Genomic DNA, 67,859 nt, shown 5'->3' on the forward strand with positions numbered 1-67,859 from the left:
TTTGACTTGTTTTTTTCCAAACTTTCCAAGCCCTCAATGATGAGGGATGCTGGTTTATGGGACTTTCTAAAAGAACATCTAAAAAGACTAATGATTTCTTGGGTTGCTCAAGTACCCATGATTCACAAGCACCCAAATCTAATGATGTTAAAGTACAAAGGGTTAAAGTATGTGGATATGATAATATTTAAAATCATTATTATAATAATATTATAAATTATTATAAGAATGTAATAAATATCATTGTTATAGTAGGATGTATAAATCTTAAAAAAGTAAAATTACGAAATACAAAGTTCTTCCTACCCATGACTATCAGTTCTTCAAGCTAACATTTTCTGTGCTTTCCACTTTTGTGCCCATCCTTGTGTACTTTCATGCCTTTTAAAAACTGATCTTCATGGGGCGCCTGGGTGGCTCAGTGGGTTAAAGCCTTTGCCTTCAGCTCAGGTCATGATCTCAGGGTCCTGGGATGGAGACCCGCATTGGGCTCTCTGCTCTGCAGGGAGCCTGCTTCCCTTCCTCTCTCTCTGCCTGCGTCTCTGCCTACTTAGCCTGCTTTCCCCCCTCTCTGCCTGCCTCTCTGCCTACTTGTGGTCTCTGTCTGTCAAATAAATAAAAATCTTTTAAAAAAATAAAAATAAATAAAAACTGATCTTCACAATGACTCTGAGGTTTGAGAAAACTGGACTTCAAGAGGTGAACACTTCGCCAAAGTTATAAGATTGTGAGTGACAGAGGCAGAGCTTAAATCCAGCTCTGGTTACAGCCTAAGCCTCCCCCTCTTGTTAGCTGCGGCCGCCCTCGTACTTACAAGCTGTCCATGAAGGCTGACACCAAGGCAGTTAGCCTGAATACCACACTCTGGGCAGGCAAAGGCTTAAACTGTTAACTCCCAAGGTGAGTAAAATTTCCATTGAATTTATTGAAAATCATGAGATCTAGTTCTCCAACAATTAAAGGGACAAAGTCAGTATGAAAATTGGGTCTTGATTTTGTCTCTCTTTTTCATCAGGTAACATAAAGAAAATTCCATTTGGAGAACAAGGATTATGATGTCCACTGACTGTCTGCTCTGTTCTGTGCTGTGTGGTGCTAGGAATAGAGAAATATACAAAATGTGGCTCCTACATCAAAATACAGTAACATGAGACTACTGTATCTGTGACACTGGGCAAATGAAGGTTCTGTCTCTTGACTCTGAATTTACTTCCTATTCATGACTATCAGGGATTAATAACCCACAATGGATCCTTCTTTGTCTAAACTGCTAAACTGAGTTCTTTCTTACTATATGTGAGGAATTCATGAATAACACCATCAAAAGACAGCCTCAGAGTGCACATATTTTGTTCCTTTAAAGGCTCATTTCCAAGTTTTCTCCCCCAAACATTTACCCCATGTATGTATCTCTCTGCTCCCATCTTCCCAACTAGAGCACCTGTGCTGATATCAGCATTAAAAATACAGATTCTTCCTTAGGCAGAATCTGCACTCCACTCTCAGTAGAGATTTCCAGAAGATGAGAGACAAAATCGTGGAACTAACCATATAGAGCACCTGATCTGTCCTTTCTTATAAAAATGGAATAACTAAGACTCTGAGAAGCTAAGTAGCTTGTCTATGGTCAGAGGGAAATAAACAATAAACCTCAGACTTAAACTTGGGCCTTTCCCCCCCTACAATGCTTTAGTGCATGCCACAACCTTTGGTCAGAGAAGTTTCTGATAGGAGCTCTGGCCCATCACTTGGCACAATTCTCAGATTCTTGATGAAAGGTAGTCTCTGGCACTGAGATTACTCTGGAAGCTCCACACAGTGCTGCTCTCCCAATAGATCAGAAACCACAGTGCCTAGTTTGAGGTGTTACAGAGGAATAAAGGATGGTACACAAACATAAACGACAAGGGACAAAAAAGGATGCATATCATCAATAGAAATGTTTATGGAGAACCTACTTATTGTGTTAGAAACTTGTCACAAACTGAACTGCATCCGCCCTCCCAACCATTCATATGTTGAAACCCTAACCCCCAATGTGACTATATTTGGAGACAGGGCCTTAAGGAGATAATTAAGATTAAATGGGGTCACAAGTGTGGGGCCCTAATCCAATAGGGTTGGTGTCCTCATAAGAAGAAGAAGATACAACAGGAGCATGTGTGAACAGAGGAAAAGCCATAGGACACAAAGAGACAGCGGCCATTGACAGGCCAAAGAGAGACCTCAGGAGAAACCAAACCTGTTGGCACATTAATCTTGAACTTCAAATTTCCAGAACTGTGAGAAAATAAATTTGTTATTTAAGCCACCCACAGTCTGTGGTATTTTGTTATGGCAACCTGAACTAGTACAATAAAGATGGCCAAAGTGAAGGAGCTGCTGAAGACTACCTCAGTCTCACTCTGTTCAATGCTTACCTGGGCCCAGGGAGATGTGGAACTGATGCACGGCTGAACTGTAATCAGGTAGTTTCAAGATAAGCAGGTCCATGCTAAAACAAAAAGCAAAAGGACATAAGTAGCAGTGAAAGTTGTAGACAGACATGAACAATTTCTTTTTTTCTGTGGCTTATCTGTCTTTCATCCTTTAATTGCCTTGTTTCCTTGGTAGTTTTATAAGAACAAACATTTATTTCAGAAAACTCGTTTCCTAACAATTTAGAACAAATGTAAACTATTTGAAACTTTAGATGGTCAATGTTTAGAAAATGTTTATGCCAAGGAAAAGATAAATTCTACTGAAAGAATCTGTGGAGGAATATTAGCAAAAGTGGCAGAGAATGGACCTCTGAAAATCTCCATAAAAGCAGTGAGAACATTTATAAAAATTGTCAGAATTAACTTTTTCAGAACTCTTAAAATTAATCAAAGGCTTATGGCAATCTGGGAAGAGTCTATTCAGGAAGAAAGGCTTGATCTCAAGACCAGCAAGCTTTGTGACATTTTAACTTGCTCTATCTCCATTACTCCTCTGCAACTCAAAAGTAGACTTGAAAATCAGTGGTCCTCAAGCACAGTGGAAACCAACAGTGTGGCAACCACTGGAGGGGGCAGAATGGGGTTTGGGTTCCTTCAAAATTCTATTTTCAGAAAATTGGCAGTATTTGGTCTATCTGGTCATTCTTAGAAGACTCTGCTTACAAAGCTGTCTTTACTTGGATTGACTTGGAACTTACCCACTAGGAAGAATCTTTTCCCAGAATCATTAATTGAAAACATTACAGCTGCCTAGGGTGGCAGATAAGAATTGGGTCAAACAACAGCCTAACCAAAAAGCTTAAAAGAAAAAGGTGGGAACTGAGATATCTATAGGGAGCTTTGAAAAGCTTTCATATATCTGTGGGAATCTAGAAGGCTTCATGCATGGCCAAAGTCATGAACATGCTCAAAAAAGACCCGAGAAGGGGCCTAAATTCTCACCTCTGACTGACCTTCAGGCTTTACATAAGCAGGAAGTAAAGGCTACGAGTTGGAAACTGTCGGGGTGCATGGGTGGCTCAGTTGGCTAAGTGTCCAACTCTTGATTTCAGCCCCATGTCAGGTTCTGTGCTGATCATGGAGACTGCTTAAGATTCTCTCCCTCTCTCTCTCTGTAACCCCCAAATAAAAAAAATTTGGAAAATGCCTATCTGAATGTTGAAGGTGTGCCCCCAAATACTCATACAGAGTTCCTCAGCAATCTCCCACACATTTAGTGAAATTTCTATTGAATCACAAACTGGCCACTAAGCTAAATGAGCAGAGAATTCAGTGGCCACACATGACAAAATATACAGAATTAAACGGCAGACTCAGTTCAGAAAAGCCACCTAAACAAATCAACGGCAACAGCACATGCTAGGAGAGGACAGAATGATTCTCAGCCTCACAACGTTATATTATTTGAACATACAATTTTCAATAAAAAATACGAAACATGCAAAGAAAAAAGGCCATATGGCGTATACGGCCTTTTTTCAGGGGAAAAATGCAGTCAGTAGAAACCATCTCTGAGGAAGCCCAGATGCTGGACTTACTAGACAAAGACTTCAAATCAGTTACTTGAAATATGTTCAAAGAACTAAAGAAAACCATGTCTAAAGAACTAAAGACAAGTAAGAGAAGGATGTCTCACCAAATAGATAAGAATTATAAAAAAGAACCAAATAGGAACTCCAAAGTTAAAAAGTTCAATAACTGAAATATAAAAATTCACCACAGGAGTTCAACAGCATATTTAGATTGGCAGAAGAAAGAAGAAAGAATGAATTTTAATATAGGTTAACTGAGGTTATATAGTCTGAGGCAAAGAAAAAACAAAAAGAATGAAGAAAGATTAACAGAGCCCCCAGAGACCTATGGGACACCATCAAACATACCAAGATATGTATAATGACAGTTCCAAAAAAGAGGACTGAAAGGGATAGGGGAAAATTTTGAAGAAATATTTACTGAAAACTTTCCAAATTTCATGAAAAACATAATCTACACATTCGAGAAGCTAAAAAGGAAGGAATGAAGGAAGGAAGGAAGGAAGGGAGGGAGGGAAAAAAATTGTCCAAGTAGAATAAGCTGAAAATGATTAACACTTAAATCATAATCAAACTGCTAAACTCTAAAGACAAAAAGAGAAGCTTGAAGTCAGCAAGAGAGTCTGGTAACATTAACAGCTGATTTCTCATCCATGCCTATGGAGGCCAGAAGGCAGTGAGGGATGCCATATTCAGGGATGACATATTCAGAGTACTGAGAGAAAGACCGTCACAAGAATTCTATATCTAGCAAAACTATAAAGAAATTAGGACATTCCCAGATAAAAACTGAGAGAATGTGTCACTAGTAAACCTGACCTACAAAACACAGTCCTTCCTTCAGGCTTAGGTGAAAGTACTCTAGACAATAACTTGAATCCACATGGAGAAATAAAAAGCACTCGTAAAGATAACTGCACTGTAAATACAAAAGACAGTATAAATTTATTATTTTTTTGTAACTCATTTTCTATTTGATTTTTTTTTTTAAGATTTATTTATTTATTTATTTATTTGAGAAAGAGAGTGTGTGTGGTTGGGTGGAGGGGGGAGGCAGGGGCAGAGAGAGAGGGAAAGAGAGAATCCCAAGCAGACTTTCCACTGAGCCCATCATAGGGCTCAATATCATAACCCTGAGATCACGACCTGAGCCAAAACCAAGAGTCAGATGCTTAACCAACCGAGCCATCCAGGTGCCCCTTCTCCTATTTGATTTAAAAGACAACTGCATAAAACAATAACCACAAATCTTTGCTGATAGGCATATAATGTATGAAGATGTAATTTTTATGATGATAATAGTGAAGGAGTGGGAAGATAATGAAGCTATAAAAGAGCAAAATTTTTATATACTTTTAAAAGTATGTTGTTATTCATTCACATGAAAATTTTACAAGATGTCAGTTGTAACTCTAGGGCAACCATTAAGAAAATAACTTGAAAAATCCATGGTGCAGATGGTTTACTTATATCCAGCAAACTTTTACTGGTATATATAAAACAATGCTAGAGCCAGTATGAATTAGTAAAATCTCTGAAGAAAGGAAGTTCTTCACTGAGGACGTCATTTTTATTGATTTCTCAACACCCAGTGACTAGAAGAGCAAACAAAGTGTCCTTTCATTCACTTTAAATCAATCTATTGTGTGGGCCTATTATGTGTCAGGTTCTGTTTGATGCTGTAAAGTAGAGGCTTAGTGGAGTCTGTCTTAATGAAAAGCTCTCTATTTTTGTTATTTTAATTTCCTAATGACTCAGATCTCTCTTGATCAGCTGTCTTGTTAATCACCACCATACTCAATCTAACCTGTTTATTCACTCAGCAAATACGTGTGGAGCTCCTGTTATGTGTCACCCATTGGAGATACAGTGGTAAACAAGGTGAACAGAGTTTGTGTCCTCCTGGCCTCAGGAAATTTACATATAACGTATAAGGTAATCGCAGGGTGGGGGGCTAGGGGGTGAGTGTGCTGGGAAGAAAAACAAAACCAGGGTATAGGGTGGAATGCTTCTAGATAATGGAGTCAGAAAAGAACCTCTCTAAAGAAAGAACTTCTGACCGATGAACAGAAACCTAAATGAAATGCAAAGATCTGGGGAAGGAGAATTGCAGAAAGGACAACTGCAAAGCTGATGTGGGAATGAGCTGGGGCCCCAAGATGAGTAGGGAGGCCGGTGTCCTTGGAGTCTCCTCTCTCAATATATGACTTGGATTCATAGCATCCTTCCACGCCTCCTGCCACGGCCCCTATCTTGACACGTGGCACTCACATTTAACTGACTTTAGGAATTTTCTCATTGTTCTTGCCCCAAGAATGTGTCTCACACAACTCATCCTAAACCCACTGCCAGAATTGTTTTTCCAGAACAATTTCGTCATGTCTCTGCACAATCAAGAAGTTACAATGGCTTCTTAGTGCTGTTGAGCCCTTCAGCTCCTCCACAAGCATGTACTGGTTTCCTACTATATCTCAGACACTTTTCTAGCTACTGTGCATACATTAATGCAAATGAAAACCAGGTTTCTGCTCTCACAGAGCTTATGCGCTTGAAGGATAAGACAGACACCAAACAAGGACACCAATAAACATCAGGATAAATTCAGATAATGTTAAGTGTCAAGAAAAACACCCAGAGAAATAGCAACCAAGTGGGTAGTCTGAGGTGGTCTGAGGTGGTTTGGAAAATCTGGGGTCAGGGTCTTTCTGGGAGTGGGAAGAGCAGGTGTCAAGGCTCTAACATGGGCTCTTCTAGGGGAAGGGTTAGGGCACCTCCTGTGGGAAGTGTCCCCAGCACACTAGGGAAACAAGCTACCTCTCCTCTGAGTGACTAAACACAGTGACCATATTTCTATTTGTGTGCCTGTCAACATAATCAAGTTTGTCTCCCTCTGATAGGCTCTGGGGCCATTGACTATAAACAGCATATCTAATTCATATTATGCTCCCTGGAGCACATGTCACTGATAAACATCTATGCACATGAAGTAAATGGAGCTTAGGGTCCTAGCGTGGCAGGTAAAGCCATGCATTACTGAGCTCCTGTCCAACCTTCACTCACATTCCTGGCTCTTTGTAAGCCAGTGTCCTCACACCCTAGTTCTCTGTGGGTAAAGCCTGATACAGGTATCCCCTGCCTTCTGAAAAAGCCTGCTTTGTGCCACTCTGTTTTGTTGTTGTTGTTGTTTTTTAGGAAAGACCTATATTAGTGGAGGATACCCTTGGCTTTATGCTTATGAAAGTTTCATAGGAATACTCTATGGGCTTATGAAAGTTTCATAGGAATACTCTACTTTCTAATAGCGGAGGATACCTGCATTACATGAATATAAAATTCTGGAACACAAATTATTGTTTGTCTAGTTAGAATCACTTTCTTCTCAAGAATTACCATGGTTTAACTCCTGGATTGAATTAGTTGATGATCTCTTTCAAAAATAGTTTAAACTTTTGAAATTGATATGAATCAATGTTTTAGCTTAAAGATGTTGTTGAAAGACTGTCATTGATCTATTCATCCAACTAGTGTTATTAGTAGTCAATATCATTTTATATCTTTCTACATGCTAGGTATATACTTGTTCTTGGGTATATAAGGATGAATAAAATACATACGTTCTGTTGCCCTTATGGGCTTTATAGTCTAGCCAGGGATGCAGGTAAGAAACAAAAAACCCAATGGATATTAACTCCTACTATTCAAGAAACAAACAGCATACAGGAGCGAGAATAACAGGGACAATTTTGCATAGTGTGGGCCAGAATGCCTGACATTTAAACCTCGACTCAGCTGTGCAAGAAACCTTACAGCTTCTAATACATTCTAAATACTTTCTTAGTTCTGACAGGCAGTTTCCAAAGTCCTGTGGCCATTAAACTTTTCTACGTCCTTATAAAAAAAGGTGTTCGAGGTTTGTCCTCCACGAGTGCGAATTCTCTGTGCGTTCACTGTATCCTGTCAACGGAAAGTAAGAATGCCTACCAGGGAGATGACGACTCTCTCTTCTCGGCCTCCCCGGGGAGCACGTGCTTAATCACGGAGCGCCGCGGGTTGAGGAGCTGCACCTGTGGCTGTGTTTCCTCTCGATGGTGTTCCTTCCAGTGGCTCCAAGCATGCAGACCTCTGTGGGCTCACAGTGGGCCAGTCCCACAGCCAATACATCCACCCGCTAGGTTATGCGGTTCACCTGGTGAGAACACGATGGCTGAGGCACGCGTGGAGGGCGTTCAGGTTAGATGCTGGTGTGACCTTGTGAGCCCCGGATATTATTCCACCCCTGACCCGCGACTTCGCGGCTCGGTGGTGTGGGCCCTGGAAAAGGCCCTGCCAGAGAGTAGGCTAATTAAGGTAGATACTCCGCAACCTCACAGAGGTAGTGCCAGAGGGCTTTTATAAAGCCAGCTTCGCGGTTCATTGGTAAGCAGCTCCCGCAGTCTGCTCAGAAGCGGGACAAAGGACACGCAGCGGCTGGAAGGGCACGAAGCGGCGGAGGCTGACTGTGTCTGCGCATGCCCCAGCCGGACCGGAAACGAAGTGTGAGTTCCAGAGACCTGAAAAACAAATACGGAGGCTTTCCCATCCCCCACCCCTGCATTCCGGAAGGGAATGTATGTAAATACTAATTAATAAAGAGAAGGACCAGCAGTCACGGGACGGGTATTCTTTGACCGAGGTTACTGATCTGGTTTTAAGCAATCTGAGGTGCTGTGAGCGGACACCCCGGCAACACAGCACATCCGAGAATTTAGTGACTGTCAGTTTGTGATTCATCAAATAAAAACACAGGGTGTCTAATCTGGGCCTGTAACAGCTGAGAAGTGATAAGAAAAGCAATACTGGAGTAGGGAGAGAGAGCCTGAGTGGGGTGGGGTGACCTTGGATGAGAGGCCTGTCGCGTTTCTGTTGAGAGGAGTTCTTTACCACTGGCGGAAACGCTTGGTTCCAAGACTAAACTCAAATAAGGATCTTAAATATAAATCTATTGTTGTTATAAGAGCCTATAATTCCTATAAGCATTTCTTACCCAGTTGGATTTCTTCTTTTATCCATTCACCAGTGTTTGATAAACACCTACCACGTGCCAGATACTATTGCTGCTGGGACTTCAGCACCTCCAATGGAAACAGAGTAAGTCTAGAAGGGTGGGGCGGGGGAGGACAGAAAATGAACTAAGCAACAATCAAGAGCTGGGAAATAAGGCAGGTCCTAAGTGGGTGAGGATGCAGAGTGATAAGAAAAGCCTCAAGAGAAACCCTCTTTAAGGGCTATTATATGGAATGGTCAAGGAAGGCTCCTCTGATAAGTGCCATTTCGTGGCGAGCCCTGGGAAGATGTGGGGGAACGCATTCCAGGCAGAAGGGAAGAAGCAAGCGCAAAGTCTTGGGGCAGGAGTGTGCTTGGTGTGGTCAGGGAACAGCAACAAAGTCATTTGGCTGTGCAAATGAGGGACAGAATGGTAGGAAATTAGAAATGGAGGCAGGGGCCAGCTTTATAGGCTATGAAAGACTGAGATGGGACGCCGTGGAAAGGTTTTGACCAGAGGAGTGAAGTATCTAACTTCGACTTGAGGGGACTCACTCTGACTCTGCGTGCCACATAGAAGGGAAGCAGAATACCCCAGGGACGAGGCTAGGGTAGTAGATAATTAACACATTATGAACATGAGCTTCATCAACCATACCAGGAAGCCCTGGTCAAGGTGAGTTAATAAAGCTTTCCTTGAGCTGGAATTCAAAACCATGGAACTTCAATGAATCAGGATGTTTGTGGGATGGAATAGTCTTATTAGCAGACTGTCCAAATAGCAGCCATCAGCCACATGTGGCTATCGAGAATATGCAATGCAGCTGGTCTGAATGGAGACATTCTAGAAGCATAAATTACACTGAGTTTCAAAGACTTGCTATAAAAAAAAATAAATAAATCCCAAAACCAGAATGTAAGAGATCTCATTAATAATTTTTTATCACTACCTATTGAAATGATAATGTTTTGGTTATACTGGGTTAAGTAAAACTTACTTTTTTTTTTCTCTCTCCTCAGAACGCTTATTACGGGGCACCTGGGTGGCTCAGTGGGTTAAAGCCTCTGCCTTCAGCTCAGGTCATGATCCCAAGGTCCTGGGATCGAGCCCCACATCGGGCTCTCTGCTCAGCGGGAAGCCTGCTTCCTCCTCTCTCTCTTTCTCTCTCTGCCTGCCTCTCTGCCTACTTGTGATCTCTGTCAAATAAATAAATAAAATCTTAAAAAAAAAAGAACCCTTATTACATATAGTGTAAATGTCCCATAATTAGCATTTTATTAGATATTCTATTGTTTCCTTTTTTAAAGGTTTTATTTATTTATTTGAGAGAGAGAGCGAGAGAGAGAGCATGAGCAGGAGCAGAGGGAGAAGCAGACTCCCCACTGAGCAGGGAGCCAGATGCAGGGCTCAATCCCCAGACTCCAGATCACGACCTGAGCTGAAGGCATTAACCCACTGAGCCATCCAGGTGCCCCACCCCAATTGTTTTCTTTTTTTTTTTTTAATATATTTTTTATTTATTTGACAGAGAGAAATCACAACTAGGCAGAGGCAGGCAGAGAGAGAGGAGGAAGCAGGCTCCCTGCAGAGCAGAGAGCCTGATGCGGGGCTCGATCCCAGGACTCTGGGATCATGACCTGAGCCGAAGGCAGAGGCTTTAACCCATTGAGCCACCCAGGCGCCCCCCCACCCCAATTGTTTTCTAACAAAAGCCTAACTCAGCAAAATGACAAGGGTTTGTCTTCTTCTTTAAACATCACAGGGCCCAGCACACCTTTGTGTTTCATAAATGCTTTATCTTAGGGCAAAAGGAAGGCCATGAATGCCAAGCTGTTGGCAAGCTGCTCTAGAATTTTCAGGATCCAGTTAGTTTTACTATGTATGGGCATTCCCACAGCAACATCTAGACAAGTTGCAATAAAAAGAATAATGTGGCTTCTCTTTTCAAAGGAGTCAATTTGACAAAGCAATGATAAAGGAAAGTAATCTCCCTGGTAAGTTAGGATCACATTTTCCAAATGAAGTCAGAAGTTTTGATTATGGACATTTTTTTCTTCTACCTCTGGTCCCCACGGACTGCTAATCTTTCCTTGTGCCAGAATTCAATCCTGAATTTCCCCTGCTGTCAGTAATGGATGTAGGCAAGACCTGCCTTTGTCCCATGGAATCCAGATATTAAGACTAAGGTTTACCTCCACAACAGGGAAGAGGAAAGTTCTGCTCAGGACTGGATGATCATACTCTTGAAATTAACTTTGCCTGTTTCTTTTTACTTTTTTCATATTTTATCTTTTATTACATCTAACAAAAGTAGGTAGGAAATTTTTTTTTTACCTTTTTTTTAATGTGACCACTAGAAAATTTTAACCCACTGAGCCACCCAGGCGCCCCAACCACTAGAAAATTTTAAATCACATTTGTGGCTCACATTATATTTCTATTGGACAGCACTATCCAAACAAATCCTTTGATTTGATGAAAATGTTTCTAAATGTATCATCTGTTTCCTAGTTTTAATAAACAAAATCATGCAAAGTATAGCTAATGTGATTAAATTTACTTTCATTTATGTGGTGAGTGTGTCAGTTCTCTTGCATCATCAAAGGAGCTATATCGTTGTGAAGATGGTAACAATGGCTCCTCCACATTGGCTCTGCCCTTGGAGAGGCTTTGGGTCCTTCATTTCACAGACCATGAGCTTAATAGGTTTCTTGCCTGAGACCACAGGGACCTATTTCTCAAGAGTTAGTGTGAGAACTGTTACTTCCCAGAAGGACAAGCTTTTCTGGATCATTCTATCTGTCATCTTGCTAATTCAGCTTTTCACCTCCCAAACGTATACATGTCATGGGTTGGGCCCCAGACTTAGGCAGGGCAATGAAAACTACAGGGTGGATCCACTGTATGGGGGCTTAGAGGTTCTTAAGGTGGGAGGGTCTGTGTAGGCATGAGGGGCTGTGGTGTGGGAATGGGGTGGGGAACCCATACAGAGACAGCCACTAATGTGAACCACCCTCAGGCTACATCTCTCTCAATCCTACAGTGCCTTTCCAATGTCCCAGGAATGATTCCGCTCCAGAGGAAAAAGCTGAACTCAATAGAGGGGAGGCTGCCTCACTGAAGATGGCAATATACCCTCAAAAGACAACTTACTGGGGTCACCTGGGGAGCACAGTCAATTAAGCATCCTTGGCTTTGGCTCAGGTCATGATCCCAGGGTTGAGAGATCCAGCCCCATATTGGGCTCTGCACTCAGTGCAGAGTCTGCTTAAGACTCTCTCTCACTCTCCCTCTGCCCCCCTCCCAACTCGGTCGGTTTCTTTCTCTCTAAAATAAATAAATAAATCTTGAAAAATAAATAAAAAATAAAAAGACAACTTAATGACTTATAGGAAGAAACTAATCATCAGCGATCAAAACATTTGGGTCAGAGAGTCACTTTGCTCCGCTCTCTGTGGGAGAGGTTGCTCAGGAGAACAAACCCATTAATATTTGGAGCTTGCCTAATAGGCAAAGACTGTGAATAGGGGAGACAGAAGGGCAGCCCAAACATTTGGAAATGACAGAAATCAATACTCTCTGAAGAGTTAAACTATAAAGTCAAGTCACCCAATGGTTCAGAGAAGAGCCCTTAGGACTGGTTAGCTGGGAGTGAACTCTCATGCATGTTCAATCTAAGAGTTAGTGAGACAGAATGATTCCTAGGCCAGAACAAGACTTGATTGGAGCATTAACATATTTCTTGGAGGAATGTGTTAATCACCCACAGAAGCACAGAAAAGGGGGAGTTTCAGAAACAAATTTGGCTGGCCCATCCACACGAACCCAAGAGGACAGGAGGGCTCCTGGCTGGAGGTGGAATGGTGAAAGACACGTTGGTTGTCAGAGTGTGGGCTATCCAACATCTGAGTTCTAGAACTAAGTTCCCTGGTTCTGAATCCAGCATCACTAAGTTGATCATCTTCTTCCTGGGCAGCTTTTCAATGGGAGAGACCATGCTCGTGAGCTTGGCTTCATTATCTTGTCTGCCTGAGTTATGTTTTTCCAGCCTGGTAAGTTAATTGAATTTATGATTGGAGATAGCAGTCTCATGAATTTTTAAACATGGAGTTCACTTATGTAATGAAGCACATAAATGAATTGTGTTTCCCAATCTATATTCAAGTGGCAAATTCACCAAGTCCAGCTAGCATATCCCTCCTATTGAGAGCCCTCTGTGTTTCTGATTTCCACTACTTTCCAGTACAATCTTCAGCAGTGAGCACAAAGAATCATGTTCCAATCTGGCTAAGATGCCCAACTTGGAGTCTGCAAGTCCAAGCAGCCGACCATAGCCCTACATTATGGACAGCTGTATTGACCATAGGTTTAGAGAGGGAAGAGACACTGAGCTAAATTTTTACTTACCCAGAGACAATTCTTGAATGTTTTTTAAGTATAAGGCTCTGTTATTATCCTTGGGATACATTAAAAATATAAAACCAGGATTGCAGTTTATTCACTCATGCAACCAACAAATATTTATTGAAGATCTGCTATGTTTCAAGCCCTGTTCTAAGTGCTGGGGTCATGTGTCAGCAAATAAAACACAAAAAGATACCATTCTCAAAGAAATTATAGTTCAGGAGGGTGGGCAGGAAAGAGACCATCAGTTAACAAAATTTAAAAAGTATATATGTAGTATTTGGAAAGAGATAAGTATTATTTCAATTTTTGAAAATAACAGTAGAATCAGGAAAGGAGAATCCAGAGTGCTTAGTTGTCAGACTGCAGAACTAAAAAGGCTCCATCAAGTGCTGTCTGGTTTAGGCCCATGAGAACGAACACGTGAGCGCACATGTTCTTCCGAGGTTCCTTTGCAAAACCTGCAGCCCGAGGAAGAAAGCTGAAAAGAGAAGCTGAGGGTATTCAAGGGTATTCACCACATCTACGCTACATAATGGCCCTTTCCCTTGGACTTTCACTGTGTTCTCATTAGGAGCTCCCTTAGGGCCCATCCCCACGTATGTGTTGCTTGTTGAATGATCGTTTTGGAATCAGAAGGACTTTGGCTCTCTGCTGTTTATACATATGCATTCCCACAAACCAGCAACTCCTCACACCCCCTGGCTCACTTTTCTCCCCCCTCCCCTTCTCAAAGGGCAAGAAGGGGAAAGGCGTCTTTCAGCAGCCCCAAAAGTCCCTGGACCACACCCATGGCAAAAGTCCCTCTTTGACGAGGGCTGAAGATCTGTGCCACTTCATCTGAGAACATCTCAGTCCTTAGATCTGTGATACCTCTTTAACAATGCTGTGCCCCAGATTCTTTCCCGGCCACGCCTTTCAAATCTAGGCAAATCAGCACTCACTCAGAAGGGTGGTTTGCTACATGGTATTCCTCCTCCTCCACGTTCCCATTCATCTACCCGGGTTTGCTTTTTAGATCAGAATGTAGGTTGACTGGCTTACATTTCCCTTTTTAAATAGTGAAAGCACTGGCTTACAACATTCGACAGTTACTACATAAAATTAAGTTAACAGTGCATTTTGCCCATCCCCCCCAAATGGCAGAAATTGATTCCTTTCAACGGAGCTCAAAACAGAAGCATAACTGTCATAGGATGCTCTCCAGCTTCGAATTTGATCAAGCCAGAACTTAGACTACCTCTCATAACACAAGAGTCCTGTCCAGTCCTTCCAGGTCAGATATTCGGGACCTGGATTCCTGTCAACACCATCCAATATTTACCAGGTCTGAAATCAGAGCTACACAAAGTTAAACATTCCTTATCTCTTCCTTTTCGTATCCTATTTGCAAAGGATAAGCAACTGAATGTGTTTAATAAATAGGCAAGATGAATAAACACAGAAAAGAAATAAATTAAGGAGGTCGATGTTTTCATAGAAACAGAATTCCTATATTCATTAAAAAGGCTTTGGTCTAGGTTACCTCTGAGTCCATCTGGATAGAGATAGACACAGGCTTTGGGTTCTTGATAGACCCTACAGAACATGTACTACTTTACATACAGGGTTGATGGGAGAGGAGAAGAATCAGCTATCCGTAGCCAAGTCTCATGATTTGTAAACTCTGATTGGGGCCTTAAGGCAGACCTTTTCTCTTTGAGACAACCATCTAATGTAAAGCCTGATGTAAAACTTTCTTCTCTTCATTAAACATTAGAAAAAAATGGGTTTTATGGAAGTTTAGTAATTTCTCCAAACTTACACAGCTCTGGAGATACGAAGCTGAGATTCAAACCCAAGTGTGACTGGCCCCAAATCCATGTTCAGCCCAAACCCATAACCCTGAGCCATTTGCCAGATACCTTGGGTTAGCTACCCTAAGTATAGGTTTGGCTGCTCACTGGCATCCAAAGCTGAGAGGATAAATGGCTTTGGGACACATACAAGGTGACCCAGCATTGAGCGAGTGATAAGTCAGGTACAACAGCTGCCCCCAGGCTTAGAAGCCAAGCAAGACCGTTGTCAAGGGAGCACTCCCACCTCTTCAACTGGGGACCTTTTAAATAGTTGTTCTTGTAAGAACAGAAATTAAACCTTCTTTAGCAAGCAGAGAGTATTTGGATGAATGCTAATTCATGATCGATTGCACTTACTTATAACTTACAAGCCACTCCAGGATCTTGGAGCTCTTCCCCAAACAACTTATTATGACACTGTCTTGTTGAGGTAAGTGCTTCATTCCACAGAACAGCAAGAGGAAAAGTGAGGAGCCCGCATGAAGTCAGCAGGAGTATTTGCATGCTGTGTCTATTCAAGTCCAGTGAAAAATCAGGAACCACTCTAGGTTTTGCAAACAGAGTGGATTTAATACAGGATATTGGTTACAAAGGTCAGGGAAGAGCTGAGAAACCAAAGAGGACATAGGGAAGCAATCTCAAGAGGCACAAGAACAGACATCTGCTACTCTCTCTGGGGATAGAGGGACAATAGGTAGTGCTACCAGATCCCAGGGGTAGGACTGCCTTGCTGGGTCCAGGAAGAGGGTGCAGCCAAGAGGGGCATGCTGACCGAAGTGGGGGCTGGGGATGGAAAGAAACACCCTGGCTCCTCTCTTCCTCTTGTCCTCTGGTCTTCTACCAGCTCCTCCCAATGACTGAGCTAAGATGCTAGAAGGGAGCTTAAGGAACATACGTCCCTATCATACAGGGCTGGACAGAGAAGGACCAATCCCGAATCTAATGGCAAGTACATGCTATGCAGAAATTGACAATGAGGTGGTGGATAGGCTGCAGGTATGGCAATGGGTGGGATGGGCTGGGGAAAGGAGAGATTGAAAGTATTACCGTAGGCCGCTGATTACAGAGGATTAGGTAGCACTTAAGGACTTTTTCCTTCTGGTTCCTGGCAAGCCTGATTATCCAGTATCTTAAAGCATTTTCAGGAAAGTGAGGAAGGGGGCCATAAGAACAGGCTGAAATCCAGGAAGCATGACCTCTAAGGGAGTATTAAAAAATAACGCACGCTTGTGTTGCAAAATAGAAGATTTAGAAGCAGCACAGAGCTAACTTCCTGTAGACACAGCTCATTATAATAAAGCTGCTCTCAAAGGATAGAGATTGAAAGCAGCAGCTGACTAAGGAGCCACCACTGGAGAGAATCAGCCCCAGCTCCAGCAGAGGATGGACAGTTGCATCTGGAGTCTCTGGCCAGGATCACAGGGGCAGGGCCCTCGCTTCCCCGGGGCCAGGACCCATGATTTATTCCTTCATTCTGCAGAAACTCACTGAACCCCTGCAGGGTACCTGGCACTATTCTGCACGCTGCAGTGAAAAAAACAGACAAATGGCGATGTCCCAGCCCTTCCAGTGAGCCTGAGCGATACCACGCACTACATCTGGAGCAGAGGGAAGGGGGGTGTCCCGGCAGGATACGGTCAAAGAGAATCCGAAACCCCTACTTCCTCTGTTATTCCTGGCTCCGTGGGACAGATTTACGGCAGTCACACATGCAGTAGGGGACACATCTGTGTCATTAGTAGAGATCTTACTATAAAGAACAATGAGACTTCCTCCCCTGGATCCTAGTTTGTTCAGTTCAACACAGCAAACAATGGGGTGCCCATTGTCTGCCCAGAATGGGAGCCACAGAGATGAAGTTTATTAGAAAAGCACTGCCCCTGCCCTCTGTAGAGTAAGATTGGCACATCCGTGCGATGTCCAATGCAGAACCTGCTGCTGGGGACCTGAGTCCTCCACAGATTCGTGTAGAGGGTGGAGACTGGTTTTGCCACCAGGGCAAAGTGGTGGTGATGCTGAGCAGGGTAACCGAGCCAGCACTGCAGACCTCCTGTCACTGAGGGCTGATTTTCCACGAGGGAGAACTTTTGGATTTTGCCTCTTGAGATGTTCGGTGCTCTCCTTGGCTGCACATATACTGAAGCTAGGAGCATACAGAGGAGATCAGCACGGCCCCGGGGCAAGGATGACATGCACATTCGTGAAGCATCTCCTCTTTTTATGACTAGGTTGAACACAGAGGAGATTTAAGGTAATGAAATTCTCTTTAGGAAACCATAATACTGGATACGTGTCATAACACATTTGTCGGAACCCATATGATATATACCACCAGCAGTGGACCAAAACATCAGCTCTGGACTTGGGACAACAACGATGTGTTGGTGGAGCTCTGCCTATTGTAAGAAAGGTACCACCGTGGTGGGGGGTATTGATGAGGAGAAGGCTATAACTGGGGCGGGGGAGGGGTTGGAGCGGGGGCCAAAGGGGTGAGGGTGGGGGGGTATCTGGGGTATTTGGGAAATCTCTGCATCTTCTGCTCAATTTTTCTGTGAACCTAAAACTGCTCTTATAAAAAATAAAGTCTTAGGACACCTGAGTGCTTAGTTAAGTGGCTGCCTTCAGCTCAGGTCATGATCCTGGAGTCCTGGGATCGAGCCCTGTGTCAGGCTCCCTGCTCAGCAGAAAGTCTGCTTTTCCTTCTCCCTCTGCTGTTCCCTGTGCTTGTGCTCTCTCTGTGTCAAATAAATAAGTAAGATCTTTAAAAAATACAAAATCTGAATTTTTAAAAAATGACTAAAATTAAGAAAGAAGTTCAGGCAAGAAAGCATCTGAGTAAACTCCCTGGACCAGCCAGACACACATGAGACAGACCCCTGAGCTGTTCTGCTGGGGCCTGAGGAAGTTCCAGCAGTCCTGAGGGGCCGGAGAAGGCTCAGAGTCCTTCTCTTCCCATTTGGAGGGCGGCAAGGAGTGGACACTGGTGTGTCCGAGTCCAATTTCCTCTTATATTAATGCCTGGCAAAAAAACACCTAAGTAATTTAACTAGCCCAGTACTATAATTTATTTTTTGATTTATTAATAATCAGGAAGAAAAAACACATCTGAACAAGATTTCTTACATTGCAAATCTTTTTTTTTTTTTAATGTGTTCCTCTGATTTTTTTTTAGTGTATTCCTCTGACAAGGAAAAACAAAGACTCCATTCCTTATTTAAGATTCTTGTCTCTCCTGGTATCATGCTCTCCTGGGACAGCACTGTAGTTATCTTAAAAGTTTCTGTTTCATAAGAGGGTAATTCGGGCACCTTGGTGGTGCAGTTGGTTAAGTGTCTGTCTGGCTCAGGTCATGATCCCGGGGTCCTGGGAACAAGCCCCCCATCGGGCTCCCTGGGGAGTTTGCTTCTCCCTCTCCCTTTGCCCCTCCCTCCTGTTCAAGCTCTCTCTCTCTCGCTCTCTCCCTCCCACCCTCTCTCTCTCTCAAATGAATTAATTAAGTAAAAAAAAAAGAAGAACAAGAATAAGTCATGTCCAAACTTGGACATCCTGTGTTGTAGAATCTCTGCTTCCCTGAGTATCTGTTTGCCTTGAGTGAGAAGTTAAATTTTTTTTAAAGATTTTATTTATTTATTTATTTGACAGACAGAGATCACAAGTAGGCAGAGAGGCAGGCAGAGAGGCAGGCGGAGAGGGAGGGAAACAGGCTCCCCGCTGAGCAGAGAGCCCCATGTGGGGTTTGATCCAGGACTCTGGGATCATGATCTGAGCCGAAGGCAAAGGCTTAACCCACTGAGCCACCCAGGCGCCCGAGAAGTTAAGTTTTTAAGCATAATCAAGGGTTTAGCTAGCCATGTCCCTTTACTCAGCCTCAGGACATTTGGTGTCATGTAGAAATTTGTACTGTGCCCTCAACCCCTTTGTGGTTTCCGGAAAGGATAAGGGCCGCTGGAGACCTGCTGGCAGGGTGGGGGGGCTTCGCTACCCCCACCCTCACCCAGACTTGCAGTCCCGAGCTCAGCCAGACTGCCCATGAAGAACTTCTCCTCTCTTGTGACCCAGGGGAGACCTGCTCACCCATTCTACCCATGGCTTGCTGCTACCTCATTCTCGGTGAATTTGTCTAGGAGACAAAGTTCGTCCGCTCAGCCCTGTTTCTACTTTGCATCTTAACCATGACACGCAACTAAGGGGTTTTGTTCCTTTCAACACATTGAGACATCACTGAAGTTTTGGGCTTTGTCTCCAAGCTCAACACAGTGTCACTGCTGTCATTGGCTAGAGCACCAAGTCCACATCGTACATTCATCCAGCAATTGTTTTGGGATTAACCTGAAAGCTGGGTGGATTTTCGGTTTGTTTGCTTCTCCGGCTTGCTGATGGAAGCTGCTGGAGTAGTTGAACAGGTATGGGCAGGCAGGAATGGCTTCAGAGCTTGCCTTCCTCCTCAGTGTTAATTAGAAGATTTTATATCAAGGTTAATGCCTTGGGAAGCAATGAAGTTAGCTGTTGAAGGCAGCAGAAATCACCCTTGGGCAGAATAGACAGAATAGACACCGACTTGTCCAGTGTCATCAAGAAGGCTTTGAAGAATTCTTGAACACACACACACACACACACACACACACACACACACACACACAAAATAACAATGATGATGATGATAAATAAATAAATAAACAGAAGGACATCCCAAATTGCCTGCCACTCACCTTAGAGTCTTTACCTCCCTGGGCCCCCTTGAGGGCAGGGGGAACATCGGGACCTTCCCAGCGCCCCGAGGTGGGGCACAGTGAGTGCTCAGGCTGGGATGCCAGCAGGCTGGGTCATGATCAAGTGTACACGCTCTGGAACTCAACAACCGGGTTTGAGCTCCCATCTCTGCCCCATCCCAGTGCGTGATCCTAACCAAATTACTTTAGCCTGGCTATACCTCCCTTTTCTCCAGGGGGAACTTAGAGTACCTGTGTTCCAGGATTTTCATCAGAAGAAAATCAAGATCATCCTAGTACACGGTGATTGTGACTAAATCATGATGATCTAGACAGAAAAGTTCATCCGTGCTAGTAAAACAATTTCTTTTTTTTACAAAATTTTTTTTAAAGATTTTATTTATTTGACACAGAGAGATCACAAGTAGGTAGAGAGTCAGGCAGAGAGAGAGGAAGGGAAGCAGGCTCCCTGCTGAGCAGAGAGCCCGATGTGGGGCTCCATCCCAGGACCCTGGGATCATGACCTGAGCCGAAGGCAGAGGCTTTAACCCACTGAGCCACCCAGGTGCCCCAAAACAATTTCTTATTTACAAGTGTTTGGGCAAAAGGAAACCTACTGGTTTGGATGGCCCTTCATGAAAATGGGAGTGTTCAGAGGTGAGTACTGGGGAGAAACCACCGACTTGTCCAGTGTCATCAAGAAGGCTTTGAAGAATTCAGGTCTCAGGAGCTCTCAGTTAAAGGGAGAATCCAGTGAGTCTTCCCAGAAGAGTCTTACAGACAAGTAGGAGAATCTCAGAAAATTGTTCTGGGTCTCAGTCTCAAGTTCTCTTCCCCGGAAAGCCCTTCTCAGAAGGCACCTCCCCGCTGACCTCGGAAGAGATGGACACGAAGAAGCAGGTGCAGAGCTCGTCATGTAATCAGCTGCACCAATCCTTCCTCCCGGGTGTCACCTATCCAATCCCCTATGGGTAATGTGCCCTATAGGTGTACCTGGGTAACTTTTTTTGCTCCAAGAGTTGTGCATCCGTTATGTACCAACAGCATGTCGAAGACTGTGCTAACCGTACTACTGCGTATGCTGGTGCTAAAATAAAACACTCAGACCTGCAAGAAAATGGTCCTTAATATCTGATGATTGCCAGTGACAAAGAAACGGTGGGTCTGAATTTGTTCTCAAACTCCCACAACCAGTTTTGGCTGCTTTGAACCAAATCAGTTTATAGGAGGTATGTTCACAAAAACTAAAAACTATTATCCTTAGAAGAAGATAAATGCCCATTTAAAACTCTTTTAAAAAATCAGAAATAGGAACCGTTTGATAGAACAAGCATAGAGCTGCCATGAAAATCAGCTCTGGTCCACATGTCCATCTCTAAGATAGCAAAACAAAGATTATAAGATCTGGACCACTGATTCATTGTGCCCCTTTTACAGATAGGAAAATGAAAAGCCTGAGAAATCCCATAGTTTGTGTGCGCGCGGGCACACACACACACACACACACACACACACTCTTACCACATAAACTTCTCCTTTTTTTTTTTTTAAAGATTTTATTTATTTTATTTGACAGACAGAGATCACAAGTAGACAGAGAGGCAGGCAGAGAGAGGAGGAAGCAGGCTCTCCGCGGAGCAGAAAGCCCGATGTGGGGCTCGATCCCAGGACCCTGGGATCATGACCTGAGCGGAAGGCAGAGGCTTTAACCCACTGAGCCACTCAGGCGCCCCTAAACTTCTCCTTCTTAGTGGACGGTGTAGGTGCCCCTTTTCCACGACCATTTTTGATTGTAAGACTTGGTTATTTCACATGACCTCAAAACCCAGTACACTTTGCTCTTGGATTAACTAAACTATTTGAACTCAGGGCTTAACTTGTTCTTAATCTTCTCTTTGAAATGCTGACTTAAAGAATTAGTGCCTCACCCAACAGGTCACTGGTCCAGAAAGAAGCAGGGAGCCCGCATGCACCCTCCTTTGGTGCCACAAGGTTCCTGGTCAGAGATCCGTGACCAGATTTTCTTGGACCCCATGTCAAATCCTGCATACCATGGTTAGAGACCAAAGCAGAGGCGGAGATAAGTGGAGGCTATCTAGAGAGGCACCAGATACTATCAGGAGAGAGCATGGTGGCCCCAGACTGTAGGAAGCCGCTCTCTGGGGTAAGTCAGCATGAGTGCAACTCTCTGCAGGAGACCCACAGAAATGGCATCTTCCCCACTCCTGGTGTTCTTGGTGCCCATCTCTGCGTGACGGCATAGTAACCATCCCTACCCCTCTGGGCTAAGCAGCAACTGCGAATCAGAGTCTGTGAGGACTGCCTGGTAGCCTTAAAGTCATACAGCCATTTATAACCCACCTTTCTGCCCCACGTAGAAAGAGGCCAGGTGACTTCCTCGGGTTTGGGACAAGGGGCTCACATACTTCGAAGTACCTCTTGGAGGGTTCTGCAGTGGCTCCAGGGAACCTGGGTTCTGTGTCACATGGTCAGATCCAGACCCCTCCCTATTACAAAACAGAGTTCTCCCTATCTTCCCGCATGAGTCCTTAACATCACACACTCTGTCTCACTCAAATCCTGCAGCCCCCGTGGCGTTTCTATCTCCTGAATGCCCTTAATGATCATTAGAACCTGACTGGCAAGTGATACGTGTCCAATGAAAGGGAGAAGAGTCCACAGTGGTTTTCTCCTGGGATCAGCTTCCGGGATAGGTTCTCAGATAACATCAACATTTTCCTAAAATGCTTTAAAGGTGACATGGAAATTACCTCATAGGAAAGGCACAAAGACAGTAGCTGTTCAGCTAAGAAAGGGCTTGATTACCCCAGCACTGATGCCACCTGACCGGCTTCAGGCTCACAGGTTAGCATGAGGCAACCTGCAGTCGGGTTGGGGAAGTGAGGGACCACAGAGGAGTCAGGTCCATGGTGGGAATGACCCCTCTATCCTGTGGGAGGGAGCTCCACTGCCTGAGCATCCCTTCTGGGCTCCCAGGGATCATCGGACACATAGATCAGCAGAAATATAAATGACTCTGTGATAAGTTTCATCTCAAGCCTGGACACACGTATTCCGATGACAAATAGGATGTCATAGAATTTACACATGAGGAAAGGCATGTGGAAGGTAAATAGATCAGTGGAAGTGCTTCTAGGTTAAACTAGCTCATCAGCTCAATTATGGCATAAGCAAGAAGTGAGTCAGAAGGGCTCTCCTAAACGCAACTTGTTTATTCATTATAATCATGTCCCCTATTTCTTAATGGGCAACAGAAATAGGGAAGAGCATTTGTTTCATGTTGTCGGGGGGGAAATAAGGCATTTTTAGGCTAGGGTCTCCTTTTCTGCTCTGGAGAGAAAAAAATTTGGTTGTCAAAAAACATTAAGGACTAAATGAGATGGAAACAAAGCAAAAGAAGGAACCCTTTATTCTCAACTAAGGGCTGGCTTATTGGAAATTCCCCTTATTTCGAAGCCAGGAACCCCAGAGAGGGCCAGCTTCCCAAGACTGAAAACAGAAAAAGGGGGAAAAGAAAAAGGGGCTTGAATCCGTGCAGTGGGAAATGTGCACACCTTAATGCTCTCACTGTGAAAGGTGGCATGGTCCTACACTGGCTGTGGAGGTGCACCCTGAAGCTAACTGCCTGTGTTCAAATCCCAGCTCTGCCCCCTCCCCACTGTGTAATGCTGGGTGAGTGAATTAACCTCTCTGGACTCTGGGTTAAATCTTGACCTGTGCTACCTCTCACAGGATTGCTGTGAGGATTAAATAAGCTAATTCCGAGAGGATGCTAGACTAGTATTTTCAGGTTGTTTTTACTGGCCACAAATAGCAGAAACAGCTCCTGAAAGCTGCTGAAGGCTTCTTAATGATCATTTGCTTCTCCACTGGGAGCATGACATCAGCTAAGAATAAATAAAAGGCTCAATGTAGAGAGAACATGTTATTTTGTAGATTTCCTGGATGCTCAGAAAATGGCAACATGTCAGGGCTATGCATAGTTTGCTGTTTCCTCATTTGGCAACTATCTGATGGTAGCATCTAGGTGTTAGAGGTACCAGCCTTCAGTGAAGGACCAAGGCAGACCCATTCCTGCCCGCATGATGCTTAGACCAAAGCAGATGACAATGACCCCACGATTAACTCCATACAGGGCAATGACTGTGGTAGGAGGATGAGTACAGGATTCTGGCCACTGACCAGGTGAAAGGCTGGACTCCCCAGGTACCCAGCACAAGTCAAGTACACAGTAGGTGCTCCATAAGCATTCCTGGGATTGATGGACACGGCACGCACCGTGCTTTATTGTTTGTCTCATGTTGTCCTTCATCTCATAATCTTCAGAGCAAGGATATATCTCCTTTATTTTTGTGTCCCCAGCACCCAACTTCATGCCCCACACTTTGGGGGTGGAGGGAGGGAGCAGCAACAAACGTTTGTTGAATTGATCTGAATGACTGAGAAAACCTGATGAGTGTCTCCCCTACTCAACTGTGCAGATCTTTCTAGCTTCCACCCAAAGAAGTGAAAAACTTGACAAGATCAGTAGCCAAGTTAATTTTAGGAGTTAGGTGTTTTAGAACCCATTAAAATTCCATACATAACTGGCTTTCTGCTCATTCTAGGCTATCATGACCTCTTCTTTCTTATGAAAACTCTGCTCCTTTAGTGTTAGGGTCCATCTGTCTTCCCCCATCTCTCTGGACTTTCCTTTACTTTTTTTCCATGTCATCTTCCTCCTCCAGTCTCAGTCCTAGGCTCACTGGTAGCTACTGTTTCGATCCGACTGCTGAATTTCTCAGCCTGCTCCTTCCAGGAGCAGACCCACTCCCCAGCCCCAGGAGCAGACACATGGCCAGACCTGGTATTCCTCTGGCAATGGTGATCAGCCAAAGGGTGGGCAGGTGCCCCAAAGACAGATACTCAAAAGTCCTTCCCTGGAACGATGGCCGGACCTGATGTGATAGAGCAGGAAAAAATGTCACTCTGTGCTATTGGCAATAACCAGGCCCTACCGCATGGAGTCCACGTGCAGACACAAATGGAGACTAGCTGCACTGAGACATGGGAGAAAGAGCAGACAAGGGCAGGAGAGAGACCCAGGCTCAGAAGCCCTGGTCTCTACAGTCCTTCCACTAGACTGTGAGCTTCCCAGTCCCTTGAACTCACACACGCCCCTTTGGTTGGAGCTATGGGATTTGCTGTTACTATAGACCCTCCTTTGGAGACCTTATCTACTTTTACATCTTTCACCAAACCTAGGCAAATGTCTCCCAGTTTCTAACGCTAGCCTCAATCTCTTCCCAAGCCTTGGTGCCCCGTTTCCAGCTCTTTGTGCTGGGCAGCTTTCTTTTTCTTTTCTTTTTTTTTAAAGTTTTTATTTATTTGTTTGACAGAGATCACAAGTAGGAAGAGGGGCAGGCAAAGAAAGAGGAGGAAGCAGGCTCCCTGGTGAACAGAAAGCCTGATGCGGGGCTCGATCCCAGCATCCTGGGATCATGACCTGGGCCGAAGGCAGAGGCTTTAACACACTGAGCCACCCAGATGCCCCACTGGGCAGCTTTCTTAGGGGTCCACTACCACCTCACCCTCAACATATGTAAAACTGACAGTTTCTGAGCTGTCAACCTTCTCTTCCAGGCTCTATTTTGACCTGTGCTGCCACCTTTCTCTGCCCCAAGACCTTACCATGCTGTCTCCTTTCTGCCCTCCAGCCACAATCTGTCACCGAGTCCCATAGCTTCTTCCTTCATACTGCCTGTCCTTTCTATTCCTCGGCTGCCATGCGGATTAGGGGCCTAGCTTCCTCCTGCACCCCCTGACTCAATTCTTCTGACAAACCAGAAGAGTGAGTTTCTTAAGGTACAGTCAGCTGAATCAAGTCCAGACTTGATGAAGCCTGCAGAGATGTCCATGAGCCAAGGTTCCAGCTTCCAACAACACCTGTCACCTGAAGGATGCCTAAACCCATTATGTGAGGACGGGCCTCAGCTCTTGGCTCATCCTTTCTCCCCTCAGCCACTCCCCTGTGGTCCAGCTCAGACAGTGCTTTCCTCCAGGGAACCTTCTCTTATCACCCCAGTGAAATGTGAATTCTCTCTTCGGAGGTCCCAAACCCCTTCTCTATCTTTAAGCAAAGCTTTATGGGTGTGGAGGACACACCACATGCCAGGCACTGTGCCAGGCCCTGGGGATATTAGTAAAGATAAAGCAGCCTCTGGCACAGAGCTCTCCATCTACTAGTGAGAGACATGGCAACATAGCCTACCTCACTTATCCCGCCTTCTCCTGTGGAAGTTTACACTTTGGCCTCAGCTCTCTGACTATCTTGCAAGATATTTTCGCAAAAGGACGCCTAAGACAGTTCCTGGTACATTGCCCTGCACAGGGCAATCCCTCAGTAAGTATTTATTAGCCTGCAGAAGGCAAGATTTTGGTTGACAAATCCATAAAGAAGATGTAAGACAAATACTATTCTTAAAATCAAGGGCAGGGGACTCGCCTGGATGGCCCAGCCCATTAAGCATCTGCCTTTGGCTCCAGTCACGATCCCAGGGTCCTGGGATTGAGTCCCGCATTGGGCTCCTTGCTCAGTGGGGACCCTGCTTCTCTCTCTGCCTGCTACTCCCCCTGCTTGTGCTCTCCCTCTCTCTCTGACAAGTTGAATAAGACCTTTAAAAAAAAAAAAAAAATCAAGGGCCAGCTTGAGAGCCATTCAATTCGGTCATTTTAACAACTGTAAGGTTTACCAAATTCTGAAAACCCAGTCCCTGTCACGGTGCCACTAGCCCTCTCTAGAGCATATATCCTGTCCAGCTCCTCATGACAGGGAATAGGAGGCATTTCATGGCTGGTCCATAGCTGATTTAGACCCTTGAGTTGCTGCCATATGGAAACCAGAGGTAGTGGTTTAGGGTGGCAGTCACCACTTCACCACTAGCCAAACATACACATGCCTCCAGTGTGGACACAACTTCCCTGTTCAGCAGTGACTTCCCAGCCAGCAAGATCTGTTTGAAAGAGGCATTACAGTCACAGGATGGAGAATCGGCCATTAACAGCTGCAAGTGGCTGGATGGTTTACGGGCTAAGATGCTAGAGCATCTGTCAACCATGCTGGTTTATAAAATGTCAACAACTGAATTCTTGAAAAAAGAATAAAGCCTTGGGGCGCCTGGGTGGCTCAGTGGGTTAAAGCCTCTGCCTTCAGCTCAGGTCATGATCTCAGGGTCCTGGGATCGAGCCCTGCATCGGGATCTCTGCTCAACAGGGAGCCTGCTTCCCTTCCTCTCTCTCTGCCTGCCTCTCTGTCTACTTGTGATCTCTGTCTGTCAGATAAATAAATAAAATCTTAAAAAAAAAAAAAGAATAAAGCCTCCAGGTGCAAAAACTCTTAAACTGTTTTATTTCACTTTTTTTTTCCTCTTCATCTAGGGACGCCCCCCCCCCCGCCCCCACCAACCTAGCTAGCATTTGCCTTTTTCTAGAGTTGGATTTCTATACTGGGATTCACTTTTTTCCCCATGTGCTAAACTTTGAAAATTCACTTGTACTTCCAAATGGATAACATACACGTATTTCAAGCCTAATTTTCTGAGTTGAGGATTCCTGTCTGATGAACTGACCATTACATGCCTAACCTTGTTTTGGGGGGTTTTTTGGCACGCAACAAATTTTTTAAATAAATAATATCATTTTATATCCAATCCAAAATGCAGACAGGAAATCATTCAAACAATTAAAATCAGGACAGTAAGTAGGAGTGCTGATATATTCAATAGGAAAGGGACTCGTTGTTTTATTCTGTGTGCCCAAAGTCTAGAGAGAACTCAATATCAGGTAGATAATTCAAGTATTTACTGAATGAATGGGTTTCTGTTCATTAAGTTAAGGAGCTACAGAAATTAGGAATTAAAGGATGCTTACATAAAATTATACCATATTAAAATTTTAAAATTATATGTGTTATATTCATGAGATCATACATTATATGTTTTCATTTGAATGACTTTTTGTTACTAAAACAATATCCACAACTTACATTTATGATTTACCTATTTTGTCAAAATTGTATGTACAGAGTAAGAATAATATTTACTCTCCACCAAAATGGAAGTTGACAGACTGTTTGAAAAGCCTTAGATTTATAAAGATACTTTTGTGCTTAAAATATTAATCCTATCTAAGGCATGAACTGGAAGCTTTTTCTCTAAAATTTTGCTTTTTAAAATACATGCTTTGTGATAACTTACTTGGTAAAGCTTCTTGCAAACTATTTTAGACAGCTAATAGAAGAATTTTCGAATGACGAAGATAATAGATTTCATTGTACAGACTCTCTACTATTTAATTTCCGTCTAAATGTTAACTGTTGGACTAGTACATAATTATTTTCATAAAATGCACACTCATGACTGCCAATTTTTCCATGACTAACTATACCCTGCCAGATGTTTTTTTAAGTTTTGCTAAGTCATATTTTCTTTTTCCAGAACTCTGTGTTCCCCACTCCCTAAATCCCTCTGGCTTTTGTCATAGTTTGCCTTTTACCTGGATTTGGGGTAAAATGGATTTGCTGCTCTTTTTACCACTTTTACAGGAATATAATAGTTTTATGTAAATTACTCTCAAGTTCACAGATTCCAAAGCTTAATCTATCCCCTTCCTGGGGAGATACACCTTTTGTACAATTTACTCTAAAAAGTCAGGAAGCCTTGCCATGCAATGACAGCCTCATCATAAGACTGAAGATCTTCTGAATCATCCTAGAACCGAGGCTTTTAGAAAAATGCTAACCAGTTCCCAAACTTCCACATTTGTTTTCCTGCTATCCAGCTACCTCTCCTCCTGCTCACATTTTCTGGCAGTAGCAAGAATCATTATTTACAATTTAGCCAGCTGGAGCTTGCTGTCAAGTAACACCACGCCACCCACGATGGATTTGCATTTTCTTACCCATCTGAGCATTATGGAACACTCACTGCCCAGCACTAGACAGAAAAATTTCAATGACAAAAAAATTTCGCCTCTTGAATGCCAATGAAAATATTTGGCTGCATGCACAGTTCCCAGAAAAATGTTCATTGATTCAAATGTATTAAAATAAAAGCCTACCATGTGCTGCTAATTGTGCAAAGGGTTGAGACACGTAAAGGAAAAAATCCAGTCCCTAGTGCCCCAAGGAGCTCTAGGGCGGAAGAAAGACGACAAACACGCTGTTGAAATCGAGTGAAGAACTCGATAAAACCAAGTTAGTACAGTTAGTGGGGGCTACCAAGGAAGGGCTGCAAAGCTGTCCGGTCATTTCTAGACTCCTCATCAAGCACAGTGCATCACTGTTTATGCAAAGGTACACGACCTCTCCTCCATAGATCCGTACATGCACGCGTCAAGGAATAACCATCAGAATATTTCCATTGGAGAATGGTGCGTTCCCCAAACTGCCAGCATTTTCTACACCTACTGTAGAGCACTGTTGAATATCTATGGATGAGTAAATTACAAATAAACTTGGGTTTATGACCCAATCTTACTTCCATGTATTTGGAGTAGAAGAAAGCATGGTTGTGGAAAAAAAGTTTGTGAGGCCAGAAGACCAGATCTGCTCTGTGAGGCTGGTCATAGGCTTCTCATCCTCAGAAGGATGTCTGTGAGGTCCCCTCCAGCCCTCTGATACTCTAAGATCTAATCATAAAGGGACTGGTCACGCCAGCCTGATTATCATTATAGTTTAGGCATGTTTCACACTTCTCAGAATCTTCAAGATATATCAGGTAGGAGGGAGTTTTGGTAACCCCTAAGTTCAAGTTCACCGAGGGAGGTTTTAAAAAAATGTAAGAGTAGGGAATAATTTTAATAATTAATTTGTTTCTGTGTAATAAATATCAATAGTAAAACTTTAGGAATGTACTCTTAACAGTGCCAAGCAACAGTGATCTAGAAGTTGTCTGGCTACAGTCTGATCGACAGTGATATCACAGAGATATTTACTATAGCCAGTCTGCTTTCTCTTTTTCTTGAAAATAGCAATAACTTTTTTTAACATTTTTCAAACTTTAAAGAATGTTAATTCCACATTTACTCAAAATTTTACTCAAATTTTACTCAAAAACGATTACTCAAAAACGTCCCCAGAAACCAAATGAATTCCTCTCTTCCTTATCTGATAATCTTAGTGAATATGCAAAATAAAAATTTATCTAATTTATCAACCTTTACAGCCCTTTTTGTGTCACCATCTAAAATTAAACATATTTTCCTTGCCAAAATGCTGATCTTGACATAACTTAAAGCCCTTTATAATTTCAGAACAGTCAGTGGCTCCAAATGGAACCAATTACTCTGTAGACAGAGCAACAATTCCCTGGGTCTTGGGAAGCAAGTATAACATTTTCTTGTAGGTACCTTCAACTCCAGTGCAAAGAATCACATCCCAGTCTGGGCTAAAGCTCTGTTAGGGAAAATGACTCAGGCCCGGAGACTACAAAAAAGAGACTTGCATGGTCTCATTTTGCAAATATAAATTCTGTGGGTTTTAGGCCTGGAAGAGGTCTCAAAGAGGAAACCATCAAGTGCAGCTTTCAGCTTCCAGGAAAGATGGACAAGAGCTAAACCTGGAGTGCTATTTCAGTTCCGGCAGGGGGAGAAAAAAAAAAATTTGCAGAGTTTTATTTCTTTTAAAATGAGTGTATTGCTATGGCTCAACAGGCATTATGGAAATGTGTATGTAGTATGTACTAAAAGGCAAGGCTAAATTCCCTAGAAAAAAGTGGGAGACTCTGCTTGCTCCCTAAAACCTCTCCAATCTGTCTTGGAGGCAACTACATAGTAATAAAACAGAATGATGTCAAATACTTTGACAACACCTCTTACAATGCCACTTAGGAGTTAACGTTCTCTTGCCTGACAATTTAGAGGAAAGCCCAGAAGAGGAAGCCAGAAATAGATTCCAAAAAACCCAATGCTTAAGACCGGCAAAAAAAAAAAAAAAAAAAAAAAAAAGTCTGATGCTATTTTTTTAATTTCATTTTTGATTTCTCTACACTTGGGCGGAACTCAGTCCCACGAATGTCTTCTTCAGTGTGAGAACAATCTTTCTGGAACCACGAAGCAGCAGATGTCATGCTGGAATTCTCCCTAGGGCAAACCGCCAGACTACGGCAGCTCTTCCTCGGTCACTACACCAGGGGGGCTGGGCTGAGCCTGGGCTAACTGACCTCCGGACCGGTGGGCAGATACCTGCATTTGCACCTTTACAGGACGCGACCCACGCTAAGGGCCAGGTGAGGTGGGAAGGCTGGGTGGTCTTGCCTTCGGGGCTGAGGCCAAACCGCAGGTGGGAGAGAGCCCAGGTCGCCGTCAGCCGCTGCTTGGCGGCAGATTCCGAGGCTCGGCCTCACGTGCTGGGCGCGCCGGGCGAATGCTCCCCGCCACCCCAGCGAGCCCGGAGCCGCTACGTGCGGTTCAACTTTAAGTGCTGCCGCTCCCGCCGCCGGGGACAGCACTGGGACCAAAGAGTAGGGGAGAATCCTTGCCTCCACCTCGAGAACTCCTCCCGAAGCGCCCCCGCTTTCTTCCCCACAGACCTGCCCACTCAGGTCGGACGTTGGGGTCGCCGGCCTGGGTGGCCCGGGGGTCACGGGGCCGGGAGGCCGGGGGACCCCGTCCTCCGCCGCACCTGGAGCCGCCGGGGCCGAAGGGAAGCATCGCGCTCTGCCGGGCTGTTGAATCACGGGTGAATCACCCCTGGGAGTTTCCTCCCCGGAGGAGGCGGGACAGGGGTGGGGACTGGCCTGGGGCCGCCCACCGCGACGGCCAGTAGTCCGGCCGGAGGCGGGAGTGGGGAGGAGCGGCGGGGGCGGGTCGGGGGCACATGAGGGGCGCGCGGTCGCGCGGCTCCTTAAAGCGCGCCGTAGCGCGAGCTCCCCCAGATTCAGGGTTCCCTGCACCCCTTCCCGCTCTAGCACGCTGCCATCGGCGTCTCCAGCGCAACCTCCCTAGTCTTCGGGGCGTACCGGAATCCTCCCGACCTCGCCGCCAGCTCGTGGACATGGAGACCCCCACCTGGCTCCGGGTGCCCAGCCCCGAGGCCGCGGTCGCTCGGATGCTCCTGCTCAGCTGGGTCCTCCTGCAGGTGGCCAGAACGTCAGGTGAGTGACACCCGCTCCCGAAACCCAGCGCGCGCGGCCGGAGGAGGGGGCTCGCCCTGCTGCCCGGAGGTGCCCCGCACCCCCTTGACGCGGCGAGTCCTCTCTCAAGCAGCGGAGTCGGAACGAAGCCGAAGTCGGCCCCCGAGGCGCGCAGGCTGGTGATGGAGGGTAGTTGCTGGCGGCCCTTCTGCTGGAGAAGCTCGCTCCCGAGTCCGTCATTATGGCATACTGGGATATGTGGCTCCCGCTTTGAGTTTAGGGAAAGTGTTTTCCAGTGATCACCACCTTGAAGGTGGTGGACACGGATCCGCACTTGGGCCTGGTCAGCGTACCGTGTTGGTATATTATCTTTCACTGCACGTGCATTTGCCTTGATGAAGATCCGCCCTTGCGGTCTTCTCTTGGACAGCTTTGTTTTAGATTGATTTAGAGGCAATCCTGCTGCAAAAAGTCGCTTAGATTGGAGCAGACACCACATTGTGCATGCCTCATATGCTTATTCCGTGTGCGCGGCATGGCAGAGACTGACCTGCTGAGTATTGGCAAAACAGACCTTAATAATAACGCATCCTAACGGAACCCATCCCATGGTGTGACAGGCCACACCTCTGGCTAGCTGTCCGGAAGTTTCTATATAGAGACATGTTAGATAAAAATGGGAAAAGTCAAGATTTGGCCTTCTTATGGTATTCAGCCCTAACCTCTCTCACACGCGTGGATCTGCCCTTTTCCATAACTTACCCCAAACCCTTCTTACCTGGCCTTCCCTGGTGAGTTGAACCTCTGAGTCCTGTACTTCCTGGGCTGGGTCTTAGACATAGCAAGAGGCTGAAGGCTCCTGCGCGGTGTTTCTAGGTCAAGTTATCTCAGGGCTTCCCACCACCCTAACCCCCTATCCCGCACCCCCCCACACACACACACCCCGCGAGTAATTTCAAACAAGGATTTTGAGATCCTTGCCTGTTTTCTTAGATTACAAGGTAGATCTTGCCATGAGGAACTTCAGAGACCTTAATTAAGAAAATAAAAACTTGAAAATCTTTTTTTGTCTTGATAATTCAGTAATGAAGCTTTTGCGGTTGGAAAAAAAATGATATGAAGTTAATGGTGATGTTGGGTGGGTGGGAAGAGGTTTTATACCATCAATGTGAAATCATGTGCTGAGTTCATGTAATAATAGTTGTTTCTCTATTGTTTAAAGGCACTACAGAGGTAGTGGTAGCATATAACTTAACTTGGAAATCAACTAATTTCAAGACAATTTTGGAGTGGGAACCCAAACCCATCAATCATGTCTACACGGTTCAGATAAGGTAAGCTAGGTACAAAAAAAAAAAAAAAAAAGAAAGAAAGAAAAAGAAAGAAAGAAAAGAAAATTAAAGTTTTTGATGTTCCACTTCCCTGTGCTGAATACAAATGTCTTTAACGCTGATGAATGGATGAGAGTATTTAACAGATGACAAAGGGCATTCCTGGTCATTTGCAGGCAGGAGTTGTACTCCATGAAGCCTGCAACATTTTCACAGCTTAAACTGATAGATTGTTTCACTTGGTTATGGGAATATTCCTAAATGGAGGCTAAACTGGGGGTAGGTGAACCTTCTTGAGCCGCTGTGGTAGCATGGGAACATGTTGTCCTGAATGGATACTAATCCCATTTAAGCACACAGTTTTTTCCTCCCTGTCTAGACCGTGAGCCGGATCTAACATGTTGTGGAGGGGAGGGGAGGAATCCAAATGTAGACATTGCCCTAAAGCAGTGTTTGATTCACTCTTTGGACACTGATTGAAAATTCGGTTGCATACGTGTACTCGGAGGAGGTCAAAGTCGTGACTCACTAAAGCCTGGAAGAAATGTTCCTCTGTCTATACTCTGGGTTGTTGGGGCCGCGCTGCTTGGCTGTTGTCCTCTCTGACTGACAGCTCCCTCCAAGAGCTGTAGGTTGGCATTTTCAATCTGAGTGTCAGACGCATGCTGCCCATCTTCCTTGATGGTTTTCACCATTTTCTTGGGGGAGTTTTTGGTTTCTGAAATGTTCTAGGAGGCTCACTAGAGTTCTTATTAAGTAGAGGAGAGCTAATTGAAAAAAGGCACAATGGAATCACTGGCTCCAAGTTCAAGGTGTTTTGCTGTTTTGTTTTAGCTTGTGTCAAACCTTTTATATGGTATTGGGAACACAGCTCCTAAGCACAGAGTGCGTCTATGAGGTAGATGTTCTTGTTTTTCAAAATGAACTTCATGACAACTCTTGCTAAACGGGGAAGAGAACTTATGTATGTTCGTGCTGTGGGTATGGATAGAGAGAGAGAACAACAGGAGTTTCAGAACCCCAGGTAATAATTATGGTTATGGTCCAACTCGTCCATTCAGCGTCCACTAATTGAGAATTGGTAATTAATTCCCCTGATACAGCACTGAGGTTTACCTTAGTAAAACATCTTCCTTCTGGATAACGAAAATGGGATTTCAGGAGGAATTACTCCTACATATACTCAGTCTTGGGTTTGGTGAATGTGTGGCAACTGTTACAACTGACCTGATTTTTGAACAGAAGCCTTGATGGGCTCTAAGTTCTTGGACTTTCCAAGGCTGCTGCTATTTCAGTAACACATCCTAGCAGAGCTGTGGCTCGCAGGTGCCTGCAGCCGGGGATGAGGGGTTCCTACCAAGACAGTGACCTCCCCACACTCCTGTGCCTGCACTAGAAGCCCCGTGGGCCATCCCCCACCCACACACTCTTCTTCATCCTCCCCATGGGTAAATACAATTACTAGGTGCAAAGGACCCAAGGACCTGTGGCAATCCAGGAGGAGGAAACTTGTCTGGGGAAGGGGAGGGATTGATTCGTGACTGCCCCTATAGTGAGTGCCCAGCCACTTCTGGAACCGGGGTCTCCCCAGTACCTCAGACCATCAGCTGCCTAGGTGGGTTGGCCATAGTCAGATGGGATCCCCCAAAGCTGGGAGGAGAGAGGAAGGCCCTCTGTGGGTTTTCCTCCTTCCTGGCTTTCTGCCCCTAGAGAAAGCATTTTAACCTGCTGCTCTTTTTCACCCACCTGCCCTCACCACCAGCCTGTCGCCACTCCCAGGGCACCCCTGCTGTGCCTGGAGCCCCAGTTTGGAGCTCCAGCAGCATTTGCCCTCTCCCCCCCCCCCCCCCCAGTTTTCAGTGGTGGCTGGGAAGTTCTATTGGCTCAAGCCCTTGTGCCCAACCATCACCTGTAATATTGATTCTGTGGAAATGTTCTGAATGCTAAGACTAAACTTCCAAAGCTTCTAGAAAACAACCTGCTTTTAAATTGTTGAATTTGGCTTCTGTTGGAATTTCTTAGTAATTCAAGTGGGACATTTATTATTTCCAAACTGGGAGGTTTTGCAATACCTAGAGGAAGCTTGAAGCCTTTTAAAGTGTTATTGCTGACAATAGCATTTAGAGGAACTTAGTACAGAACCCCTTCATTATCTTTTCACAAGACTTTACTGCTTTCGGGGATCTAGGCGCTTGTGCTAATTTCTGCAGATGAGTACCGTGATTTCTGTGTGTGAGCTGGGACGAATGGAATACCTGTCTCTCAGACAGAAGGAGGCCACAGAGCCCAGCAGGCTTTCTCCTGTTAGTCCAAACAGTAGGAGTGCCATAGCGATGGAGAAGAGTCGTCATGTTCTTTCTCAATTTTTAGAATAGAAGTGATATTATTAAAAATGCATTTTGGTCATTCTGGAATTAAGACAGCCTCTTTACTTTTATCACAGAAAGTTAGAGAAATGTCAGAAACCAAAATATTTCTATATGCATCTCAGTTTGTGGATCTTAGGATAAAGAGTGTGTTTGCCCATGCCCTCTTAGCCCCGAGAGTTAGTTCAGATTTTTTTAAAAAAATATGTACTTAGGGCTCTCATGCATGAACTGAGAGAGTTGAATTCATATGGCAGCTTGTTTTCCCCTGATTCAACCCGTAAGTACAAACCACCTTACACTCAGCAAGGCCTAGCTACGAGAGCCCTCCGTTTAGCTGTGCTGCTTCAGGGTGCATGGGCCACGAGGGCATGGACGCTGGTACCAGGTTTGCAGTAAGTGCTTCTTTGGACATGTCATTGCTGGGGTACAGAGAAGGGAGAGGCCAGTTGTGAGAAAGGAGATACAGAGATTCTTGGAGAAAGCAGGATTGGAGCACGGTCTTGAATGCTGGGCAGGGCTCTCTGGCAGTCTGTGATGCTGAAGGGAAAAGCAGTGTGGCTGTCAATTTACGTGACACAAGTGTGTGGACCCAGTGGCAGGCACACGCTCTACAAATGTTTCATCCTTTAGAAGAATGTCATGTGTAGCAGTTCTTTAAATTACTTCCTCTTCAACGATGTCTTGCAAAGGAAAGCTCTATCTTAGCTCTATCTTAGCCTCTTTGTCTCTCAGACTCTTAGATCCTACCTGTATTGTAATGTGATAATCTTTGATGGGCTGTACTCACATAGAAGTGAGGGAGGCATGTAGTGTAATGAGATGGACACATCCGTTCTCACCGCATTAGCTATGTTACCTTGTACAAGGTACCTAGTGGCTCTGAGCTTGTGTCCTTATATGTGAAAAAGATCCAATACCTTCTTGGAAGGATTATATCAAATGAAGTTACCTGAGTAAAAGGCCCTGTATGATTCCTAGCATATGGTAGACACCAACAGTGGTCACAATCAAATGTAATATATAGAAATATGGTTATGTAGATCCTATTATTAGTACATTGACTATATTTCACATAGAATATAGAATGTGATAAAATAAGTGTGTAATAGGGACTGCTGGGTGGCTCAGTCAGTAGGGTGTCTGACTCTTGATTTTGGCTCAGGTCATCATCTCAGGGTGATGAGATCGAGCCCCACATCAGGCTCTACACTCCATGTGGAGCCTCCTTAGGATTCTCTCCCTCTCCTTTTTTCCCTCCCCCTGCTCATGCTCTCTCTCTCCCTTTAAAATAAATAAAATTTGGGGGTGTCTGGGTGGCTCAGTGGGTTAAAGCCTCTGCCTTCGGCTCAGGTCATGATCCCAGGGTCCTGGGATCGAGCCCCACATCGGGCTCTCTGCTCAACAGGGAGCCTGCTTACCCCCGCTCTCTGCCTCCCTCTCTGCCTACTCGTGATCTCTGTCTGTCAAATAAATAAATAAAATCTTAAATAATAATAATAATAAAATAAAATTTTTAAAAAATCAGTGTGTTATAGAATGATATAATAAGTAGACTATAACAAATAATTGGGTCTTGATGGGAAATTGTTCTCTCTCCCATGTAACCATAAGAAAGTGTCTGCATTTTAAGAAAGAAATTTCTTTCTTTCTTAAGAAAGCAAGCCAGCACCTGGCTGGCTCAGTCAGTTGAACATCTGTCTTCAGGTCACTGTGTTGGGGTCCCAGGTGAGGCTCCCTGCTCAGCAGGGAGTCTGCTTCTCTCTCTGCCCTTCCCCTTCTCCCCACCCCACTGTTCTCTCTCTCTCTCTCTCTCTCTCTCTCAAATAAATAAAATCTTAAGAAAGAAAGAAAGAATAAATGAAACAAGATGGGATTGGGAGGGAGACAAACCATAAATGACTCTTAATCTCACAAAACAAACTGGGGGTTGCTGGGGGGAGGTGGGATTGGGAGAGGGGGAGCGGGCTATGGACATTGGGGAGGGGAGGCGAACCATAAGAGACTATGGACTCTGAAAAACAACCTGAGGGTTTTGAAGGGTCAGGGGTGGGAGGTTGGGGGAACAGGTGGTGGGTGATGGGGAGAGCACGTTTTGCATGGAGCACTGGGTGTTGTGCAAAAAGAATGAATACTGTTACGCTGAAAAAATTAATAAAAAGGAAAAAAAAAAAAAGAAAGAAAGAAAGAAAGAAAGCGAGCAAGCAAGCAAGCAAGCAAGCTACTTCACAAATGGTTGAGCGCACAGACCCAGCAGGCAAACTGCTGTGTGACTTCGAGCCGGACACCCATTCTCACCTTGCCCCATAGCCTTTTCTGTGAAAAGTGAGTCATTACAGAGCCATTCCCAGGCTGCTGCAAGGACCACTGCCTGCTTGGACCCCGTGTGGGGGCTGGTAGTATAACACCCAACCCCAGCCAGAAAGCAAGCTGCCTCCGATGCAGGTCCTCCTGTTTCATTTCTCTGCCTCTTTTCCTCCCTTTAGCCCTAGACTTGGAAATTGGAAGAGCAAATGCTTCTACACCACAGACACAGAGTGTGACCTCACCGATGAGATTGGGAATGACGTGAATCAGACATATCAGGCACGGGTCCTCTCCTACCCGGCTGACGCCACCGATTACTCTGGGGAGCCTCCATTTACAAACTCCCCAGAGTTCACACCTTACGTGGAGAGTAAGTACTCTTTGTAATAACTCTTCATGCTTGAGCTGAATATTCTGTGAGCTTGTGACTCTTAGGGGCTATCACATAAAAGGCTATGTATCCATACACAGATCCTCTTTCTCTGGAACTGGTAAGTGCCACGGCCCTCTTGGCTCACTCCTGGTGTGGTGGGAGGGTCACAGAAACGTAAACTCTGCACTTGTTAATAGTGTCATCATGTAACTACCCCCCCCATCCCCAGGCCCAGTGGAGGGGCTGGGGAGGGGCCAAGGAGGGGCTGGGAATGGGTCGGGGAGGAGGAAACCCACCAAAGCTGGAGATTGAGCATTTCCCCCGTGGATATTTAGGAGATTATAAAAGATGGAATTGCATGAATCTCCGGAATATTCTTTTTCCATCATGAGACCAGAAGTCCCAGGTTAGGGTTTTCACGAACAGTCACAGATCTCTGTAGGTCTAGTTCCCCCCTGAGCCCACAATCAGGCTTGCTGACATTTTTAAATAAACTGAGCAGGCTTGGAGTCCCAGGATGCGGTGGTGTGCCGGCCCTTGCCTGGCCCGCCCCAGCCTGCCTCCTTCCTCCCGGCTTGGAAAATGAAGAATGCTTCCCTCCCCAGCCTTTGCCCCAGTAGGCTGACCTTAGCACCTAACAAGGGAATGCAGAGGATTCCGGCCAAGCAGGAGATTTAGAATTTTTTTTTTTTTTTTTGGTCAGGACTATAGTTCTGAGCTAGGTATTTTTAATTAACAGATGTAGCACATTGAGGAGAGTGAACTCAGCTGCTCTTTCAAGAGGAATTAGAACAAAAAGTTAGAATGAAAGGGTGTTATGTTTTTTGTTTGTTTAAAGTTTTATTTATTTATTTGAGAGAAGAGAGAGAGAGAGAGAGCACAAGTACAGGGAGCTGCAGAGGGGTAGGGAGAAGCAGACTCCCACTGAGCAGGGAGACGGATGTGGGGCTCGATTCCAAGACCCTGGGATCATGAACAGAGCCGAAGATAGACGCTTACCTGAGCCACCCAGCACCCCGGGCGTTATGTATTTTATCCGGTGCTTTTTGTATTGACCCTCTGACTGCCCAGTGAGGGAGAATGCTCTCTCCCAGCAGGGACGGTGAGAAGCTAAGGGACAGTCCATCACCTTTCCCCTCTGCTGTCTACAGTGAGAGTGGAAATAGAAAGTAACCTAATCCCCGAGTGAGTCTGTCTGCCCTCCCTGAGCCCCCGTTTGCCAGAGCCTGTCTTCAGACTCCTGTGTGGCCTTCACTGGTGTGTCTCTCACAGGGGCTCAGCCATAGCCACCCTTCAGGGACCGTGCGGGGTCCATGTCACTCATTCTCCCTTTGAGTGGCTCAGATCCTCATGATTTCCTTTTATAGTTCTTGAGTTTTTTTGTAAGCCACTTCAAATCCTTTTTTGGTATAAGAGAGAAAATATTTTATAGGGGTGCCTGGGTGGCTCAGTTGGTTAAGTGTCTGCCTTCGACTCAGGTTCTCCCTCTCCCCCTGCCTCTCCCACTGCTCGTGCGCTTGCTCTCTCTATCAAATAAATAAATAAAATCTTTAAAGAAAGAAAGAAAAAAGAAGAAAATATTTTATGTATTAATTTTGCATGTGCGCATGTGCGCACACACACACACACACACACACACACACACACGCTGGTAATTTGTGTTGAATTACTGGGACTTCTACAGTCACGCAGCCTAAGCACAGCAGACTACTGAGCCATTGCAAAGACCCTATGGTTGACACTGGCTCCCTGAGGTCCTGAGGACTTCTCCTGCTCTTTCCCTCAGCCCCTAATTTACTGTATCTAAAATATGGAATCTTATACAACTGCATCATTTACTACAACAGCCACTGGCCACAGATGGCTACGGAACACTTGAAATACAGCTAATGCCATACGTCCTGGATTTTGAAAAATACCTCCAAAATGTTTTATATTGATTACGTGTTAAATGATAATATTTTAGCTATTGGGGTTTAAACAAAATGTATTATTAAAAGTAATTTCAGTTGTTCCTTTTTGCATTTCTTGCTGTGACAGCAAGGAAATTTAAAGTGACGTCTGTGCCTCCATTATATTTGCACAGAGACGGCAGTGCCTGGGGAAGTCTCGGGATTCGGCTGCAGAGCCACTTAGCTCCCGACCGCTGGGGAGCCCATTCTGTACAGTCACTCCATGAGGGATGGCTGGGCTGTTATTAACCATGACAACTGAATGGGCTTCTGCTTGGTAGAGAATTCTTTGGTTCCAGCGGAGCTCATTTTCTATGTTTCAGCCAAGCTCGGACAGCCAGCAATCCAGAGTTTCAAACAAGTCGGGACAAAGCTGAATGTGACCATACGAGATACATGCACCTTAGTCAGGAGGAACGGCACCTTCCTCAGCCTCCGGGATGTTTTTGGCAAGAACTTAATTTACACACTTTATTACTGGAAAGCTTCAAGTACAGGAAAGGTGAGGATTCTTTCATCTGTTTTTATGACTTGTTTTAAATTATGGCTCCTTGACTTTACAGCCCACTTCCTCCCTCAGTTCGAAAATGCCATAGTGGGATGGGTGAGAGAGCAGCGCCGTCGAGGGGGCGGGGGGCCTGCTGTCCCGGCTCTGCCTGGGACTCCGGGCGGGACCCCCCAGATCTGCAGGCTCCTCAGCCAAGGACTGGGCCGGGTCACCTCTGAGGCTCCTGCCAGCTCTCCCATTTCTTTCTCTCTGGAGGATCCCAGAGACAAAATCGGTTTTCCATTCAATGATGAATGCTTCATTCCTTTTTTCCTTTATGGCACTTCTCTTCTAGAAGAGCTAAATTGGGTTGGATGTACCTAAATTGGATATTTTTGGTCTTGGAAGAAACGTCCTTAGCAGTTACCAAGGGGAACAGAGCAGCCGAGTCACTTCTAATCCTTTCTATGTCAGGAGTGTCCCTGCAGGCTTTTCCTTCCACAGTGACTTAGTAATGCGGAAAGAATTCACCCTGAGCCCAGACAATTCAGAACTCTTCATCTTTTAACAGAAAACAGCCAAGACGAACACTAATGAGTTTTTGATTGATGTGGATGAAGGAGAAAGCTACTGTTTCAGTGTTCAAGCAGCGATTCCATCACGGAAGGCTAACCAGAAGAGTCCAGAAAGTCATATTGAGTGCACTAGCCATGAGAAAGGTACGTTCAGAGGTGAGTGGTTCTGTCCAGCATTCGTCTGGGAGGCACGGATGCCTTCCAGAGGACCGGTTCCACCCTCAGAACCAGGGTGGACTTTTGTTCTGGGAAAAACAGCCGTGTTGTTGTTGTTGGTTTGTTTGTTTGTGTTGTTCTGGGGGTTCCCTTACAATTTTAGGCATTTAGAAATGCTGCTGTGTTGTCCCCTTGTATTACTGTGGTCTTGAGCCCCTGCCATGTGCCAAGCTCTCCACTGAGCACTGAACACTCGATGCAAGTTTACAATTTAACATCAAATCACAGATTTCTCTGCGTATTTTTTCATACTTAAATTCTGATCCTGGGAGTTATGGGGGAGTGTCTGAACCAGCCGCAGCAGCACCCACTAGACATTTGTGAGCATGCGCCATGGGCTGTTGTCACAGGGTCTGAAAGTCTAACCCAGAAAGGAAGAAACTGAATCTACCAGATAGTCCCTCATGCAGGCGCATGCACACCCGGGGCCCAGACCCCTTGTGAGGAGTGGCTCCTAGCTGGAAGTGCCACGGGGGGTTCACCCTTGTCCAGGGAAACTGAAATCCTGAGTCTCCCTCTAGGCTTTATAGGGAAAGGACTCTGAGGACATTCAGGGAACAAAAGAGTCATAGGATAGCTCCTTGCTTAGGCGAGATTTGAATACTTAAAAACATTCTTTTAAAAAAGATTTAATTTATTTATTTGAGAGAGAGAAAGAAAGAGAGAGAGAGCATGAGAGAGAAGGTCAGAGGGAGAAGCAGACTCCCCACTGAGCAGGGAGCCTGATGTGGGACTTGATCCCAGGACTCTGGGATCATGACCTGAGCGGAAGGCAGTCGCTTAACCAACTGAGCCACCCAGGTACCCTAAAAACACTTTAAAGTAAATTCTCTCCTATTGATTGACCATGATGGAAGTGGGGAAGAAGAGGGCTCTCCTTCCCTCTGGTCCTGCACCCCTCTGTGCCATCAGACCCCCAGTCCTCACATCCATCTCCCTCAAGCCAGCTGGGGTTCTGCTGCTACTCTGTCCTCATACACACCCAGATCACTTCTTCTCTGCCTCTTTTTCTTCTACTGAATTGTGTCCTTTAGAACCATTTCAAATGCCACCTCCACCAGGAAGCCTTCCTATTGCCCCTACCAATTATCTACTGTCCTTCACCTGAACCCTGCTAGCACTCTGTGTCTCGCTCTTTGCACTGACCTTCATCTTCTGTGATTGTAATCCTGGCCACCAAAGCCAGCATTAGTTTTAGCCACTTGTTTCTAACAGTGGTTCCTGCTCCCACTTATATGTACCCTTTCTAGGCTGTCAGCATTATCCGGTTTATTAAACAGCCCATTAAATCTTGTTCACCACCATCAACAGTCCTAAAACAGTGAGGGCTTGACCCATTCTTTCCTAATCAAAATGTGTTGCCGTGGAAGGAGCAGAGGAAAAAAATTTCAAATTATACAAAACATTAATTTGGTGTCATTTAGGGTTATTGCCCTCCGTTCTGCCTACTGATGAATGGAATGCAAGCTCTCGAAGTTGAAGTTGATTGGTACCCTTTGTTTTTCAGAAGTGCTCCTCATCATTGTAATTGTGGTGCTCGTGGTCCTTGTCCTCACCATCATCCTGTCTGTGACACTGTACAAGTGCAGGAAGGCGCGCGCGGGGCAGAGCGGGAAGGAGAGCTCCCCACTCAATGCTGCATGAGGCATGTGTCCTGGGAGCTGCCATCCACGATGGCGTGTAGGCTGCACTGCGACCAAGAACTTGTAAGACAACAGAATATATATATATATGGAAACACAAAGGAGTATCGTGGAGCATAGAGACTTGGGCTCAGAGATAGCTCTTGATCTGACCAGTTCTCACGATTAGGATTCTGGTTTCAACAACAGCATTAGACACTTTGGAATGTAACAAATGGTACAAACAATTCCAAGATTTAAAAATTTCTATTTTAACACTGTGGCACCTTTTGCACATATCATGTGTTAGAATGTACATTCTATACCCCGAATGAAATCAGATCACGTAATCAAAACAAATGAACAAAAACCTTAAAAAAAATTCCTGGGTAGATTTTTGGAAAACTTTTGAGAAGCTGACTTCAAATCATAAGGGAGAGTGAAATGGAAATTGGGTGAAATTTTCTAACATAGAGAATTCTTTTGTGATATATGGTGTTTAGGTTCTTCTTTTCTGAGTTCTTTAGAGTTCCAAAACAATTGGCAACTTTTATATGAATGTGTTAAATGTAGAAGACTTCTGTTTTGGGGCACATTCCTAAAGCACCTTACAGTTTAGCACTTTAATTGACTCAGATGCTGTGGGTTAAGCACTTGACAGCCGACTCTATATATATTTTTATAAGACTACTATACAGACCACATAGAGGTGATGATTTAAGGTACTGCAAGCTTTTATGGTCAATATTGTATATATTTATATAATTTTCTAAAAGGTTTTATACATGGGGATATTCTATTTATAGAAGTAATATGGTTCTATTTGTATATATTGAGATAATTTATTTAATATACTTTTATACAAATAAAGGTGGCTGGGAATTGTGACTATTGTATTTATTATATCTCCCATTTTATTATTTATGATTTGGACTTTATATTAGTTGGCTCTGCTGCAGGACAAACGACCTGAAAATTCTCAGTGGCTCACAACAATGCTATCTTAAAACAACAACAACAATAACAACAACAATGCTATCTTGAATTCTCACTTACATTAGTTTGGTGGCTGCAAGTTGACTGCAGCTCTTCTTAATTACACTCTCATTCTAGGACCCGAACCCAAGGGGAAGACTCTATTTGGGTCAGGGCAGAGGGAAAACAAAAAATGAGTAGTAACAGCAGCCATGTCTTCAAGCTTTGAGCCACCTCTTAGAACTTCTGCTCACCTGTCACTGGCCAGGCAACATCTGATCACACCTGACAACGCTGCCTACTGGGGGGCACCACCGGTCACACAGCAATGGCAGGGACACATGATGTCCCAGGAAGGGAGAAAATCATCCAGCAGACTGCAGATTAGAGGGGGTGACTTCTTTTTGTGGGCATTGGGTGGAGTTGCAGATGAAGGCTAGAGAGGAGAAAGGACGAATTCTTTGGACTATCGCCTTGAAAGAAAATTGGATGAAAGGGCAATCGAAGATAGACAGAGAGAGAAGTAGAGTCTCTGGAGTTCGTGAAAAGCAAACTAAGTTGAGAGCTCTTTGTGGCTAGGACTGGGTCTGGCTCGTGTTAACGGCCCCTTGAAGGAGGCAGTGACAGTAGCCTCTCAGTCATGAGAGTCTAACTGACCATGTTACCTCCCTCTAGAGTATAGAAATAGGGAGTCCACCATTCAAACACAAATAAAACATGGCAGGGGCGCCTGGGTGGCTCAATGGGTTAAAGCCTCTGCCTTTGGCTCAGGTCATGATCCCAGGGTCCTGGGATCGAGCCCCACATCGGGCTCTCTGCTCCGCGGGGAGCCTGCTTCCTCCTCTCTCTCTCTGCCTAGTTGTGATTTCTCTCTGTCAAATAAATAAAATATTTTTTAAAAAATGGTTTAAAAAAAAAATAAAACACGGCAGAACAGTCTTGATCTCACAAGAGTATTGAAAGAGGATTCTAGCTAGAGACGGAAATGAGGTTCCCGGCACCTAGTATGGCCACAGCTGTGTTTGCTCCCCACTGCGAAAGGCTGGGCCAGTGCAGGCTAGAAAGAGCACCCAGAGGGCCCACCCTCCCGGAAGGGGTCCCCCACAGACACCCTGAGCAAGCATTAAAATAAGGGAAGAAGCGGGTCACTGTCCAGTTGTTCATGAATTTCAAGTCCCTCTGTTCCTTTGCTCCAAAGAATTCAAAGAATTCCAAGGGTTATCAACAAAACTCTAAACATGACATATTTGATATATAACATCATATTCTCCAGAAGGATGGGAAAATCAAACCTTTGCTGTCCCCAGAAAAATAGTAGCTTGAAAGGAAAAAAAGCGGTAAAAACTTCAGAGAAATAAAGGAAAACAGACCCATAGTGTATTGGGTTCATTTTATTGGTTTGCTTGCCACGAACAATCAGTATCCGTACGGGTGAGGCTGTCGGACACTTGGCAGTCTTTCATTATGCCAGAGAAAGAAGGAGTGCCTTTACACCCAAGTCAACAGAAGAGAGCTTGGCGTGGGGGCGTGTCCTGCAGCAAAGTGTGCTTTGGCCATTACCTTGAATTCCTGCTCTCGCGGGGCTCCCTGGGACAAAGAGCTTAGTCCACCATGTGGGGGAGGGGGTGGTGGAACAACTCCCAGAGAGGGCATCTGACTGCCTGTTTCCATCAGGCTGCTCCTACCCTGCCGGGAACAAGTACGTCATTATGTGATTCCGAGGCCCCATAATCTAAGGAGTTTGAATGGATCCACTAAAAGAAGGGAAAGCCAGTCTGGGTAGTAACGAGGTGTCTGGCTGTTCACAGGGAAGGAATGCATTCCAGATCTGAATGAGACCACACTGCGATGATCAGGAGGCTTCCTGATTGCACTTTTAAAAAAACTTTTAATTTATTTTTTAAATTTCTTTTCAGTGTTCCAGAATTCATTGTTGACGCACCACACCCAGTGCTCCATGAAATATGTGCCCTACATAATACCCACCACCAGGCTCACCCAACCTCCCACCCCCCTGCCCTCCAAAACCCTCAGATTGTATTTTCAGAGTCCCCAGTCTCATGTTTCTCCACCTGTCCTTATCGCTGAGACTGAACACCTGCTGCTAAAATCCACACTGTCCGTAGAACTTGGAGCAGAAAAGTCTATTAATTTTTTCCTGGTATCCAGAAACTGCTGCCCTTCTGTGGGCCAAATTATACTTCATTACTTATCCTGGCCCTTAACGTATCATAAAGCTAACTGTTAGTAAACAAACATTCAGGCTTTGAAAATAGACCTATACAATCTCAAATTATTAAGTTTGATTTACATATAAGTAGTCAGTACTTGTGAAATCCAAAGACATTTTACCCTAGTTACAGCTGATGACCTATAATTGAAGTACCTGTCTCTTAAGTAAAATAAGGTACAATTATCCCTGCCCATGAAATAGGGGATAAACTCATTCCTAAATGCAATTCTTACTTGTTCTAAGACATGAGTATTTAGCAGGTGTTATTTCTTCTCCAACAGTTGCCTGATGTTTGTTACTGTTACCATGTAACTTTAGTTCAGAAGCTTATAGTGGGCACTTGTTCCCTTTCCCATAGCCCCTGCTTTTCATCTGGGGACCTAGGGGATCTGGGGTTCTGGCTTTGCCATTCAATACATTCCTTCCTAGTTATTGCAGACATTGGTTTAGGCGCAGGATCTAACCTTGTCTAGGAAAGATGAATCTCAGGGCTTTTTCTGGGACTGTGGGCATGCTCTTTCTTGGGAAATAATGAAGAAACCTGTGGCCCCCAGAGCTGCGGGCAGCTATCTCAAGACCACAAAGGGAGCCAGCCTCAGCTGGAGATAACACACAGGAGAGCAGTGCAGGGTGAAGGAAAGAAACTAAGTCACCAAGCTACTGGATCAAACCTTGCCTGAAGTTCTCCCTACCCATGGACTTTTCACAGGATATAAGCCACTTAATTGTCTAAGTAAGCTTTGGCTCAGGTTTTGGTTTTTTTTTGTTGTTTTTTTTTTTTTTTTTTTGTCAAAAGCACCTGAACTGAAGCTGGGAAAGCACTGACCATGGAGTATAAACAGAGAGGAAGAAGGACGTTTATACTGTAAATGTCCGCGTTCATGCCCTCCCAACTACTAAATTATTTTGCCCTGAAATAATCCCTGCTTGCTGGCACTATAAAGATAGCCTATTCCATTCAGTTATTTCTATCAGAACACAAACATGCTGTATTATTTTCTACCTTAAAAAACGAATCTTTTGGGGCGCCTGGATGACTCAGTGGTTTAAGCCTCTGCCTTTGGCTCAGGTCATGATCTCAGGGTTCTGGGATCGAGCCCCGCATCGGGCTCTCTGCTCAGTGGGGAGCTTGCTTCTCCCTCTCTCTCTGCCTACTTGTGATCTCTCTCTGTGTCAAATAAATAAATAAAATATTAAAAAAAAAAAAAACAAAAACAAACAAAAAAAACACGAATCTTTCTTTGACCTGATAGAAGCCCTCATCTGGATTTCCTCCTCATTTCCTGCTTCTTGGACACCATCCTCAGTTTGTAAATATTGGATCACCTTAGTGCTCCAACCTATTGTCTATCAATAATCATTCTCTGTGAAATATAGCCAAGCCCATGGCTCTGTCATTTTGCTCTATCCTGCTGTATGCCCTTATCATCTGCATGCGAAGACTCCCAGTGCCCCCAGGCTCTTTCCGACACTCCAGAGCTGTGTGGCAGACTTAACTACTTCTACAGCATCTCTACCTGGATGTCCGATTAGCACCTCAATCTTAATATGGCCAAAGAGAATCTGTAATTTCCCCCCACCCCAAAACCTGTTTCTTCCCCAGTCTTTCCCATGTCAGAAAATGGCGCCACTACTGGCTCAGGCCAAAACCCTTTGTGTCACCGCGGACTTCTCTTTCCTCTCCCACTCAATCTATTGGCAAAGAGGTCAGCTCTACCTTTAAAATACCCCAGTTCTAGAGATGCCTGGGTGGCTCAGTAGGTTAAGCATCAGGCTCAGGTCATGATCAGGGTCTTGGGATAGGGCCCTGCCTCGGAGGAAGGGGGGTGGTCTGTGCTCAGTGGAGAGTCTTCTGGTCCCTCTCTCTCTGCTCCCAACCCCCCTCTTAGCTCACGCTAGCTCTCACTCTCTATCTCTCTGGAATAAAGAAATAAATCTTTAAAAAAGAATACTCCAGTTACAAAAGTTAACTTCCTCCTCAGCTATCTCACTAACGCCAGCCGTTCTCATCTCCTACTGGATTATTTCAACAACCTCCTAGCTGGAGGCCTCCCTATTCCCACGTTGGGTCCCTATATTCCATTTTCCTCACAGCAATCGTAGCTATCCTTTTAAAATTATATATTATGTTTTCAGGGGTACTGCTCTCAACCCTCCAAGAGGACTCTGGGGTGGGGGGAGTTGGAACGATTCCAGATTAGAGTTAATCCAGGGGAAATGCTCACAAGGTTTGAACAAGCGCACTGAAGCCGCAGCCGGTGTGAAGGCTGGCGTGAAGGCTAGCACGGTCAGAGAGGGGGTGCGAGCCGGATGCCGCAGGTTCCCCTCGGTCCTCACCCTCTCCTACTCTAACCGGCCTTCCCCCACCCCCAACTTCTCCCCCTGCCGCCCAGGCGCCCTGGGCCCTGCGCCAGATGCAAAGGGAACAATTTTCCCTAGGGGTTTCTACCAGGTTTCTCTGGGAGTTCAAAGAGAAAAGGGCACGGTCTTTTTTGGGGATCCACAAAGGCCTCAAGGAAGAGGCAGGTGGGAGCTGGCAGGGGTCTCACCCCCCTCCCACCACGTCTCCCCGGGGCTCCTCCTTCTCCCCGATTTCCCAATTTCCCGGGGGGCTGCCCTGGCAGCAAGAAGCCCAAAAGGCCGTTGAGCTCAGGCACAGGGGCGCCTGCCCAGCCTGTCTCCGGCCCACCCCTCCACCCCTGCTCCAACCCTGCCCCAACCCCCAACCTGTGGTCCAACCCCGTCCAGGTCTCCCACCCCCACCCCTGGCCTGCTCTGGAGCCCCAGGGCGCTGCGGTGGTACAGACCGCAGGACAAGGGCCATGGATGCAGCAGTTGTAACTTTCTTCACTTTTTAACCCTTGATATAATTTTAATTTAGGCTCCCTTTCCACCAGCTGGTAGAAACCCTCCTGAATGATTTGGCGATTCCCTGGAACATCCGCTTTTCCCCTTTGTCCAGTCTGCCACCCCCACTACCAGGGTTCCTGCCTCCAGGTCCCTCTGCTTCCCTCCAGCTAGCCTTTCCCTCCAGCCTGGGAGATCTATGCTAGGCGGAGATGGCTGGGCTGGAGGTTGGGGGAGCCTCACTCCTACTTGCTGCCTGTCCTCAGTACATCTGCTGGCTGTGCACTAGTCCTGTCTGTCCAGGCTGCCCTGAACCAGAGCAAACTTCATGTCCCTCTGCTTTCGGCTTCCATCTTCTCCCCGGAACACCGATCATACAACTTCGGACTAAGTGGGAAGAAGGGTCAAGGCTGAAAGGATCCCTCCAGCCACATGGTTGAAGCAGGATCATTCCTCTTCTTACAATGTGACCCAGGCCCCTGTGGAGGGTTCTTTTGTCTCAGACTGGGTATCTGGATCAACTGTGGCCAGGGACGAAGATTAACTATAACTGATCCACTTTGAGACAAGCTCTCACCCCAGACCAAGAGCAGCCATTTGGATAGTGGTAGGAAATAGAGCCTCTGAGAAGAAGAGAGGAGGAAATGCTGGGTAGATGATCTCGTAGATGCCCCGTACAGGTCCCAGACAAGGCAGGAGGTAATGGCAAAGACAACGACTTAATGAGACTTAATGACTTAATGAGAGCAAAAGCTGTAAAGGGTGGTGAGACAAGATAGTACAAAAAATACTGAGGAAACTGGCAGGAAGAAACCTGGTTAGGGCCAATCCTCAGTCCCAAGAGCTCTGGCAATATTCTGGGATGGAGCGGGGGATAGTAATTCAAAACTGAAATCAGCTGGTACCTTGTGGAGACTTTTTGACCATTACTCTAGTGATCTATTAGAATTAGAGATACTGAAGCACGGAAATGAACAGGAAGAAGTCCAGCCTAGTGTTACACATGTGGAACTAGAAACATAAACTGATGGTCGATTTCTAACAACTGCCACAAGTCCCCAGGTCAAGTGACAAAAATCCAAATTTCTGTTCTTTTACTGAAATCAGCCTGCAAAATTCATACAAAATCTTTGTAAGACACACTAAATTCTTCGTTCTTGGCCAAAGCACCTCACAAAAATAATAGAGAAAATTAAATAACTACAGTTAAAGCTATTATAACAAATCTACTTTTCACAAAAAAGCGCTGTTATATATGTTATATATGCTGTTATGTCCATCAAAACAATTCATATAAATATGCCAAGATTCAAAACTCAACAAATGAACACATAATTTGTAAAAAGAAAATTAAGAACTGGCCTTACTAAGACTTGAATACAGATCAACTGCACTGTTAGAAAACTTTTCTACTTCTTGTGTAAGCAGATATAATCCTTTAAATCAGAATTAGAGTCTCAATTTCTGAGGTCTTTGCCTATGTGCTTCTGGGTCTAAGAGAATTTCCTTGAAAACATATCCAATACAAAAGTAAAACTCCTAGATCTCAAGATCATCAGCATTTCTATTCAATGTAATTACTTATAAAAATAGGTTATCACTTACTGGAGATACTCCTCATAGAGGTATTTAGTTAGTCTTACTTGGAAGCACAGTTTGAGCTTATTTAACCCAAACTTCAAGAAGTTATTAACTACAGAGATCTGAAACAAACACATATTACTGGTTTTACTACATTTCCACTCACAAAATTATAATTTATTGCTCTAGCTTTGGCTCTGTCACCAAATCCTATGATTTTTGTAACTGATTGTCCAAATTGAAAATGATTCGTTTCTGTTTTACTCAGAGTGTGCAAAGATAAAAAGAGAATATCCCAAAGCAAACGCAGTTGACTCTACTATAGTGATATATTAAAACTCTACTTGAAACTCAGTTTTTTAATATGTTAATTAATATGTTTAATATGTTAACAGTAATTATGAGAAGCATCTTGACACTTCTTTTTTTTTTTTAAAGATTTTATTTATTTATTTGACAGAGAGAGATCACAAGTAGAGAGGCAGGCAGAGAGAGAGAGAGGGAAGCAGGCTCGCTGCTGAGCAGAGAGCCCGATGCGGGACTTGATCCCAGGACCCTGAGATCATGACCAGAGCCGAAGGCAGCGGCTCAACCCACTGAGCCACCCAGGCGCCCCTATCTTGACACTTCTTTTGTCAACAAACAAAAAGCCAAATCTGCTTCCTTTGGATTCAGTGTAAAGGAGTCCTGATATTTATGTTTGTATCTTCTGTTTCCTTCTACAAGCACTATGACCCTAGACAATGAATTCTATTTGCATTTATTTAAAAAAACCTATAAATTTCATACCAACTAATGCCATAATTTCTAGAGTCATCTTTACTTCTCGTTCCCATCATTATATTGAAATTAATTCTTCCATAGTTCCAAACTCAGATTTACGTAAACATTTTCTCAAGAAAACAATGGTTGTCCACTGAATCTCCATCTCTTAATGACATTACAATTCTTTTTTTTTTTTTTTTAAATAAACACATAATGTATTTTTATCCCCAGGGATACAGGTCTGTGAATCGCCAGGTTTACACACTTCACAGCACTCTCCCTAGCTCATATCCTCCCCAATGTCCATAACCCCCTACCCCTTTCCCAACCCCCCCCAGCAACCCTCAGTTTGTTTTATGAAATTAAGAGCCACTTATAGTTTGTCTCCCTCCCAATCCCATCTTGTTTCATTTATTCTTCTCCTATCCCCTTAACCCCCCATGTTGCATCTCCACGTCCTCATATCAGGGAGATCATATGATAGTTGTCTTTCTCCGATTGACTTATTTCACTAAGCATGATACCCTCTAGTTCCATCCACGTCGTCGCAAATGGCAAGATTTCATTTCTTTTGATGGCTGCATAGTATTCCATTGTGTATATATACCACCTCTTCTTTATCCATTCATCTGTTGATGGACATCTAGGTTCTTTCCATAGTTTGGCTATTGTAGACATTGCTGCTATAAACATTCGGGTGCACATGCCCCTTCGGATCACTACGTTTGTATCTTTAGGGTAAATATCCAGTAGTGCAATTGCTGGGTCATAGGGTAGTTCTATTTTCAACTTTTTGAGGAACCTCCATGCTGTTTTCCAGAGTGGTTTCACCAGCTTGCATTCCCACCAACAGTGTAGGAGGGTTCCCCTTTCTCCGCATCCTCACCAGTATTTGTCATTTCCTGACTTGTTCATTTTAGCCATTCTGACTGGTGTGAGGTGGTATCTCATTGTGGTTTTGATTTGTATTTCCCTGATGCCGAGTGATGTGGAGCACTTTTTCATGTGTCTGTTGGCCATCTGGATGTCTTCTTTGCAGAAATGTCTGTTCATATCCTCTGCCCATTTCTTGATTGGATTGTTTGTTCTTTGGGTGTTGAGTTTGCTAAGTTCCTTATAGATTTTGGACACTAGCCCTTTATCTGATATGTCCTTTGCGAATATCTTCTCCCATTCTGTCAGTTGTCTTTTGGTTTTGTTAACTGTTTCCCTTGCTGTGCAAAAGCTTTTGATTTTGATGAAGTCCCAATAGTTCATGTTTGCCCTTGCTTCCCTTGCCTTTGCCGATGTTCCTAGGAAGATGTTGCTGCGGCTGAGGTTGAAGAGGTTGCTGCCTGCGTTCTCCTCAAGGATTTGGATGGATTCCTTTCTCACATTGAGGTCCTTCATCCATTTGGAGTCTATTTTCATGTGTGGTGTGAGGAAGTGGTCCAATTTCATTTTTCGGCATGTGGTTGTCCAATTTTCCCAGCACCATTTATTGAAGAGGCTGTCTTTTTTCCATTGGACATTCTTTCCGGCTTTGTCGAAGATTGGTTGACCATAGAGTTGAGGGTCTATTTCTGGGCTCTCTATTCTGTTCCATTGATCTATGTGTCTGTTTTTGTGCCAGTACCATGCTGTCTTGATGATGACAGCTTTGTAATAGAGCTTGAAGTCCGGAATTGTGATGCCACCAACTTTGGCTTTCTTTTTCAATATTCCTTTGGCTATTCGAGGTCTTTTCTGGTTCCATATAAATTTTAGGATTACTTGTTCCATTTCTTTGAAAAAAATGGAGGGTATTTTGATAGGGATTGCATTAAATGTATAGATTGCTTTAGGTAGCATAGACATTTTCACAATATTTATTCTTCTAATCCAGGAGCATGGAACATTTTTCCATTTCTTTGTGTCTTCCTCAATTTCTTTCATGAGTACTTTATAGTTTTCTGCATATAGATTCTTAGCCTCTTTGGTTAGGTTTATTCCTAGGTATCTTATAGTTTTGGGTGCAATTGTAAATGGGATTGACTCCTTAATTTCTCTTTCTTCTGTCTTGTTGTTGGTGTAGAGAAATGCAACTGATTTCTGTGCATTGATTTTATATCCTGACACTTTACTGAATTCCTGTACAAGTTCTAGCAGTTTTAGAGTAGAGTCTTTTGGGTTTTCCACATATAGTATCATATCATCTGTGAAGAATGATAGTTTAACTTCTTCTTTGCCGATTTGGATGCCTTTAATTTCTTTTTGTTGTCTGATTGCTGAGGCTAGGACTTCTAGTACTATGTTGAATAGCAGTGGTGATAATGGACATCCCTGCCGTGTTCCTGACCTTAGTGGAAAAGCTTTCAGTTTTTTTTCCATTGAGAATGATATCTGCAGTGGGTTTTTCATAGATGCCTTTGATAATACTGAGGTATGTGCCCTCTATCCCTATACTTTGAAGAGTTTTGATCAGGAAGGGATGCTGTACTTTGTCAAATGCTTTTTCAGCATCTACTGAGAGTATCATATGGTTCTTGTTCTTTCTTTTATTAATGTGTTCTATCACATTGATTTATTTGTGGATGTTGAACCAACCTTGCAGCCCTGGAATAAATCCCACTTGGTCCTGGTGAATAATCCTGTTAATATACTGTTGAATCCTATTGGCTAGTATTTTGGTGAGAATTTTTGCATCTGTGTTCATCAAGGATATTGGTCTGTAGTTCTCTTTTTTGGTGGGATCCTTATCTGGTTTTGGGATCAAGGTGATGCTGGCCTCATAAAATGAGTTTGGAAGTTTTCCTTCCATTTCTATTTTTTGGAACAGTTTCAGGAGAATAGGAATTAGTTCTTCTTTAAGTGTTTGGTAGAATTCCCCTGGGAAGCCATCTGGCCCTGGGCTTTTGTTTGTTTGGAGATTTTTGATGACTGTTTCAATCTCCTTACTGGTTATGGGCCTGTTCAGGTTTTCTATTTCTTCCTGGTTCAGTTGTGGTAGTTTATATATCTCTAGGAATGCATCCATTTCTTCCAGATTGTCAAATTTGTTGGCGTAGAGTTGCTCATAGTATGTTCTTATAATTGTCTGTATTTTCTTGGTGTTGTGATCTCTCCTCTTTCATTCATGATTTTATTTATTTGGGTCCTTTCTCTTTTCTTTTTGATAAGTCTGGCCAGGGGTTTATCAATCTTATTGATTCTTTCAAAGAACCAGCTCCTAGTTTCATTGATTTTTTCTATTGTTTTTTTTGGTTTCTATTTCATTGATTTCTGCTCTGATCTTTATGATTTCTCTTCTCCTGCTGGGTTTAGGGTTTCTTTCTTGTTCTTTCTCCAGCTCCTTTAGGTGTAGGGTTAGGTTGTGTACTTGAGACCTTTCTTGTTTCTTGAGAAAGGCTTGTACGCTATATATTTTCCTCTCAGGACTGCCTTTGTTGCGTCCCACAGATTTTGAACCATTGTGTTTTCATTATCATTTGTTTCCATGAATTTTTTCAATTCTTCTCTAATTTCCTGGTTGACCCATTCATTCTTTAGAAGGATGCTGTTTGTCTCCATGTATTTGGGTTCTTTCCAAATTTCCTCTTGTGATTGAGTTCTAGCTTCAGAGCATTGTGGTCTGAAAATATGCAGGGAATGATCCTAATCTTTTGATACCGGTTGAGACCTGATTTAGGACCCAGGATGTGATCTATTCTGGAGAATGTTCCATGTGCACTAGAGAAGAATGTGTATTCTGTTGCTTTGGGATGGAATGTTCTGAATATATCTGTGATGTCCATCTGGTCCAGTGTGTCATTTAAGGCCTTTATTTCCTTGTTGATCTTTTGCTTAGATGATCTGTCCATTTCAGTGAGGGGAGTGTTAAAGTCCCCTACTATTATTGTATTATTATTGATGTGTTTCTTTGATTTTGTTATTAATTGGTTTATATAGTTGGCTGCTCCCACGTTAGGGGCATAGGTGTTTAAAATTGTTAGATCTTCTTGTTGGACAGACCCTTTGAGTATGATATAGTGTTCTTCCTCACCTCTTATTATAGTCTTTGGCTTAAAATCTAATTGATCTGATAGAAGGATTGCCACCCCAGCTTTCTTCTGATGCCCATTAGCATGGTAAATTGTTTTCCACTCCTCACTTTAAATCTTGAGTGTCTTCGTGTCTAAAATGAGTTTCTTGTAGGCAACATATAGATGGGTTTTGGTTTTTTACCCATTCTGATACCCTGTGTCTTTTGATTGGGGCATTTAGCCCATTAACATCCAGGGTAACTATTGAGAGATATGAATTTAGTGCCATTATATTGCCTGTAAAGTGACTGTTACTGTATATTGTCTCTGTACCTTTCTGATCTACTACTTTTAGGCTCTCTCTTTGCTTAGAGGACCCCTTTCAATATTTCCTGTAGAACTGGTTTGGTGTTTGCAAATTCTTTCAGTTTTTGTTTGTCCTGGAAGTTTTTTTATCTCTCCTTCTATTTTCAATGATAGCCTAGTTGGATAGAGTATTCTTGGCTGCATGTTTTTCTCGTTTAGTGCTCTGAATATATCATGCCAGCTCTTTCTGGCCTGCCAGGTCTTTGTGGATAAGTCTGCTGCCAATCTAATATTTTTACCATTGTATGTTATAGACTTCTTTTCCCAGGCTGCTTTCAGGATTTACTCTTTGTCACTAAGACTTGTAAATTTTACTATTAGGTTATGGGGTGTGGACCTATTCTTGTTGACTTTGAGGGGGGTTCTCTGCACCTCCTGGATTTTGATGCATGTTCCCTTTGCCACATTAGGGAAATTCTCTCCAATAATTCTCTCTAATATACCTTCTGCTCCCCTCTCGCGTTCTTCTTCTTCTGGAATCCCAAATATTCTAATGTTGTTTCGTCTTATGGTGTCACTTATCTCTCGAATCCTCCCCTCATGGTCCAGTAGCTGTTTGTCCCTCTTTTGCTCAGCTTCTTTATTTTCTGTCATTTGGTCTTCTATATCACTAATTCTTTCTTCTGCCTCATTTATCCTAGCAGTGAGGGCCTCCTTTTTTGATTGCACCTCCTTAATAGCTTTTTTGATTTCAACTTGGTTAAATTTTAGTTCTTTTATTTCTCCAGAAAGGGCTTTTATATCTCCAGAGAGGGTTTCTCTAATATCTTCCATGCCTTTTTCGAGCCCGGCTAGAACCTTCAGAATCGTCATTCTGAACTCTAGTTCTGACATATTACCAATGTCTGTGTCGATTAGGTCCCTAGCCTTCGGTACTGCCTCTTGTTCTTTTGTTTGTGGTGATTTTTTCCGCCTTGTCATTTTGTCCAGATAAGAAGATATGAAGGATCGAATAAAATACTAAAAGGGTGGCAAAGACCCCAGAAAAATGCACTTTAACCAAATCAGAAGAGACCCCAAATGGTGGGGGCGAGGGGGGAAGGGGATAAAAAGAGGTTCAGAAAAAAAAAAGAAAAAAAATTAAAAAAAGAAAACAAAGAAAAAATATAAAAAAGAAAGAAAATACATATATATATTAGATAAACTAGTCAAAAAAAGTTAAAAAAATAAAAGGGTAAAAGTTTAAAAAATTTAGCAGCAGAAGAAAACAGAAAGAAAAAAATTGAATTAAAAAAAATTGAATTAACTGCAAGACTTAAGAATCATGGGGAGAAAGCCATGAGTTCTGTGCTTTGCTTTCTCCTCTGGAATTCTGCTGCTGTCCTAGGTATTGAACCTGCTTTCCTTGATAGATGAACTTCGTCCTGGCTGGATATTTTGTTGATCTTCTGGGGGAGGGGCCTGTTGTAGTGACTCTCAAGTGTCTTTGCCCGAGGCAGAATTGCACCGCCCTTACCGGGGGCCAGACTAAGTAATCTGCTCAGGTTCACTTTCGGGAGCTTTTGTTCCCTGAATGCTTTCCATAGAGTTCCGGAGGATGGGAATGAAAATGGCGGCCTCCCAGTCTCTGGCCTGGAGAAGCCGAGAGCCCGGGCCCCACTCCTCAGTGTGCCCCCAGAGAACAGCGCCCAATCACTCCCGTATCCCCGGCCTCCAGCTGCGCTCGGAGCTCACCCAGCCCGCGACCGGTTCAAGGTAACCCCGAGCTGAGAGCTCAGTCCTCGGCTCTGTCTCTGCAGCCGGCTTCTCCGTTCTAATACCTGCAAGCTCTGCGACACTCCGACACCCCGATCCTTCTGTGACCTTGTGGGACCTGGGGCCACACTGACCCCACGTGGGCTTCACCCTGGTTTAGCCTCTGGAGCAATGTCCCTCAGTGGAACAGACTTTTAAAAGTCCTGATTTTGTGCTCCGTTGCTCCGCCGCTTGCAGGGAGCTGGCCCCTCCCCCCCCCCGGTCTATCTTCCCGTTGTTTTGGATTCACTTCTCCGCCAGTCCTACCTTTCAGAAAGTGGTTGATTTTCTGTTTCTAGAATTGCTGTTCTTCTTCTCTTTGATCTCCCGTTGGATTTGTAGGTGTTTGCAATATTTAGATAAGCTATCGAGCTGATCTCGTGTTACCTGATGTAGTCTCAGCCTGTTACTTCTCCGCCATCTTGACTCCTCCCCTCCGACATCTACAATTCTTATCTCAACATTTTCTAAAGGTCTAAAAGCTGTGTATATGTATCCTCAAGCTTTATTTATTTTATGACATGTTCTCTAATTAGCTGGAGTTTAAAATCAAGCTTTTTTTTTTACTCCCATATTTATGACACTAAAATTCTTGTAGTAGCAATAAGAGAAAGAACCAAACTGAGAATATCACTTAAGATTTAAACCAAACACTGACCGTTATTTTTAATGAATTCAGATATTAAATTCCAATTTCACTTAAACAACATCAGTGGTTCAAGTTACTCTAATAGTTTAGGGCCTAAAGCAATGGTTCCCAGTCAGGGAGATTTTGCCACCATGCCTAACCAAGCCCTAGCCTCCTCAGAACATTTGCCAATGTCCTGGATACATTTGGGGTTGTTAAAACTGGGGGGAGGGGTACTACTGCCATTAAGTGGGATGCTACTAAACATCACAGAAACCCTGGCCTAAAGGTTAGAACAAAACAACACATATGGACACATCTACATATGTATACCATGAAACTAAACCCAACCTAATCCCTTTTTTACTATCTGGTATAAAGGTTTACATTGAAAAATTCTGCTCTAAGTTATAAAACGAAACTTGAGATAGGAACTTAAACCATAAATCTATAAAGTAAAGTTAAGAAACAAAAATCTCTGAAGATTCTAGGAATTCCAAATTTTTCCCTATGTAAAGATTTTTAAAGAATTACACTTACGAGAGGCATGGCAGCGACGAAGTTGAATAAGTATCTCTTGAAATCTTTCCTGCTACGACCAATGATACCACTGCAAACCACCACATGCAATGCATTAGTTGCAAAAGAAGCAATATCAAACTCTAAGAAAAGCTGTAAAGCTCTAAAATTACTCTTGGAAGTTTTTATTGACTCAAAAGATTCAGTAAGAAAAAAAGATGCCGAAAAACATTTTCTTGCAGAAACAGGTTTCCAACTTTTGAAATCTGACATTTGAAACAGACTTCTTGAACATCACTCTATGAATGGCAAAATTAAATAAGAACGATTTCCTTAGTTCTTTTCCTTCATAAAAAATGGTAATTTAAAGAAAGGCTTATGCTGCCACAAAAGGGATTTAGATGGTGAAACAACTAACAAATTTATAGAGCCAGCAATGGGTTATTATGGATGAAATAAACTAGTGTTTTCAAATATTTTAATACCCTGATTCCCATCTGTATGAACCAATGGCAGAGATAGCCCAATGACAGATCAGCATACTCTCACTGTAAAAGATCAAGAGTAAATATTTTAAGCTCCTGTGGGCCAGAAGAGCTCTGTTCCAATTACTGTGTTCTGCTATGGCAGAGGAAAAACATCCAAGAATGAGACTGGCTGCATCCTAAAAAAATTTTCCCAAACAGACGGCAGTGGGATTAGATCCATGAAGCCTTATCTGCTGACACTAGGACTAAATCATAGGTCAGAGAGTAGACTAGTGGGGTCCCCAGAGCCTCAGAATGGTTCTCTAGCGGCTTCAGATCTGTTAACACACTTCAACTAGACCAACTCCTCTTTCACGTTTTTAATGTATTTTACATATTTACCTGTTCTAAAAATATCCATTAGGAACTAATTTAAAGGATGCCTGGTTAAGTGGCTGCCTTCAGCTCTGGTAATGATCCTGTGTCCTGAGATCTAATCCCACATCAGGCTCCTTGCTCAGAGGGGAGCCTGCTTCTCCCTCTGCCTGTTGCTCCCCCTGCTTGTGTTCTCTCTCTCTGACAAATAAATAAATAAAATCTTTTTAAAAAGAACTTATTTAAAGTAAGAATCCTACTTTTTGAAAACCATTATATAAGGATCTCTGAGTACCATATATTTAGGATCTTTAAAAAGATATAACTTATTTGATCACATACTTTTTTAAAATTTTATTTATTTATTTATTTATTTGACAGAGAGAGAGAGTTCGAGATCACAAGTAGGCAGAGAGGCAGGCAGAGAGAGAGGGGGAAGCAGGCTCCCCGCCGAGCAGAGAGCCCAGTGCGGGGCTTGATCCCAGGACCCTGAGATCATGACCTGAGCGAAAGGCAGAGGCTTAACCCACTGAGCCACCCAGGCACTCCTGATCACATACCTTTTTCAACGAATGTTTACTAATATCCCCAAATGTAAGTAAAATGTATTTTGAAAAATACTGTGCTAAATGATTTAAACCTAGCTCTACACAGAAAAAAAATGATATGGTATATGATACAGAAATAATCTGATTTTTATGAGGGAGCAGAGGCATAATGCCAAGTAATGTTAGCTGGTGTTTTAGAGCAAAAAAGGTGTGTAGTCAAATAAATTTGAGAAAACCTGGGTTAAACAAAACTAACACACGTCTTTTTCAAAGACCTCAAAGATCTTAACATAACATAAAACTTGTGCGTTCAAACTCTCTGAACGGGCTTTATAGCAGGTATCATTTCCTCTGTCATGGCTGGCATTCCTTGGATCATAGTTTGGGAAATGCTACTTTAGATGGATAGAAAAATCTGTAGTCCAATTTTGATAGAACTGCTAAACGATTGTTTTTAAAGTTTAAGTTGACTAGAAAATACCTAAAACTGAACCACATAAAAATGATGTTTCTAGAAATCAGAATATTAAAAACAAGAGCACTTAAGACGGTACAAAAAGTTTAGAGGTTTAGATTAAAATTGTTTGAACCAAACTTCACATAAAACCAGTGCTTTAGTGCTGCCCAAGCTGTGAAACACACAAGATTATAAAGCTTGGTGAAGCACATGCTATCATTCAGCAACGGTTTACCATTGGAGTGGCAGCTATAAATTTAAAAAATGGTTTCCTGAATAAAGCCTTATTTCTGCTTATTATTCCGCTGCAAAAGAAAAATAATAATAAAGAGTAATTTTACAGTTTACATCATATTACTTCTAAAATACATAAGGATCTTTATAAAAGATGATTTCGTGATTTTAAAATGATTTTAAAATGCCGGTAGGCAAAAGGCTGGAAATAAAATATATCTTTATAATTACATTATAACAGCAACAAGGTAGGAAGGATTCGCCTTCATATCATGGAATTTCCTGTGTTTACCTTGAAGAAGAAGTCTTTCCTATTAAAATTTGCCCATACTCCAAAGTCTTTGGCCACCGCTAACAAGCCAAAAAGATGTAAAGGATATTAAAATGTAAATTAAGGACCAGAATGAGTTTCTTTCAGACTTTTTTTTTTTTAAGCAGAAATAGATGAATCTAAAACTCTTCGGAAAAAGCAAAAAGGAAAAAAACACAACCAATTTATAATGTAGCTTTAGTAGCAAGTTAGAGCAATGTGTTGTTTTTCAAATAAAACTGTTCCATATTATGAATTCACAATGTTTTAAAATGTTAAATTTAATGAAATATCAAATATTTGAGTGTATATGAGATATACACAGAAGCTCAAAAATACTTATCAAGGAGAAAGTTAACAATTTAAAAGGACTGCTTCACCTTATGAATATGGGTTAAGAGTATATGGAAGTCGGGTGCCTGGGTGTCTCAGTAGTTTAAGCATCTGCCTTTGGCTCAGGTCATGAACCCAGGGTCCTGGGATCAAGCCCCACATCAGACTCCCTGCTCAGTGGGGAGCCTGCTTCTTCCTCTACCCCTCCCCCACTGCTCATGTTTGCTCTTCTCTCTCTCTCTCTAATAAATAATAAAAATATTTTTAAAAAGAAAAGAAATTTCCCCTTGTGCTGAGAACTGTTAGGACCGACCCTCCTAACAGCGTTCTTGTGTATCATGCGGAGTGCTGGCTAGTAAACCTGTCATGCATCCCACCCTGCCTAGTGCTGCCTCTGTCTTACTGGGAGCCTGTGCCTTTTGACCACCTTCAGTCAATTCCCCCTCCCCCTCCCCCTCCAACAACCCTCAAGTAACCACAAGTCTACCTCTTTTTCTACGGTACTGGCCATGGTGCTGGTGTTAGATTTCACGTATACATGAGATCATACAATATTAGTGTTTCTCTGACTTACTCCAGAGCATAATGCTTTCAAGTTATATCCATGTTGTTGCAAATGGGAGAATTTTATTTTTTTTATGGCTGAATAATATTTCATTGTGCCACAACCTCTTTACCCATCCAGTGGTCAATGGACAATTTGTTTCCATGTCTTGGCTACTGTCAATAATCCTGCTCTGAACGTGGGGGGTGCAGACATCTTTTTCGAGTTACTGCTTTTATTTCCTTTAGATACATTCCCAGAAGTGGAATTTCTGGATCATTTGGTACCTCTATTTTTTTTTTAATCTTTGGAGAATCCTCCGTACTGCTTTCCATAGCAGCTGCACCAATTTACATTTCCACCAACAGTGCACGAGGGCTCCCTTTTCTCTGCATGTACGCCAGCATTTCTTATCCCTTGTCTTCTTGATGATGGCCATTCTAACAGGTTTGAGGGGAGATCCCATCGTGATTTTAATTTGCATTTCCCTGATGACGAGCCATGTTGAGCATCTTTTCATGTACTTGTTGATTATCTGTATGTCTTTGGAATAATGTCTATTCAGGTTCTTTGTCCATTTTTTTAGTTTTTGGTTTTTGGTTTTGGGCTTTTTTGTTGTTGTTTTGGGATTTTTTTTTTTCAGGGTTGTTTTTTGTTTGTTTGCTGTTGCTCTCTCTGAGTCTATATATATTTTGGATATTAACCCTTCATCAGATACATGGTTTGAAAATATTTTTTCCCATTCTTTTCATCTTGTTGATGGTTTCCCTTGTTGTGGAGAAACTTTATATTTTGATGTAGTCCCAGTTGTTCATTTTTTATTTTGTTGCTTGTGCTTTGGGTATGATTTCCAAAAAGTCATGACTAAGGAGCTTTATTCCTGTTTTTTTCTAGGAGGTTCATGGTTTCAGGGCTTATATTGAAGTTTTTAATCCATTCTGAGTCAATTTTTCTGAGTGGTGTAAGATAGGGTTCAGCCATCCGTGCTGTACTGAGAAGCCAAGTAATTTTAATGCCCAGTAAATTTTGAGAACCACTGGTTTAATCTCTTTTTTACTATAATAAGAATAGCTAGAGACCCACATGGTCTAGACCTTGAAGAGGTCAGAATGCAGCCTGCTGTGAGGCCAAAATCAAAATAGTACCTAAAGCACAGATAAGATCCTCCCTCCGCAGGCTGTGCCCTGCCCAGGAGAACGTTTGTCACAGATGAGTCTGTCAGTATTTTTCCCGTTGCAAGGAACAGAAACTCTCTCAAGAGAACTTCAGTGAAATTGGGAAGCCTGTTTTCTCTTTTGTCAAGTACACGAATTGGCCCAAAGCTCTTTAGCTCATTTTAGCCTCAGTTATATGATTACCATTATTAGAGCCTCAATAATGAACAATTAAAAATAACACTTTTCCTGTGGGGAAATAGAAATACTAAAAAAATAAATAAATAAAATAAAATCCAGGAATTTTGAAAGTGAGAAATTGCAACTCATGTTGAATGTGCAAAATTTAATAAACTTTTAAATAGGGTTCTAAGAAAAAAGCTTTAAGGAAAAGGTTCTTGACATAACATTGTCTCTCCAACGTGATTTTTCAAAAACTACCAAAAAAGTCTGCTCCATCTGCAAGGTAACTTTTGTTGCCTGAGGATACACCAAACCAGAGAATTTAAAAAGTAACATTAAGGGGTGCCTGGGTGGCTCAGTGGGTTAAAGCCTCTGCCTTTGGCTTGGGTCATGGTCCTGGGGTCCTAGGATCCAGCCCCGCATTGGAGTCTTTGCTCAGCAGGGAGCCTGCTTCCCTTCCTCTCTCTCTGCCTGCCTCTCTGACTACTTGTGATTTCTGTCTGTCAAATAAATAATAAATAAAATCAAGAAAGAAAGAAAGAAAGAAAGGGAGAGAGAGAAAAGAAAAAAGAAAAGAAAAGTAAAGTAACATTTAGAGGGGCCCGGAGTGTGCTTTTCTCCCTCACAACAGCCTGAGAAGGAAGTGTGGTTTATAACTAAGATTGTGGCGCCACCTTCAGTTCACAGAGTGGATTGACAACTTGACCCCGGTGCTTCTAGACTGGAAACCAAATACCTGTAAATGATTAAGAATAAAGGCAGGAGGTGGGGTGGGGGCAGAATCATTAAACCAAACTACCTTCTCCAGCGTGCTGCAACTCTACCTGTGGGGGGTCTCTTTAGTCCAGAGCGAGATCTCCACCCTAGCTCCGGCTACTTCAAGTATACTCGGGGTTCAGCAGCTTCGGCATCATTTGAAAGCCAGCGAGACATGGAAATTCTCAAGCCCCGCTCCAGACCTACCAAATCAGAATGTGCATTTTCCAGATGATGTGTGCGATCACCGATGTCGGAGAAGCTCTGTTCTATGTAGTTTCCCAGCCATTCTGTCCATATTCCCAATTTCACAAATCCAGGGTAAGGGGTGCAGGGCGGAAAATGCAGACAGATACTTCATCGACAGATAGAATTACACAGCCTTGATGAGAAGATGTCATTTACTGAACTTACATTTCAGCAAGGTACTAAACCTAGCCAAAAGTAAAGGCAGAGCCCCAAATATATTACAAATATTATACTTTCCGATGATGTATTTTGTCATTTTCCAAAGATAAGACTTTGAGGACTTCTGCCTCATCTGCAGCTCTCTGAAGACCAAAAGCTCTCCTGCTTCAGTTGCACTGATTCATGTCCCTTGCTTGTACCCACCTTTCAGAGTAGCTCAGAATGTTCCCTGGGTCTCAGCCATGTGCTTTCCTTCCCTGGATTCCCAGCACTCTCCCCACCGCCTCACAATACTCTTATACTCCTCCACAGGACCCAAACATAATGTTGGACGAAATAGTTCTTTACCTGTCTTGGCTCCTTTTCTAGATCATAATTGCCTTCAAAAAGCCAATATTATACATTGGAATTCACTCACTTATTCATTAATTTATTCTAATGCTAAACACCTACTACGGGCCAAGCATTGTGGATTTGATTGAAAAACACTGAGCACAATCCCAGCATTTATAGAGCTCACATGTTTGTAGGGTAAAAGGTCAAACAAGTGGGTGCCTGGGAGGCTCATTCGTTACACGGCTGCCTTCAGTTCAAGTCCTGATCCCAGGGTCCTGGAATTGAGACCCACATTGGCCTCCGTGCTCAGTGGGATGCCCGCTTCTCCCTCTCCCGCTCCCACAGGGAATAATTCCCAAAGCCATGAGTCCCTGAACAAGAGACGGAAGGCTCCCTTTTATTAGGACTAGGGACGAATTTTCAGAGGGTCATCTTAACATTATCATGAGACTGAGACGTTTCTGGCACTTTGATTCATCTGCTCAGGGGTTTTCCTCAAATATTTTTCTGTTCCATCAGTTTGTTAGTTTCTGAAGGTAACACTGACAGATGGAAGCTTCTAGGAGCTTCCTACGTTCAGGAGCTCAGGCTGGTGACAAAATCCCTCCTCTGGTTTTATTCTGCTCCTTCTGGAGGGGCCCAGGGTGGAGGGCCATCTTCTGTAGCTACTTCCTGTCAGACATGGCGTGTCCTCACAGGGATTCAGAAAGGAGCAGAACTGTTCCCCCTCGTGTGAGATCTGTGTGTCACCAGATTTTACCCCTAGCTGTTCGCCCCCTCGTGTTACTCCCAACCCTCTCTACGCTTGGCCACAGACTGCACCAAATAGTTGAGTATGCAGGTTGCAAAGAGTAGTAAGCCGAACAGGATTACCAGGGGCCCCAGGAAGGAGAGGAACCACATGACACTGGGTAGGGCTCTTCTGACGGCCTCCCTGTCCCCCTCAGGAAAGCCTCCTCCTCTTTGTTTGAGGGTAGGCAGTCAAGCTGCCTGATCAAAGATTTTCTTTTAATTTTTAAAAAAGATTTTATTTATTGCGGCACCTGGGTGGCTCAGTGGGTTAAAACCTTTGCCTTCTACTTAGGTCATGATCTCGGGGTCCTGGGATGGAGCCCCGTATCCGGCTCTCTGCTCAGCAGGAAGCCTGCTTCCCCCTCCCTCTCTGCCTACTTGTGATCTCTGTCTGTCAAATAAATAAATAAATAAAAATCTTTTTAAAAAAGATTTTATTAATTTGCTTGTCAGAGAGCAAGCGAGGGCACACAAGCACGAGCAGGGGGAGGGGCAGAAGGAGAGGAAGGCTCTCCGCTGAGCAAGAGGCTCCATGCGGACTCCATCCCAGGGCTCTGGGATCATGACCTGAGCCGAAGGCAGACGCCTAACCGACTGAGCCACCCAGGCGTCCCACCAAAGATTTTCTTAATATTGACTTTGACTGCAGGCACAACACAAAGCATTAAGTGCTGCCCGGACCCCCCTTCCACTAGCAGGTGGTGCAGAGCCTGTCTATTAGCGCCTACTTATATTCCCCAGGGAACTGCACTCCCCAGGGCACTCCAGTGTGTCTGGAGTTTGCTAGTTTCAGATATCCTAGAACAACTGGGACAACAACTCCTATCAGGACAGGGTTCATTTCAAGATCGGAAGGCTCAGAGCATCATAGCCCGTCTCCAGAAGCTGAGGAGCAAAGCGAAGGCAGCCAGAAAACGCTCTGTTCTACCAGGTGCTAACAATGACCTGTGCAGTTCACGACTGAACAGTCCGAGAAAACGCTGCAGGCCACTCAGGGGCCAGCAGCAGACAGGACTGCAGAAACCAGAGCAGCAGAGCCAGGATCCTTCAGACTGAGCGCCCCTACCCCTGGGGGCTTCGCCTTCCTCGCGAATGAGACCGACAGAAGTGTCCGCGGTGCCAGTGGCTCGTGGGCGTGTTTGTCGTCCTCGGTCCTGGGACCGCTGTGTCCCGAGGTTCTGGCGAGGGGCAGCGGCTTTTCCACCCCACAGCGGTGGGTCCGGGGCGGGACCCCCTCTAATTTTAGAAATGTGTGGCTCACCGCAGGAGGTGGGGTCCTGTCTATACTGGGTGTAATCGGGCCTGTGGTGACCAGTTTTCCCCCGTCTTGAGGTACACCCCACCCCAGGTTCGCGTGGTGAAGACTGATTTCATTGGGGGGTGCGGAGGTAGGCAGATGGCTCCACCACCTGCTCAAGGTCCATTGTGTGCTTCAAACCCGAGAAACCTCTGCGTCCCAGGTGGGGAGTAGAGCCTGGAGGAAAGGACCTCCCCTGGGTCATCTCCAAGGAGCTGAGTTTTAGTTTAAGCCTTTGGGGCAGCTCCTATCCTAGTGGGACCTCCTGGTAATAGTCTGGGTTTCGTGGGTCTTTTTCCGGGTTTGGTGAGCCCCTTCTGTCCTTCAGAGTAGCTCCTGGAAGCATGCGGCAGCTCCCACTCGTGGCAGCACCTGACTGACCCTTCTTAGCCCCATTCGAAGGTCCCCTCTCGCTCTCAGCTGCCCACTCTGGGTTCCACAATGACCTCTGGGACAGAGCGCCTCCTGCTTCTCCTTCAGAGCTCTATGCCTTTCCTCGGTCTTGCCTGGGTAATTCTTCACTACATGTTGGCTCTAGGATGCCTTGAAGAGGTCGCTTTTTATGTTCTGTCCAATCTTTTAAATTGTTTTCAGCAAATCTTATCATTTCTCCCTTCAAAATACTTCGAGAATTCTACCCCTTCTCACCACGCTCACTGCCACTCCCGTGCCCAGGTCGCCGCCCTCACCA

General features: G+C 44.0%; 1 protein-coding gene, 1 long non-coding RNA gene and 1 other non-coding gene across 4 annotated transcripts in view; 2 read left to right on the forward strand and 1 right to left on the reverse strand.

The window, feature by feature from the left end:
• Window positions 1-8,512, reverse strand: part of LOC123936976 — a 13,293-nt gene extending 4,781 nt beyond the window's left edge. The window contains exons 1-2 of the long non-coding RNA XR_006817393.1: window positions 7,994-8,512; window positions 2,421-2,494 (exon numbers count right to left, since the gene is read on the reverse strand). This is a non-coding gene — a long non-coding RNA (uncharacterized LOC123936976). The remainder of the gene's footprint in view (window positions 1-2,420; window positions 2,495-7,993) is intronic.
• Window positions 8,513-17,390: 8,878 nt separating this feature from the next.
• Window positions 17,391-17,497, forward strand: LOC123928371. Its single transcript, XR_006815680.1, has one exon. It is a non-coding gene; the product is annotated as a U6 spliceosomal RNA (small nuclear RNA).
• A 14,378-nt stretch (window positions 17,498-31,875) lies between these two features.
• On the forward strand, window positions 31,876-44,219 carry F3 (coagulation factor III, tissue factor). 2 transcript variants are annotated; one of them, XM_045982151.1, is made up of 6 exons: window positions 31,876-32,138; window positions 33,340-33,451; window positions 38,301-38,491; window positions 40,770-40,948; window positions 41,505-41,664; window positions 43,232-44,219. In XM_045982151.1, exons 1-6 carry the CDS (start codon window positions 32,039-32,041, stop codon window positions 43,366-43,368), a joined length of 879 nt encoding a protein of 292 aa, XP_045838107.1. In that variant the 5' UTR covers window positions 31,876-32,038; the 3' UTR covers window positions 43,369-44,219. The 2 variants fall into 2 exon arrangements, with proteins under 2 accessions (XP_045838107.1, XP_045838116.1); XM_045982160.1 differs by having other exon boundaries at window positions 41,505-41,652.
• Window positions 44,220-67,859: the final 23,640 nt, after the last annotated feature.

The sequence above is a fragment of the Meles meles genome, chromosome 1 (assembly GCF_922984935.1).
Source record: "Meles meles chromosome 1, mMelMel3.1 paternal haplotype, whole genome shotgun sequence".
Lineage (NCBI taxonomy): Eukaryota > Metazoa > Chordata > Mammalia > Carnivora > Mustelidae > Meles > Meles meles.

Bases quoted from the DNA above. Each gene is read 5' to 3' on its own strand.
- F3 (XM_045982151.1), top strand. From the start codon at position 32,039: ATGGAGACCCCCACCTGGCTCCGGGTGCCCAGCCCCGAGGCCGCGGTC. The intron at 33,452-38,300 runs GTAAGCTAGGTA...TCCTCCCTTTAG, and splicing joins GTCTACACGGTTCAGATAAG to CCCTAGACTTGGAAATTGGA. The intron at 38,492-40,769 runs GTAAGTACTCTT...TCTATGTTTCAG, and splicing joins GTTCACACCTTACGTGGAGA to CCAAGCTCGGACAGCCAGCA.